The sequence below is a fragment of the Myotis myotis genome, unplaced genomic scaffold (genome assembly GCF_014108235.1).
Source record: "Myotis myotis isolate mMyoMyo1 unplaced genomic scaffold, mMyoMyo1.p scaffold_m19_p_6, whole genome shotgun sequence".
NCBI lineage: Eukaryota > Metazoa > Chordata > Mammalia > Chiroptera > Vespertilionidae > Myotis > Myotis myotis.
In genome coordinates, this window is record NW_023416368.1 from 65,652,879 (window position 1) to 65,724,967 (window position 72,089).

The 72,089-nt window shown below is 36.5% G+C and overlaps 1 protein-coding gene across 1 annotated transcript; it reads right to left on the reverse strand.

Moving 5' to 3' along the window:
- Positions 1-4,779: 4,779 nt before the first annotated feature.
- Positions 4,780-57,647, reverse strand: GLRB (glycine receptor beta). Its single transcript, XM_036315172.1, has 10 exons — positions 57,400-57,647; positions 55,601-55,751; positions 40,657-40,763; positions 38,884-38,951; positions 23,385-23,614; positions 23,197-23,279; positions 21,298-21,438; positions 15,519-15,671; positions 12,600-12,892; positions 4,780-6,718 (listed from the first exon to the last, which is right to left on the reverse strand). The coding sequence occupies exons 2-10, from the start codon at positions 55,720-55,722 to the stop codon at positions 6,422-6,424; spliced, it is 1,494 nt and encodes a 497-aa protein (XP_036171065.1). The 5' UTR covers positions 55,723-55,751; positions 57,400-57,647; the 3' UTR covers positions 4,780-6,421.
- Between the last annotated feature and the right edge of the window lie 14,442 nt (positions 57,648-72,089).

Genomic DNA, 72,089 nt, shown 5'->3' on the forward strand with positions numbered 1-72,089 from the left:
TTGATCTTTAAATAGGCATTTTCTCAAAGATCTCCTAATATAACCTTAATGTGAAACTGTTCCTTATATACATAAAATAGGTACCCTACAGGACTTCCAAAGTGCAAAAATATAGTGTGTCTTAATTGCAAATAAAGCACCGATTAATTTTATTACACTATATGCATGTGTATATATACGTACATATGCAAATACATATATATGTACATATATGTATATATATTTTCACCTATTCACACACATATTGTATTTCATATATACACATTATTATTTATACAGAATCAGGTTATTTGGGTATTTTGATTAATTGAGAATAACCATTCTGTTCAGTAGCTGGATTATCTATCTTCACAGAATTAGAATATAACAAAATGCGTTAGCACTACAATTCTACTGAACATAATTTAGCATTTCTTCGTTTTCAGAAAGAATTTCAGAATCATGCAGTTTCCCAGGGTAATCATTATTAGCATTAATTATCTTTTATTAGTACCATGCATGCATGAGTTATAAGAGATTGAGCTCAATTTATACAGCATGTTTTACACATCTAGGACATTGTTCTCCTTATTCTTTTTTTAAAATTTGAAATATTTTCATTTATTCATTTTTCTTTTTATAGGATAAATGTAAAATATGACCCTTAAATATGTGGATTCTGAATTGGGGCCTTAATATATTACATTACCCGCAACCAAATTTTTTAATTATGTAGCTCCCAGTAAATATTCCAAAGACTCCTTTATTCACTTGAAGAGTAGAAAATATGCAACTTATACTTCATGTTAATGCTCTTATCTTTAAATTACTTCATATTCTAAATCAATGTTAACGATGATGAATGCTGAGATACCTAAATGCAGCTGTTGTCAAAATGTCAGTGTGTTTTTTAGCCTAACACTGAAAATTAATTTTTTTTGAAAAACTTAAACATCATTAAAAATAGTTTTAGTGCTAGAAATAGTGTAGTAGTGGTAGTAATAAGAGGTAAAATTAGATAATGATTATAATTTATTCTATACTTACTATGTGCTAGAAACTTTGCTAAGAACTTTACATTTAATAATACATGAAATCCTCACAGTAATGTTATGAGGTTGTCATTATTATTCATGTAATAATGAGGAATTTGAGATGTAAAATAATTTTTCAAGATTTACACTTGTAAGTGGACTCCAGCCTAGACTATCTTTCCAAGGCCTTGCTTGTAACCACTGTGAAAGACAGACTTACACATTGTAATTGGTAATTCTTGTAGTATTTTTATTCCCTCTTTAAAAATATGGCAACAGAGCAAAGGATTGTTTCAGAAAGTTTGCAAGTTGTAAACAGCAAACCCAGAACCATAAACCAAGTACTACTATTCTGATCCAAGGATCTTTCTACTACCCTCCCCTGCCTTCCTATGTGTTTATATACAATATTGTCTTTTGCTTTATTTTAGAGCCTTAGATTATTTTCATTTAATATGTATACCACACATATTACTGAGGAATTTTCACATTTATATTTGGACATTTAAATTAATTCATCTAGAAATTTGAAAGCTTCTAAAATGCCAGTGGAATGATTGGAAACTAGTGATTTTTGAATGAAAGAGCTTTTGACTATACAAATGAATGAACCAGAAAAGTGCAGCTGTGTTTAGAAAGAGGCTTTCTAATAGTCCAAGGCAGAATTTATTAGGTATTCCCTCGTAATGAGTTCCATATAATATTCTCTCAGCTAGTAAGTTAAAGATCATCTTTGTAGCCGACAAGCCTATAGATTCTGACATATATTTTTTTTAAAGCTTACATTTGTTAGTAAAGCAAGCAGATAAGATGCTGCCATTGTGTGCCTAATTGGTGTCCTAAGGAAGAGATTTCTAACATCTAGATGACATGAGATTGAAGAGACGATATTTACTATTGGTCAATGCCATTTTCTTCCTGCTACATTTCCAACTCTAATAAACATTTAAAAGAACATCCATGAGAATATACAATAAGCTGAGCTGAGCTTTTCAAAAGTTAAAATTATTTGCCTCTTTATCTTGTTGAGCATTTCACAGAATGCTGTTTCTGTTATGTGTCAACAATGGCATAGGGTGAGGCAATGCTAACTGAGTAATAAAATACCTGTTTGATGAGGTAATTGAGAAAGGACCTGTAGTTGGACTGCAATTCTTGCTACACCATGGAGGGCTCTGCCTCCTTTCTCTGCCTCGCTATGAATGATGTTAGTTGAACTCCAATTGCCTCAGGCTGCAATTTGGGATTTACTAAAAATTGTTGTAAGTTATAGGATTATGATCAGATGGGAGTTTTTAGTTAAGAAACAAACATTAGGTAAAGGGCATTACATCATCAGCTAAGGAAAATTTGCTTTACTGCTCATGATTCCCATTAACTAGGGGAAAAAATCATATAGTGCTTTAACATTTTCTATTATAATATTTCTGCTCTTTACAATTCATTTTTTCATTTAATTAGCATCTAGATTCAAAATTGTATGACCTATAGTAAAATGACCTTTATTTACCTTTATTGAAGTATTTCTTATTCATTCTTCTTTAAGGTAGGTGTTTTTCTTTTAGACAAATAATTGATTTAGTTTGTTCTTTCTTATGCTTTTAAATATGAATTATATTCTGATTTATATTGTAGTGATTTGCATATTTAGCATAAATATGCAAAATACTATATTGTTATTTAAGAATGAGACTTATATTTTATTCTTCTTTATAAGTTTGGGTAACACGAAGCCTTTAACACATTAAATACCTAATAAGGATTTACTGATTTACAATTTTTTGTTTAGTAATCAACTCTGAGAAGGCTTAGAAAGGATTGTTTTGGGTGTGATATGTGAAATTTGAGAAATTTAAAAATACTTATGGCAGTAAGAATGCACTTATTAGTTGGAGTATAGAAATTTCAACTGAAATGGGATTCATTAATTTTCTCATTGTTCTTACTGGTTAAGGGAAAAGTAAAATAACATGTATGCATATGTATAATACACATGTGTATGTAGAGAATGCACAATGTATAAAAACATAAAATATCAAGTTTTTATGTACTTACACACACTAAGAGTATAACAAACCTTGAACATTACATCCATGTTGTCCATTAATATTAGTAACAAGTAAGTCTGTAAAACATTTTTACTCCTTCTATCACCATTAATCCCAGCTTTACCCTCTTCCATCTCTGTCATCCCCATTTTGCTCTGGTAATCACCCTACCGTTGTCTGTGTCTGAGTTTTTTTCTTTGCTTAATCCCTTGACATTCTTCACCAAACTCCCAACCTGCTTTATCCTCTGTGACAGCTGTCAATCTGTTCTCTATATCCATGAGTCTGTTTCTATTTTGTTTGGTTGGTTAATTTGTTCATTCGATTCTACATATTGAAATCATATGGTACTTGTCCTTCTCTGACTGGTGTATTTCACTTAGCATAATACTTTCCAGGCCCATCCAAGCTGTCACCAAAGGTTAAGGTTTCCTTCTTTGCCATGGCTGAGTAGTATCTCATTGTGTAAATATATCACAGCTTTTTTTATCTACTCATCTACTGATGGGCACTTGGGCTGCTATCAAATCTTGGCTGTTGCAAGGCTATCTTATAAAATAGAAGGAGAAATTAAGAGCTTCTAAGACAGGGAAAAACTAAAGGAGGTTTTTGGTGTTGGGTTTTTTTTACCATCAAACCAGTAATGTTAAAGAAAAAACTAAAGGAGATTGTTACTACCAAAACAAAAATGTTAAATGTTCTCCTTTAAGAAAAAGAAGAAAAAACAAACAAACAAGGAACATAGTTAAATGAGTAAAATGGCAATATTACATACCTAGCAATAATCACTTTAAATGTAAACGGCTTAAATGCTTCAATCAAAAGGCCTAGGGAGCTGAATGGATAAGAAAAACAAAACTCACATATGCTGTCTACAAGAGACCCACCTCAGAATGAGAGATACACACAGACTAAAAGTAAATGGATGGAAAAAGATATTTCATGCAAAAAGAAATAAAACAAAAGCTGGAATAGCAATACTTATATCTGACAAATAGACTTTAAAACAAAGACTATAGTAAGAGACAAAGAAGAACACTATGTAATGATAAAGGGAACAATCCAATAAGACGATATAACTCTTGAAAACATTTAAACACCCAATATAAGAGCACATAAATATGTAAAGCAAACCTTGGTAGACATAAAGGGAGGGACCAACAGTTCCATAGACATAGTAGGGGATTTTACCACTCCATTGACATCAATGGATAGATCTTCCAGACAGAAAAGCAACAAAGAAACAGCAGCTTTAAATGACACACTAAATCACATGGATTTAATTAATATTTTTCAGAGCATCTCACCCCAAAACACTATGATATACATTCTTTTCAAGTGCACATGGAACATTTTCTAGGATAGACTACATGTAAGGCCACAAAAAAAGTTTCAATACATTTAAGAAGAGTGAAGTCAGATCAAGCATATTTTCTGACCACAATTGTATGAAACTAGAAATCAATCACAGGGGAAAACAACTGAAAAAAAAGACACAGAGGATAAATAACATGTTACTAAGGGAGAAATCAAAAGTTACCTTGCAAGAAATGAAAATGAGAACACAACAACCCCAAATGTATGGGACATAGTGAAAGTAGCCTAAGAGGGAAATTCATAGCACCACAGGCCTATCTCAAGAAACAAGAAAAATCTCAACCAATCTAGCTTTACGCTTAAAGGAACTAGAAAAAGAACAACAAACAAAGCCCAAAGTGAGTAGAAGAAAGGAAATAATAAAGTTCAGAGAAGAAATACATGAAATAGACTCTAGAAAAAATACAAATGATCAATGAAACCAAGAGCTGGTTTTAGGAAAAGATGTTGAACAAAACTTTGAAGCAGACTCATTAAGAAAAAAAGAGAGAGGACCCAAATAAATGCAATCAGAAATGAAAGAGAAGTAACAACTGACACCAAAGAAATACACAGGTTTGTAAGAAAAACATTACAAACAACTATTAAAGTCTTCAATATAATAGCATTAAATTATATATCACAATTTATATAAACAATACTTAAACACATTTTATTATAGAATTGACAATACAAACAAAACTCTCCAAATAAATATATTTATTTGGTCGTATATTTATGTTATGTGAATTACTGATAGTTCTAATTTCAGCTTTGGATAAATTAAAAGGTAGTGTGATATTACTAGGAAATGGGAGTCTTAGAAACTCCAAAGTGCCTATTTTCAGGTTGGAACAAGATGAACTTTTAGCAAAAAAGGACATACAAAGAAGTCAGGCCTAACATAAACAAAGATATTTACCTAATCTTTAATTTTTTTGTGACAAATTTAAAAATCATATTTAAATAAATGCGAAAAAATAAATGAATTAAGAAAAAATTTAAATTTTACTTAAAAATATATAAGTATTTTAATAAAATAAGTTAAAAGTCTTAAATGATTATGGGCTCCCCTTATCCCAGCCACCTCAACTCAAGTTACTTCTTGTAATAGGGTATTTTCCTCTTGGTTTCTTAAATATGATGTAAAATCACATATCCTTTGCTATATTCCAATTTAAAATAGATGTCACTCTTTGTAAGGCACAATTATTGTGTATACTCTGTATCAGCAAAATGAAGTCCATGAAAATATATTTAGGTTTTAATGTGGGTTAAATACCACTTCTTTTATCAGAAATACTTAGTCAATGTATCTAGCCTTTATTTTTATCTTATCAGAAGCCAGAATTCAGTATATTTACATAAATCCAGATATCCCTTTGATTACTTCAAAAATGATTAATGTGTTTTATTATCTGGCCTTTTGACAACACAGACACACTTTAAAATGAGCTGATTTTACAAATTAGTAAATTTCTAAACTTTATTTCTCCACAGAGCCCACATAATTATAGCTGATATACCTCTACTTACAAAGTTTAAATAATATGTAATATAACTTTGCTTAATCTGTGATAAAACCATCAAAAATTATACAAGAATAAGATGGCTTTCTCTGAGAGTTACAAGGAAGGAAATTTGAAATTCTACATATCTTAGAATGGTGATCATAACAGGATTCAGCGTGCATGTCATTTTATCAGACTTATCTGAAGTATTTGCAATTTACACTAACTGCAGAGAATGATTTGAATTTTATTTTATGTAGTATGCTTACCCTTCATTTATTCCTAAAGCAGTATGTTTGCTATACATATATACATCATTTTTAGAGCACAGATGTAACAAGACCATGCTGCCATTCAAAATTAAGGTGCCACATTTTTTTTTTTTACAATCAAATGGCATCCAAAATGCAATATATCTTCACAGATTGGCATTGATGAGTGAGGTTGGTCACAATGAAATGGGATTTTTTTTATAGAAATGGGAAACAATGTATCATAAATATACAGACCAATATATAACATTGAAGAACAAGAAGCAGAAAGGAAACAATGCTCTTGCATAAAGGTCGATTCTCTTTGCTGCTGTTGGAATAACGGGTTTGGCGGGGGGAGGCTTCTTGTTGCTCTTTGCCTGCGACTTCCCAAGTCCATTGTTGACTTCGATAGGTTTCCCGTAGCAGTCATAATTGGATAATTCAAAATCTCTTGGCAAGCTCCCCACAATGCTGAAGTCATTAGATCTCAGGTCAGACTTGGAAGTACAAACTTTTTTGCATCTGTTCTCACCAACCTGAAAATAAAAATTAAACACAGAGTGTTTTTAGAATTTTCTATTTATAAAACACATCTCTTCAAAGGGATATTTTAAAAATCAGATATAAAAGACAACTGGTTAAACCATCAGATTGCCTGAACATTTAACTCTAAAATGTGGCCTCTTTCAAGGTTTAGGTCATGGAATGAACTTTGATGGATTATTTTATGTTAAGGGATCAAAATGCAAATAGACATTTATCTTGGGTGCTCCCAGGCTTGTGAGTTCTCAACTGAAAGACCAATGAATAAAAATCCAATATTTAATCACAACACAGACCAATATATGGATTACTACAATATATGGATTACAGAAATCTTCCTCCGGTACTTACAAGCTTTGACTTGTGGACACTATTTCCAAATAAGGTAGTTTATAAATGATAAAGGTATTTACCACCCCAACGAGACAGATTGTTGTCTCTAAACCACACTCACAAATAAGAACTATAAGATGGTCACAACTATCATGAACCAAAGCTTTGCTAGTGAAAGGAATTCCTAACTTGTTGGCTAAAGTTGAATTAGCAAACCACACTCAGAGAACTTGAAGAAATGGTGCATATTTTAGCCAGAGTGCATGCTACAGAGATTATTCTGTTCCAGACAGAAGACTGCATTTAAAGTTCTAGGTTTCCAGGGTTGCCCGAGGAATGTGTAGGTCTCAGCATGTATCAGTGAGTTTTTGTAAAGAGTACATAATTACCTTGATTGGAAGACAAATTGAGAACAGACTCTACATACCAAATGTTTGCATTATCCTCAAACTATCAAAGCAGTTTTCAAAATCTGACACATGGTGGATATCCCACACTTTCTATCTTTAGAATTTTCCACTCTAAAAGCTTTAGATGCACTCACTTTACTTTAGATCCATTCATCAAAACAAAGAACTCTAGCTTTAGACTTAGAAAGTATGACTTCTTATCAGTTATTTTTATTTTTCTCAAAAAAAGCCACATGTATTTACTATAGAAATGCATTTACTGTAAATGATATTTTATATGTGGCTTTTGTATCTGTAAATAACTAAACAAGAAGCCAAATTTATGTGATGTTAGGACTTGTCACACAAAAATACTTCCAATTGTTCTTATTTACATAAATTTTTAATTCTTTTTATTTACATAAACATATTCTTATATTCTAGCAATTTTAATGATGTTAGAATTTTATTTATATAGTTTATTCAAATGTAGGTATAGAATATTTATTCAGAAATATTATTTAAATATAGTAAACATGTCAGTAAGAGAAGAATGATTTCTTCAATGTTAACATATAGCATAGAAAAGCACTCCAAAAAGTTTCAATTTGGTTATACTAAATTTTTAACTATTTATTTTGTTAAAACCTTTTCCGGAGATGTATTTGAAATCAGTGTGTGTGTGTGTGTGTGTGTGTGTGTGTGTGTGTTGATGGAAAGAACCTCTATCTATTACAGAAGTAATTTTTAATGATATGACACAACTAAATAAGGTATAAGATTAAGTTTCCTACTGAGAAGTTCTCAGGTTCCTTAAATAGCTCATGATTCATTAACAAATTGGCTGATCTAATCTTGTCCCTTTCATCAGAAATTTTAAACAGACAACTTCCTTTTTTTAATTACTCTCTACACATATGTATCATTTATATGTACATAAAAGTATAAAATAGTTTATAATATAAACACTATTTTAAAAAATTATCACATGAAGAGGGACTCAATAAAGTGCTTATAAAAGAAATAGTAACCCTAGTTATTAACACATTCTTAAAAGTGATCTTGATTATATTAATCTCCAATTTATAATTTCTCATTATTTTCTCATATGGGTCTCACTTTCATATAAACTTGTCACTTCTCAAAATTACTGGTAGCAAAAATGAGGTAGTATAATAATGAAACTGTAAAAAATAAAAAATAATGCAGATTTAAAACCACCTAATGCTTCAAATTTTAACCTCTGAGGTTTTCCTTCTGATTCTTTTCAGTCTGTGTCTATACACATTTAATAGCAAATCACCTTTTATGATGTTTCTTGAGCAGAAGACTTAGGCACGATTTCAATGTGATAATGGTATTTCCACAGAAGATAAAAATATGCTCAAAATGAATAAACTCTATATATTACACAAAATTTAAATCAACATTTAACTTTAAAAACACATTATTCCTGTAAAGAAACAACTATTTTATTCATGCATGAACAACAACTTTTATATATGAATTTATCCAAATCCATAGACATGAATACTATTTTGGCTTTTTTTCAAAATACCTTTGTTGTAAATAGCACTTACTAGGTATTAAGAACAGGATGATATTGACAACAGTAGGTCCTTAACTGTACTTATTAAATAAAAAAGAAATACATGAGTGAACAAATTAGTAACCAAATTTAGTAACAGCTGAGGAAGTGCAAAATTTAGGGAGGGAAAACTTAGACAATTATAAATGAATAATGGTATATTTCTGTATGTAGTCAAAATTATGAAGTTATGAAAACTTCTTACTAAAAGCTAGGTTAAATTATCATTGATCTTTCTTAAATTTTTTATCATTATGTGTCGTAAGTGTTTCGCTCCACGTCCTGCATGGTTCAGGGTTCGGGTCTGGAAGAGGAGCTGCACAACAAATGAAAAAGAAAAGACGGGAGATAATTTGGGAATACCAGGGGACCAAACGAGCAAGTCCAACTCAAGAGGAAGGACTTCCACTGTGCTCAGGCCTCACCAAGCTTTTTATAGTGAGAGGTAAACAAGGTAGTGGTTACCATAGTTACACAGTTCTTGTGAGTTTCACTTGTTTTGACCATGGTTACACTTTCTGCACTTCCTCAGCCCCTTAGCTTCCCAGATAAGATCTAGGGAGTGTTATAAGGTCAAGCCTAATTATGCTAAGAGGACTGTGCCCTCTAAGCTAGGACTTGTTTGTGACTTTGCCAGCAGGTCAGTCCGAGGCTTAACCCTATATCAGTTTCCCACAATTATGTTTCTTAGCAAGAACATTATTAAAAAATCAGCATTAGCCCAGCTGGTGTGCCACAGTGGTGGAGCATCAAACTATGAACCAGAAGGTCACAGTTCGATTCCTGTTCAGAGCACATGCCCAGGTTGCAGGCTTGGTCTCCAGTGGGGGGCGTGCAGGAGGCAGCCCATCATTGATTCTCTCTCATCATTGATGTTTCTATCTCTCTCTCCCTCTCCCTTCCTTTCTGAGATCAATTTTTAAAAATCATCCTTAAATGTTTTCTATAACCCAAATTTCATTATGCTCCCATTAATATTGTTATTCTGTCTAAAAATAAATGACATATCTGGTTGAAATTACTCAGCAAAAGCAAAATGTTCTGAAAGCAAAATACACTAGAGCAAATACATTTTGAAACCAAAAGCACTAAATTAAAAAGGCAAAAATTGTTTAATTTCTTTTTTTATACTTTTTTTCATGTGTCAATGTGTAACAATCTTACAAATTTCTCACACACATTTACTGTAAGTTTGATGCTTACATTAAAGCTAAATTATTTTTGGACACATTCTCTCATTTTGAAGCCTGTTTGATGATACAAACATTACATAGTTACAATATTAATTTTGGAAATTGCATTTTGGCCTGTAAGAAATAAGAGTAATTTACATTTACATCTGGATATTAGAATTTCTGGTCAATGTTTAAACTCTCTAAGCATCACTCTGCCACTTTTGTAGTAAAATGTCATAGCAATTTCAGAATCCAGACAGGTCTGTGTCTATTAGCAACTGAAAATATAGAGGATTAAAATACGGAAGTTATTATATACTGAACTTTTATTCATTAGGTAATTATTTCAATGTTTAAAAGCTGAATTTAAAATAATATAACTCAGTCTAATACTCTGGATCCTATTTATTCTTCATATTTATGTTCATAAATAATCTTGATATGTTCTACAGTGCTCTGAAAATCTGGTTCTCATGTGTCTCCTTCCCTCAATACCCCACTTCATGGAATGCATTAAGATTCCAAGCTCATCTGCACATTGGTGTTCTGTGGGACTAGAGAATTTCTGCAGTTACAGAGGCCCCACCACACACTAGAGAATGGAGATGATTGTGGCACTCCTGAAATCAAGCACCTGCTCTACAAAACATCTTTGCTTCCTATCTCCAGATCTCTTCACCGGGATCCAAGTTAGAGGGTGGGCAGATTAGCTGGTTGGAAATATGAGGAAGTAGTAAGATTGGAAGCTGTAAGTGGGCAGGTAAGACATGTCAAAGACGTGACTTCTTTTTTAAAAATATGTTTTTATTGATTTTATGCCGAAACCGGTTTGGCTCAGTGGATAGAGCGTCGGCCTGCGGACTGAAAGGTCCCAGGTTCGATCCCGGTCAAGGGCATGTACCTGGGTTGCGGGCACATCCCCAATAGGAGATGTGCGGGAGGCAGCTGATCGATGTTTCTCTCTCATCGATGTTTCTAACTCTCTATCTCTCTCCCTTCCTCTCTGTAAAACATCAATAAAATATATTAAATATATATATATATATATATATATATATATGTTTTTATTGATTTTAAAGAGAGTGGAAGGGGGAGGGGTAGAGAAATAGAAACATCGATGAGAGAGATGTATCAGTCTGTTGCCACGTGTCCACTACCTGGGCATGTGCCCTGACCGGGAATCAAACCCGTAACCTCTGGGTTCATGAATTGACACTCAACCACTGAGCCACACTAGCTGGGCAAAGACATTACTTCTTTAAGGCCATGATAGCTCTCCATTAATGAAAATGTTATTCCTTATGAAAATGATTAGGGTATTAAAGAGTTATAAGGTCTGAAGAAATGTCCTGCAAAGTAGCAACTAATAATTTGCAGAAGTCTTAGTTGTAGTCTCAGGAAGTGAGTTCAATTACTTAGCAAAAAAAGGAAAAATCTACAGGCAGCATCACATAAGAATTGTTTGCCTGCTTTTGTACATAACAATACGTATGTAGCATACTTATCTCATTTAGGGGAGTGGTCAACAAACTGAGTCGCATGGGGCCAGAAAATAGAGCAAGCAAAAGTTTCAAGGTTCTAGAATGCAATATACAAATAGTCTCTTGAGGAATTTTCCATGCTAAGCTCAGTGGAAATCATCTATTGGTTTATTAGTCTTCCCAACCAGAGGACATCAATTAGAGACACTTTGGGGACACTATCCTAATCCATGAAGTAGCCTGTTGCTTCAGGATTTATCAAACCTGAACCTACAAACATCAACCACTATTCCTAGACCTATGATCAAGGACAAGACAACGTGACAGAGTGAAACCTGTCCAATTCTCCAGGTACTCACCCCTAAGCTGGGCAGATCTCAAACTATGTGCTAGTTTCCCTGTGAGCCAGGCACCCGATAAGTAAGTAGCCTGCCTGTCCTGTTCTGGGTGAAACTCTCTAAATTGATGGGAAACATGTAGGGGGATTTAATCCGGAGCATAGCTCCCCTAAGTCTTCACTGTAAGTAAAAGGTTGGTGCTTTCCCAACAGTTCTCTGGCCTTTCACTAAAGCTTTCATATGAGAAACATTTGTAAGGCGGTCTGTAGTTCTGGCAAGACCTCCACATGGGATGGTGACCATCAACGCAGAGATACATCATTAAACTCAGTGGAAAGTCCACCAAAAACGTGATAGGGTGTTGGACTCTTTTTCTTAATGAGTATGTGACCTACATGGTTTCTGGTTGCTTTCCGAAAAGTATGTAGTGCTTAGTTTCTTTTCATCAATGAGAAAAAATGAGTGAATGCCAATTGGATCAAACATTTACGCCCACAGAACAGTATCTCTCTCCTGGCACTAGAGAGCCATGATGGGGGAAATCATCTGGTTGGATAATTTCATTCTTACCTGCAAAGTGCTAATGTGAACCGGAGTCCCTGTACCATTCACAGTATTCTTTTTAGCCGCATTTCCACCTTTTCCATCTGCTTGCTCAGCCTTAGCAATTCTGGCTTTTTCTGCTTCAACTCGTTTGGGGTTATTTAGCATCACCTGGACAACAGCATACTCCACAAGGGAGGCAAACCCAAAGAGAAGACAAGCAATGAGCCATACATCAAGAGCCTTCACGTAGGAGACTTTGGGAAGTTCAGCAGCAAGGGTTGTGCACTCAGAGGCCAAGCTGAGTACTGAAAAGATACCTACAGAAACAGAAGTGGGAATTAAAGTTGCTATTTAGCCCTGTGAAAAAATGTCCTGCAACCATTACTCTTTAACTCCCTCTCCAATACGCTCCAGAGACCCATGAACAATTCATCAGGTCCCTTTAAAGCACAAAGAGTAGAAGAAATAATACACACAGACTTTTTATGTCAGCATTATCAAATGTGGTTGGGGATGTTTGTAAATACTCAGTAAACAAAGAAATAGAAATTTAAACTGAGACATAAAAACACCTTTTGGAGCTGGTTTAAATATCAAAGCTATCTAAAACTCTTCTCTAGTATCTCTGAGGAAGCTACAAAGCTTATTTCGTTTCTTTAGCATTCTTTCAGACAGTTATAGAGTTGAATTTGATCCCACGAACAACTGAATCTGAACAAAAATAGAACATATAAAGCAATTTACTGATAAGGGTCACAATTTTTTTAAATGTAATAGGAAAGACAAAGTACAGAACATTCCTGGTTATTTTAGAGAAAGCAAATGATTCCGGTTTTAAAGGAAAGAAGGAAATTCTGCTATATGTAATATTAACGGTACATGGAAAGCTAACTCCAAAGTACCCCTGGGAGCCAGACATTTCTTTATATTTTATTTTTTCATTAATTTTATTGGGGTGAGACTGGGAAACAAGATCACATATGTTTCAAGTGTATATTTCTAGGATACATCATCTGTAGGTTGCTTTGTGTGCTCACCACCCAAAGTCAAATCATCTTCTGTCACCATATATTTGGTTCTCTTTACCCTTTACTACCCCTCCCAGGCCCTTCCCTCTGGTAACCACCATACTGTTGTCTGTGCCTGTAAGTTTCAGTTTTATATCCCACATGCGAGTGAAATCATAGGGTTCTAGCTTTTTCTGACTGACTTATTTTGTTGCCACAAATGGCAGTATTTCATCTTCTCTTATGGCTGAGTAGTATTCCATAGTATATATGTACTGACATTTCAATTTATACAGAGCAGGGCAAAAGTAAGTTGTTCACATGGAAAAAGACATGCAAGTTATGATTGTTACAGTAGCTTTGTTAACTCAAAAGAATGCCACAATGGCACACACACAAAAAAACCTACTTTTGCTCACGCCTGTGTTACTACATGAGAGTAAAATATTTCTAGTAAACCAAAAAATATTGACTATTTGCGGGGGGTGGGGGGAAATGCATAATGTTTTTGACAAGTCTAGTAATTTAAGTCTAGTTTTGGGTGTTTTATTGCCAGAAAATTATACTGCATAGTTAACTCTTATCCTCTACAATAATTAATCTATCAATTGTCATTGTCTTCAATACTGATACGTGACCCTTAGAATAAAATTTCCTACACGTTTGGTTATTAAGACATAGATTTGGTCTCTGTGGTTTTTATTAGATGTAAACCTCCAAGTTTCTTATTCAGACAATGTTGTCATTTTCATTGCTTCTTTCCTGGTTTCCTTCTTTTCAAAATCTGTAATTCATTTAATTATCCCTGTAAGTTGGAACAGGGAGATTTGCACAAGGCTTTTCTGATGGAAGAAAAAAATGAAATTCTGCAACCAGTCAGTCACTGAGAAGTCAGATATATCACATTTTTACCTATGTGAGTTCTAGGTTATATTCAGAACATACACACATGCATGCACATACACAAACACACAGTCATGAAAAGACTTAAAACACTCCTAACAAACACTCCAAACAAAATGTCCTTACTTTGAAATTCATTCACTTTACCCATTAGTAAGGCTCTTGATGACCTCCCTAAGCACAGACCTTTTAGTCCCTGTACCGACACGATTTTCAACTCTGGCTAACGGTGCTTCCATGTCACAGAACATTAAAAATAACGATTGGAGGGTATGGATAACCAGCCCTTACTCTTTCTAGCCACTGCTGATGATATAGCACAGTGATGGCGAACCTTTTGAGCTCGGCGTGTCAGCATTTTGAAAAACCCTAACTTAACTCTGGTGCCGTGTCACATATAGAAATTTTTTGATTTTTGCAACCATAGTAAAACAAAGACTTATATTTTTGATATTTATTTTACATATTTAAATGCCATTTAACAAAGAAAAATCAATCAAAAAAGAGTTCGCGTGTCACCTCTGACACGCGTATCATAGGTTCGCCATCACTGATATAGCACATAATAACTGATGTTTAGGAAAGTGATGCTTAGTCATTTTTTTAAAAGAAGTAGGATTTTATATCCCTGACAGAGAGTATAAGATAGTATAAATTATTTATTGGAAAGATTTTCATAAAAGTTATTGTTTTTAAGTTTGTCACTATTTGGGAATTTAGACTTTAGTTATCAGTGAATATCACGTATTAATAATTATTTTATGAAAGTCAAAGTAGGATATATTTACTGTTGAAAATGCCCAAGGACACACACACACACACACAAAAAAAAAAACTTAGCTTAATTAGAGTGCCTAAATATTGAGAAAATCTAACTTAATGGCACGTTTTAAGGAGGTTAAAAAAAAAAAAAAGGAAGAAAAAGCTTGCCATCAACTCCCAAACTAATTATTTCAAAATATTTGACTGTATAGTTAGTTCACTAAAGACATCACACATTCCTGACACAAGAGGGAAGTATGGAGCACTTTACCCAGCGGCACTCTGGCAGCACTGGCGTCGGGGTTGATCCAGAAGGAAAGCCAGGAGAGAACCACGATCAGCAGGGTCGGGGCGTAGACGCCCATCATGTAAAACCCAACCTGTCTCCGCAGGGTGAAGATGACTTCCACACAGGTGTAGTACCCTTCCGAAACAAACGTATTAAAACATGAGGTTCTCACCCACATCCAAATTCAGAAATCAATAAGGTACCTATAAGTTATGTTACTTCTATTTGAGACAGTTTCACAAAGTCAACTAGAGAGTGTGTGTGTGTGTGTGTGTGTGTGTGTGTGTGTGTGTGTGTGTGTATGGTGTGGTCTATAAGGATGACACTATAGGGCCAGTTTCACCTGACCTTTCACAACTTCACTATGACATTGAGAAACAGATACCAATGTGTGGCTCCACTTCCATCACTGCCTTGGCTAGAAGCCTTTGTTCAGAGAATTTACAATGGACTTAAACTTCTCATTTACTCTCTGAGAAAATTATCTCAAGGAATCATACAGGGTGCAATAAACCAAATCCAGACAAGTCCAGAAAGAAACACTCCTGAACTACATGTGGTCAGTATAATTTTTCACCCGCATCTATCACTTCTTATCTATAAAGCAGGGCAGTCTCCTATACTTATATGCATATTGAAGCCTTAAAAACTAAGAATGTATTGGAAGTAAACATTAGCGAGAATAAGTGTTTTCATTTTATTTAGATAGAATATTATAAAGTACAAGCATCTGAGATTCCTCTCAATTCTCCCTTCCTCCACTCCAAGCCCTCAAACATTCTCTGGCTGAGGGAAAGGACTTCATTTTCATAACCTGAGACAAATGCAGACATTTCTTTACAACATAATTCTGGAGCTGCCATGACATCAACTAGTTCCCCCAAATTAATCACAAATTATGAGCAGCCTCATAATAACTTTTGATGACTTGAGACAGAAAATAAGTGACGTAAATAGTCTCCTAACACTGGACTATTTCCAGATGTTTGTATTTAATTTTTAAATGCTTTAGTACTTTCAGTCAGCAATTTAAGTGTGATATTTAATGCCTAAAGCACTAAATTTAAATTAAAATGTCATTTACCATTCAACCAAAGTAAGGTTATGTACAAATACCAAGAAGTTAAAATATCTTCAATATCTTCAGAAATTTTTTGATTTTTGCAACCATAGTAAAACAAAGACTTATATTTTTGATATTTATTTTACATATTTAAATGCCATTTAACAAAGAAAAATCAATCAAAAAAGAGTTCGCGTGTCACCTCTGACACGCGTATCATAGGTTCGCCATCACTGATATAGCACATAATAACTGATGTTTAGGAAAGTGATGCTTAGTCATTTTTTTAAAAGAAGTAGGATTTTATATCCCTGACAGAGAGTATAAGATAGTATAAATTATTTATTGGAAAGATTTTGTGTTCAGCCTAAACTGTACATTGTTATTTATAAATGTTGAAACAAATAAATTAACAATGAATAAATAAAATACTTATAGGAAAAAGACAATATTACTTTTTACTATTTTACATTTAAAAAGTAATATTTATCTATTTTTCCCGGTTATAAAGAATGTATACACTTCTGACACTAGAACAATCTTCATATTTATTCATTAATGGTGCTTATAACAAAATTTGCCATCATTAGAGCTAACATGTAAGAACAATAAATAGCTGATTTGGGCTGAAGCAAATTCTAATTATGCCACATGTTTCCATATTATCAAAAAACAATAAATGCAGAATGTTTTTTCTTTTTCTTTTTAAATTTTAATTTCATGAAAACTAGACACAGGTTTTAAAAGATACAAAAGGCAATAAACTAAAAAAAAATATCCCTCCCTTTTCTGTTTCTAGCCACTCATCTTAACTTCCTGCCCAGACAAACAAGAACACATGTTTCTAACTAACAATCACGTGCAAATTTTCCAAAATATAATCTTTCATAAATCCAATATGCTACGGTTAAGAAGCTCACAGTATTTCCCACAAGTGGTTCTGAAGTACCTGGCTTTGTAATGTATCACTTAAGTTAATTTTATATTCATCTAGTATGTGAGAAATAGGGAATGACACAATGTGCTTATGTATTTTTAGGTAGCCCAAGTAGTCAGAAATATGACAATTTACTATAGAGTTGTTCGCTTTAAGACAAATTTTTGCATTCCATCCAACCATGTTTAAATGACAGCCTAAATAACACAAGTCCTGTATTCTAAAGCAAGTTTCCACCACGTTCCCTTAGGAAGGCACCTCTGGGGGAGCTTCCCAAGATCTGGACGCATTTGGCAGTAAAATACAGGCTTGGATATTATCGCGATTTGCTCCATAAACTTTTATGAGAAACATTTCTTGACCTTTTTTGATCTCTTCCTGGTACTGTTACATTTATGAGAGGCAGGTGGGCAGCTAATTGATATAAATGTTCATTGGCAAATTCAATTTATTTTCTATTTCCTGTGGGATTTCATTTCATTATTATTCACTCAGGCTTCCAATTTAAGTATTTTTGTATACTTTCCCACATATTTCTCCACCTTTGCAATTTCTACAATTATTAAAACAATTTTTAATCAAGTTAAAGCCAATTCATTATTTCTGATATTGCTGTACACATTAAGGAATATGTAGGCCATTATTTTATATATGCTGTTCTCTATATCTTTTTCACTACTTGATTAAGCATTCCATATGTTTTGAATGTTCTATTTTTCTAAATACATTTCTCAATGTTATGCAAAGATTAATTTATGATTTACTTATATTCATATGATTCATGTAAATGCTGATAAAGCATGTTTACTGAAACACAATGCCAAATATTTTTATATTAACCTTAAGTTTTTTGTTAACTTTTTTTCTGTAACTAATGAGATAGCAGGGACTTATTTATGATAACAAAAAATTCTACAAAATGCTTTACTTTTCATAAATCTTGAGTAATTCTTCAAGTACTCTCTACCACAGCACACCTTTTCATTTTTTTCTCAGAACTAAAATGAACTATATCTGTTTATTTATTTATTTACCATATTAGAGTATGAATCTATAAAAGGACATCGTTCTCTCTTTTATTCACTGTTGAATCCCCAAATGGGGACTTTTAAATGAAGGAATTAAAGGTAAAAAAATTAAAAGCCCCATAATTTTCAATGCTGGTCCTTAATTTTATGCTATTACTTAAAATTGGAAATAAGATTACTAGTTTTACTTTCATCTCTAGATGAATTTTAAAACTTCAATAAACGTATTACATATTTTCAAAAACAACAGACTATTAATGTTAAGCATATAATCTGAATGTGGGTAAGTATTGTTAAAGTCCAATAGGACTGACTCCACAGGTTGTGTAGTGATGCCAGACTCACTATCCCAGGACATCATTTAGTAACAGTAGACTTTGGGCAGTTTCTTTGCTTCATTATCCTAATGTGTAAACAGGGAGAATACGGTAAAAGTAATGAACTCAGAGCATTGTTGTGAGGACTAAGTCATAGAATTCCTACAAAGCAGTTAAAACAAAGCCTAAAATAGAGCCAGAACTCAAAAAGCCATCTGCTAAATATGTGTTTTCACAACCATCTCAAATGATTTTTCTTGACTTTCAAGTTTTTTTTTATTATAGTTACTAGGTGAACTGTAAAAATCCCTAAAACTGTAGTCAGTCTCCTTAATTTGAATGGGGAGTATAGAGAGAAGGAATACTATACTATATGCCTAGGCTATGGCTGACCCTGATTTGCCTGGTGACATTCAGTCACCCTGCATCTCAGTTATTTTATTTCAGTATCAATCTGGTCCTTTCTATATTTAAAATTCTATGTGTCTATGATTTGTTCATTGAGTACTTACATGACCACTTTTTTAGTTTTGCCTTTCAAAAAACTTGGTAATTATTTTTTATTATCAAAGTATAGTTGAGAGTCAATATTGTATTAGTTTCAGGTGTACAACATAATGATTCCACATTTATAAACTTTACGAAGTGATCACCATGATAAGTCTAGTAACCATCTATCACAGTAGAAAGTTATTATAATCTTATTGAATTACATTCACTACCAGTGGTCGGCAAACTCATTAGTCAAGAGAGCCAAATATCAACATTACAATGATTGAAATTTCTTCTGAGAGTCAAATTTTTTAAACTTAAACTATATAGGTAGGTACATTGTTATTAACTCAATTAGGGTACTCCTAAGGCTTAGGAAGAGCCACACTCAAGGGGCCAAAGAGCCGCATGTGGCTCTGTGAGCCGCAGTTTGCCAACTATGGCCCTAGGCTATACATTACATCCCCCTGACCTGCTGACTTTACAGTTATAATAAGAAGTTTGCACCTCTTATTCCCCTTTACCTTTTTACCCCTCTCACCACTCCCCTCCCCTCTGGCAGTGTTATAAATGCAACAATAACCAATTTGTAGACAAAGTTAGTTTAAGCATCTGTTGTAATTGACCTTTAAATAAAGTAACAGGTTATATAACATTTCTATGTAAATAAATAATGTAAAATATATGTAAATAGCCCCCAGACTATTTAATAATCTGTTATTAAATTAACAAATTATAAAACATTTATATAAAAATTGACTATATACCATTTATATGTAAGTAGTTCCTAAGGACTATTCATTTATTTGAGGATCAACAAACAACAGATATTTAAACTAACTTTATCTCTGAGTTGCCCAGTGTTGCATTTATTATAACACTCTTAATATGCAAATGTCACTCCACCTTTTATTTTAATATCAGCAGAAATATTTTAAATTATATTTTGTTCTTGGTGATGTCATGATGGCAACACTTTAGCTCAAACATTTGATATTGCTGAATTCTATACAATACACTATACGTTGTTATTTTTGAACAGTCAACATAGATGTTGCCATAAATGTAAACTTTATATCTATCCCTGAATATCTTTGTCTTGATTTACTTCCTGAAATGTAATTAGAATTGTGTGGTATTTACAAGTCAAACTGATTATTAGTAATAATCAAAATTCAATCACTTTTTATTTATATTGCTAATCAAAATAACACTATGTTTAATATGTAAAATCACTCAGTAACATGTAACTATCAGTAGAGACTCAAAGGTTAAGACTAATCATATTATAAAAGTATTGAGTAGTGATTACTGTATTTTTATTTCTGTAAAAGCTTGAGGTAATTAGTGAATGAGGTTAATTTGTTGTGCTTTTCATAATTGGCTGTTCCATAACTTAGGCCAATAATATTAAACGTACAAAAATATTGACTTACGTCCAAATACTTCACACACTCATTGCTTCTTGCACAGCATGAAGATTAATGCTTTTTATAACTAATAATATTGGTCAACCACTACCTAAAAATTGCTCACAGACAACAGATGAGTATAAATGAATTATGTTGCTCATATCCACAGTGTTTGGTCCCAGATTGAATCTTGCCGAAAGTAGAATTTCTTCATAACATCTGGAAAACCACTACCTGGCTAAGTTCATGTTACTAAAATAAAAAATTGAAAACCTCTTCTTACCCAGAATTACATTAAAAAGGCAAAATTCTCCAGTAATAAAAATGTTTTTAAAAACTTTAGTGAATGCAATTTTATGAGAAATTTAAATATAATATTGTAAAGATATACTAATAAATATTGAACTTATTTTTAACTAGTTTTCTTCTATTTTGCCCTTAGCATATATTAATATTAAAACAGATCTTTGAAATAGGATTTAGTTTTGTTTAACTTAAAGATCATTACTTACCAGTGCCTTTATAGTATTTTGTACAGTTACCATATTCAATATCCTCCTTTTTAATATCAAATTGAGGCAAGGCAATTTTTTCTAACTGAACAGGATCCCCTGACTGCCAGATAAATCGTAAATCATCAGTTGTGTAACCAACTATAAACAAAAATAAATAAAAATATTAGTTTGAAATGCAATTATTAATGCTTTCTTAGCATTTTAATAATTCAAATATTCAACACCAAAATGATAAGAGACATGAAATTGTTATTAAAATTAGGTAATATCTATAGCCACTGATGAAAATATTAACACAAAAGTTAAAGATAGTAGTCTTAAAGAAAGAACATGTTAAAATAATCAGCATATTATATATAAAATCCTAGGGTCATACATATCATGTGAGAATTCTGCAATGTCATCAATAAGAAAAAGTAATAAATAAGTGATACTAGCTTTCAAATCATGCAATATACTACCTGGGAAATTTAAAATAAATATAAGCACCAAAACATTTTTAAGAAGTAACTATAAACTTCCCTAAAGGGGTTGCATTGCCACAGGAGAGCAATAAAACAATCCCATCCTCCCCCGACCCCTCTCCCGCTCCAGGGGCCATCATTATGGCATACTGAAGCACAGATTCTGGGCTTAAGTAACGTGGCCCATATGGGCTTTTACAGCATATAGTAACCTACCGTTCAACTCTAAAGTGCATATATTTTTAAAGCAATATTTTAGTTCTTCTGATAATAGAATGGAATATAAATACATAGTTGAGTTTTTAAATGAAAATACACAAGCACACATATGTGTGATACATACACCAACATGGACATATATACACTAACATCTGCAAAATCTTATTTTATAGTTAGAAAGCAATAAATACTCAAATTTAAGATCCAGATTTAGTAACTTAAATAAAAAACAGCTAATAATCATTAATTTTAAAACATATCATCCAACAAGCATATGCTTGCCTACAAGGTTATTATTGTTTATTCTCCACAGAAATAGGTTATGGTAAACAACTAATCAGGTTAAAGATTCCTTATGTTAGTGTTAATATTTTTTTAAAATGCATGGGTGAGTTCTTTTTTTAAAAAATATATTTCATTGATTTTTTTACAGAGAGGAAGGGAGAGGGATAGTCAGAAACATTGATGAGAGAGAAACATTGATCAGCTGCCTCCTGCACACAACCCACTGGGTATGTGGCCACAACCAAGGTACATGCCCTTGACCAGAATCGAATCTGGGACCTTTCAGTCCACAGGCCGACGCTCTATCCACTGAGCCAAACCGGCTAGGGCTTAGTGTTAATATTTTGAATTTTATTTTTAAAAGTCAAGCCTTTTAGCAAATTAATATTTTTAGAGGTACCCATTTCAATTAGTGCACCTATTTCATGTTTTATGATATGAAATATATCTGATCGTAGAAACATAGAGAATCCAATTTTGTAAAAAAAAAATAATAATAATAATGTTTATACACCGATAGAAAAATGAATGCTTGGGAGGATTTAAATAATATTTTTGCACGTTTTTCAAATTTTCTGCTCTAAAAATGTGGTTTTAATATCAGAAAATTATTAGGAAAGCATTTTCTCCTTTATCTTGCCTACATTACTATTTCAAATGAAGATGGCAATTGGAATAAGTTAGAAGTGAACACCTACATCAATTTAACTGTAATACAAAATTAGAATAGTACCAAGAGGATTTGTTTTAGTACAATTAATATAGTAAAAAACTAACGATAATTTCCTTAAATAAATTATTCTAATGACTATTTGTAATCAAAAGCCTTCGTTTTTACCATTGCTATCTAAGATATTAGTAGAATGCACTGCCTAGAAATTTTAAATATTTTTATTCTTATAGTCATTTAGAGTTTTGTTTTACATACAGCTCTCAAGTTGCATTTTGCAGCGTTGTGTATCCATGGGAAACAAGGTCAAGTCCAATGGGCATGAAAGAGTAATAGATAACCTGAAAGTAGAAACAGAGGTCGTAGAAGTCATTTAACATATTTCCCCCTGACATGCTGATTTTAAAAGGAAAATATAAATGTACAAATATTAAACATCAAAGTACCTCATGCTGACAAGGACATCTCCATCCCGAAAAATAAAGAGGAGGATATTCTCCTGGGTTACATCATGAAAATTGGCACTTTTTTCATTTGCAAAAAACAAATCAGGTTTCCACAGACACTTGTACATCGTGGGATCCACTGTCAGGGCATCTGAGCCCCGAAAATCGCTGGGGAGCTTCAGCCTGGGATCGTTCCATTTTTGTCTCAGGAAGATATTAACTCTGTAGTCCTAGGGAAAGAAAAAAAAAATGTGTGCAGGAGTGTGTTTATTGCCAATTTTAAGAACATATTCAGTGGTGGATTTAAAAAGGCTTCAATGATTAGCAGCAGAAATATTCTTTCTCTTCTAACATTAACCAGGATCAAAACAGCTCAGTCACTAAGTACAAAGAGCTCCATCAGCAGTACAAAAAGACCCTTGTGTCTATTTAATTACTCTCTACAGACATTTCCGCAGCACTTGCTAGCTCAAACATCAGAATATAACTTTACCAATAATTGCTTTACCTTTATATAAATACAAATTACTAGTTGGTTAGGAATTGTTATCATAAAAGCATGGGAACTGCTAAACATTATTATTATGCTTCCCAAAAACCATAATAAACTTTAGTTAATAATAGACAAGAAGCCAAAGGAAAATATTTCTACTTGTCTTTTACTAAGTAGCAAACTATAAAAATAATATATGTATATAACTATGTATATTATATAACACATTATATAATATGTTCCTCAGAAGGAAAAAGAAAAACTATCAGACATGTAAATGATTACACAGAGAAAATGAGAAAATCAAATAAAATTTGGATTATGCAAAACAGATAAAAGCACATACAAAATATTATGTTATATTCAACAATGGTACAAAAATGTTTTCAAACCTACTAAGCAGTAGCTAATTATATATTCGAGGTTCGGCCCATCTCCAAATGTTTTAATTTTAAAACTTTGTAAAAACTGAATTCTATAAAAAATTTTGAATTATATCAAGAGACATAGATTTTAAGAATATGTAAACTTAGGAACGTATTTAATAACTTAATACATTATATATCTGTTATTGAAATAAGGTTTTGGCACAAATTGGGTTGTTAGTATATACAGTCAAACTCAGCATTGAGGCATCAAGGTCAGATCTTTTGATTTTAATTTTTATAAATTTTTTAAAAATAAATTTTATTTTATTTTAGAGGGAGAAAGAAACTTTGATGTGAGAGAGAAACACTGACTGGTTGCCTCATGCACACACCCTGACCAGGGAACAACCAGGAAACCTGGTTATGTGCTCTGACCAGGAATCCATTCGGCAACCCTTCAGTGCATGGGACAACACTCAACCCACTGAGCCACACCAGCCAGGGCATGATTTTAATTTAATATAGTGAACTCAGATATGTACAAAAATGTACTAGGTATAGATTGTATTGGGCTTCAGCTTCCTTATTTTAAATCACTCAAAATTCATAAAATACTATTCTATCTATATATAGCCTTTAGCATAATCAAAATGAATTAGGTCATAAACTTCAAATCCAAATCCGAATAATTAAATAAAAAGAGATGATAGTTCATCTTATATTAAATAAGACCTAATATATTTCCATATATGGAAACGTAGACACACACTTTATAAATGTATAACATAAAATTAAGCATAAGCAATAAGCAATGACTCTAGAGAAGCTTGGGGAATTTACTTTCTCTTTCATATGATCTTCAGACAATGTATAGTAATTAGAGAAAATAAGGCACATAATAACAGCAAACATTTACCAAATTATAGACAGTGAAGTAAAATTTAATTTACCTACCTTTAACAGCTACTCTAAACTTAAATGTTTATAAAATCTTCAACATATGAATTGATTCTTAAAAATCATAAGCAGATGGTTTTCGAATGCCAGAGTCAAATACATTAAGGATCATATAAGCTAACACTGAACATATCTGCACCATTGGAAAAAAAAGGTAATATTTTCCCAATCAAATGAACATGGAATCAAAGAGAGAGTAAAAAAATCCCTAAAACCCTAGAAAATGGAGACCTCCCATGCACAGTTACATGACATTTTTTTTCCAAAATATACACATATCTTAATATTCATAATGGAACTTAAGTGATTACATCATATCTGAATTTGATTGTGACAACTTACAGAAATTAACTCAAATATGTCCAAGACAAAGGCTTATCTCCCCCACATGGTGAGCATTCCAGTAGATGCGATGGTGCTTCCTGATAAATGTTTCTATCCATGTCATGTAAACATGCATGGCCCTCCACTTGTGAAGGCTCGTTAGGTTCAATCACCTATACCAGTGGTCGGCAAACTCATTAGTCAAAAGAGCCAAATATCAACAGTACAACGATTGAAATTTCTTTTGAGAGTCAAATTTTTTAAACTTAAACTATATAGGTAGGTACATTGTTATTAACTTAATTAGGGTACTCCTAAGCTGGCCTTTGCTAAAAACGTCCTCAATCTGATTGAGGCACATTCACTGAGGTCGACCCCTTCCAACTCTCACATCCACACTCGTCTTGTATACTTGTTTTGTCTATCTCCTTTCCGAAAACCCACTTCTGCGCATGGGCCACGAAGTTTCAATCGCACTGTACGTGCGCGCCTGCACATGGTATTTTGTGGAAGAGCCACACATGTGGCTCGCGAGCCATGGTTTGCCGACCACTGATCTATACTAATAAAAGCCTAGGTGGTCCTCAGACCCTCACGCACAATGTTGTCACAAGACGGCTGCCATAAGATGGCCGCTTGCACAGAAGAGGCAGAACACGGGGGCCAATTCGCGCAGTGAGGCCTGGGGTCATGCGACTCCGCGCAGTGCGGAGGAGGCCAGGCCGGTGCAGAGGAGGCGGGTCATGATGACGGAGGCAGGTCATGGCAGGGGAGGGCAGTTGGGGGTGATCAGGCTGGCAGGGGAGTGGTTAGGAGTCAATCAGGCCAGCAGGGGAGCAGTTAGGGGGTGATCAGGCTGGCAGGCAGAAGCGGTTAGGGACAGTCAGGCGGGCAGGCAGGCAAGCGGTTAGGAGCCAGCAGTCCTGGATTTTGATGTGGGGGAGACTGTGCATGTTTAGTAGCAGGGTATATATGAGAATTCCATGCTTTCTGCTCAATTTTTTCTGCTGTATACCTAAAACTGCTCTAAAAATGAGGTCTACTGTTAAAAAGTGAATGTAAAATATGCTATAAACAAAGTGAAAGGAAACACAAAGTTAAGAAAAAATTATTTAAAAATTGTAGATAAGGTCAGAAGATCACTGTTTGCCCTTCCAGTATCCTACTAAAATATTTCCCAACAAGCCCACCTAAGAGTTAAATGGTTTTCCAGGAAAATGTAACATTCTTTGAATTGTCATTGTCTTTTATTAGGGCCCCCAAACTCTGTAAAGTTATATAACTTATAGAAGATTGATAAATCAAAAAATTATGCAAATGATTTCTGTCAGGTCTAAGGATAATCCCAAAAATTATGCCTTTATTGCCCCGTGGAACAGTAAGTCTGCATCAAATTTAGGAATCTAATTCTAGCACTCTTTCTTTCAATGCAGTCTCCTGAATCTTCCATTAAATCAACTTTAGTGTTCTGCTGGTTCCCTCATTAATGAGTTATATAAATCAATGACATGCCCTACTATATTTGTTTTTAACTTTTAAAAGAATTATATTTTACCCTCAAAAAGTTGAACATAAAATAACCACATGATCCAGCATTTCCACTCCTAGGTATATACCCAAATGAATTGAAAGCAGAGACTCCACATGTAAATCCTATATAATAAAGAGGTAATATGCAAATTTACCATCACGCCCTCACACAAGATGGCCACCCCCATGTGGGCACAAGATGGCCACCACAAGATGGCTGGCAGGGGAGGGCAGTTGTGGGTAACCAGGCCAGCAGGGGTGGGCAGTTGGGAGTGACCAGGCCAGCAGGGGAGGGAAGTTGGGGCGACCAGGCTGGCAGGGGAGGGCAGTTGAGGGTGATTGGGCCAGTAGGGGAGCAGTTAGGCGTCGATCAGGCTGGCAGGGGTGTGGTTAGGGGGTGATAAGGCTGGCAGGCAGAAGCAGTTAGGGGCAATCAGGCAGGCAGGCAGGTGAGCGGTTGGGAGCTGGTAGTCCCAGATCGTGAGAGGGATGTCCAATTGCCAGTTTAGGCCCAACCCCTGTGGGGTCCCAGATTGGAGAGGGTACAGGCTGGGCTGAGGGACACCCCCTCCCCCTCCAGTGCACGAATTTCGTGCACCGGGCCTCTAGTTTATATTCATAGCCATAATATTGTGAAATAGGTGGAAACAACCTAAGTCTTCATCAACAGATAAGTGAATAATCAAGACGCAGTATATACATACAATGAAGTATTATCTATAATCCTAAAGGCCCAGTGCACTAAATTCATGCAGGGGTAAGGTCCCTATGGGCTGCCAGCTGCCGGCCTGGGCCTTCCTTCATTCCACGCCGCACCCCGATGGTCAGCACACATCATAACAAGCAATCAAATTCCTAGTCGGTCAAACTCCCGAGGGGACACTTTGCATATTATGTTTATATATATATAAAGCCTAATATGCAAATAGACAGAACGGCGGAACAACCGAACAACCAAACAACTGAACAACCGGTTGCTATGATGTGCACTGACCACCAGGGGACACGCACAGAACATGGTGAATGTCAGCAGCAGGAGGCAGAGTGTGGAAGATGGCAGGCATTGGCTGCGGTGGAATGATGGAGCAGGTGAGCAGGGGCGCCATACTAAGTTGGGCAACAGTTGCTGTCATTGGGGCGAGCCTCTGGTGGTTACTGAAAGTTCTTTGTTCCTGCACGTCGCAGGCCTGCTGAGTGCTTACACCTGTTGCCGGCGCTGGCCCCACTCATACCTACTGTCGGCACTAAAGCTTCAGCTCCTACCTGCTGCCGGTGCTGACCCCACTTGCACCTGCTGCTGGAGCCAGCCCCAATTGCTCTGTGCTATCAGCACATGCGAGTGGGGCTGGCACTGTCAGCACATGGGAGAGGTGGTGGCGGGAGCGTGGCTGCCAGCAGACAGGGGACTGGAGGCCACAGTGGGAGGGACTGGATGGAAGCATGGTGGATGGGCCAAGACCCAACCCAGTGCCCACTGCAGCCTCACAGCCCACAGTTCCTTTCACAGTGCATGAATTCATGTACTGGACCCCTAGTCCTATCTAACAATAGCCAAACATGGTAATTGACCATACCTTCACTACGCCTCCCATCGGCTAATCAGCAAGATATGCAAATTAACCGCCAACAAAGATGGTGGCTAATTTGCATACTGCAGGCAGGGTGGGACAGCGCGACCCGCCAGTGTGAGCCCCCATCGAGGCCCCCGTGGGCAATGCCAGAAGCTGCTTGCCTGCCGCCCGGGACTGGATCCGGTCCTGGACTGCAGGCACATCGGCCCCACAAGCCTTAGGAGCAGCCTGCCCGCCTGCCTGCTGCCCATACACAATCCGTCCCGGGCTGCAGGCATGCTGGCCCCGCAAGCCCCAGGAGCCACCTGCCCACCGCCCAGGACCTGAAGTGAATTTAACACATTGTATGCGGGAAACCTATACGTTTTACGTTGACTGGTAGTAGAGCGTGGGACACATATTTTATAGACGCGGGATACGTTTTTTATAGACTAGTGGTAGAGTGTGGGTAACGTATAAATACGTAAACTAAAGTTATTGTAATTTTACTGAACGTTGCCATTTGTGCAAAAAATTAGCAAAAATGGCCCGTGCCACCTGTTAGTGCGCGATAAAAACTACCCACAAACGATGTGTTAAAGAAGGGATTAGCCAAAGAAAATATACGCACAACCCATGGACAGAGACAACAGTATGGTGATAGCCAGAGAGAAGTGGGGGGCAAGAGCTGGGTAGAGGGGGAAAAAGGAGGGAAATAGGGACATCCTATATAATAATAATAAAAGGCTAATATGCAAATTGACTGAACGGCAGAATGACCAGTTGCAATGATGCTCACTGGCCACCAGGGGGCAGATACTCGATGCAGAAGCTGCCCCCTGGTGGTCAGTGCACTTCTATATGGGGAGTGCCACTCAGCCAGAAGCTGGCTCATGGCTGACCAGTGCAAAGGTGGTGGCAGGAGCCTCTCGGACCTCCATGGCAGCACTAAGAATGTCCAACTAACAGTTTAGGCAATCCCCTAGGGGCCTAAGTCTTTAGTCGGACATCCCCCGAGGGATCCCTGGCTGCCAGAAGGATGTCTGACTGCAAGCTTAGGCCTGATCCTCCAGGGAGTGAGCCTAAGTCGAAAGGTGGACATCCCCCAAAGGGTCCTGGACTGCAAATGGGCACAGGCTGGGCTGAGGGACCCTCCCCACGCCCCCCGAGTGCACAAATTTTTGTGCACTGGGCCTTTAGTCCTATTTAATAATAGACAAAGATTGAAATTGACCATACATTCACTACACCTCCCATTGGATAATCAGTGAGATATGCAAATTAACCACCAACAAAGATGGTGGTTAATTTGCATACATAGGCGTGAAGTGGCAGAGTAAAGAATGAAGGCGACTCTGGCTGCCGGAGCAGCGAGAGGCTTGAAGGCGCTTCCAGCCGGAGCAAAGGCCTGGGTCGTAGGTGCTGGAGGAAAACTGGTGCCGGCAGCTAGGGGAAGGGAATCTTTTCGTGCAACAGGCCTCTAGTCCTATCTAATAAAAGAGAAACATGGTAATTAGCCGTACATCCGCTACCCTTCCCATTGGCTAATCAGGGCGATATGACAATTTTCCGGAGATGCTCACATAAGCTCTGAGTCTTATATTTCAGTGAGCATCTCTGAAAAATTGGTAATTGCTTACTTTTCTGTGTCATTCTTGATCATTGTGTCTCACTGTCTATGTATATATATAAAAAGCCAGCATCCAGAATGCCATAATGACTGGAAAGACCAGTTGCTATGACATCCACTGTGGCCAGCGAACTGGCCAGATCTGGGGTGGGGCTGGCCTTCTAACCTCCTGCAGTCCTTCCCTCCAGCCGGCCCATTGCCCATAGCCCCTCCCCATGGCCATCCCCACCCCTGATCAGCCCCTCACACCAAATTGGGGGTGGGGCCCACCAGCCAATTACCCTCAGCCCTTCCCACAGGCAGCCCGGCCCTGATCAGGCCCCAATCGGGGCAGGCCGGCCGGATCCCACCTGTGCACAAATTCGTGCACTGGGCCTCTAGTTGCATTATAAAAGTGCCTCAAAGATGCTTTTCTATTAGGTATGTAGGTATATACTATTATGATTCAATACAAGTTGCAGCATGCTTATATATCTTTTAACAATGTTTTAAAATTTTACAATTAATTTAAAGTAATAGTTTGAGTTAAACACTCATTAAAATACAAAAGCTCATTAGTTAGCATGCTTTGGTTAATGTTTTATGAGCATTTCTAAATGACTGGTAATTATTTGCATTTCAAATGGCTCTATATTAAGATAACTATCTTTGAAACCTATTTATTTTCATTTTCAATTACTCAATCACAATAATTATAGCTCTATCATTTATTTTGCAATGAACAAACTCCCATCAGAAAGAGACTTCTTTTATCAATGCGAAATTACTTAATTGTTTTCAGAGAACTTGGTGACAAATACTCCTCATTGTTGACTCCAAACTACACACTATTAGTCATTATCTGAAAAATGGATGATCTCCAAGACGTTCAGTATCAATTAACAGCCAAATTAAGCTATTTCTTCAAGGCAATAAAACATTTCACAACAAGACATTAAAACTGATTTAGTTTCATTAATGATATTTTAACATTAAAAACAGCTTATCTGTATTTTATATTGTTGTTAGGATAGTTCTGCCTACCTGTAAGTTTTACCTAACTCTCACATAGGCAGCCTTTAACTCATTTGTTTCCTTTACATTCTGATTAAAAAAAAAAAAATCATTCAAGGAAATAAAGAAGATCAATTCTCCCAGCATCTGGCAGCATTATAATTATAGTTCTGTCAACAGAATTGTAGTAAGCCTGGTTTCAAAAGGATATAAATGTAGTTGTTAGTGAGGTTAGAAGTTTCACATAAGAACTGCATAATAACAAATTACCAGTAAAAATTCCTAGGTTATATTTTTAGCAATTTTCTCAATATGTCATTTTAACATTTGTAGTCAAATATTATTTAATAACACCTTATGAATATTTAAATGTTATAAACCTCTGCCAATAGTCCATTTTTGTTAGGAGTGCCTGCTAGGGGATGAAACATTAAACTATACACTGCATGAGAGTAGCAATCTGCTTAATTGTCTATATAGAAAGTGTCCAACATACTTCTATTAAATGCAGGAATAAAGAGATGACTTTTGTGGTATTTTGACGGTTAGGATATTTCTCTAGTATCAGTCACACCATCAATTTAATTTTTCCTATATCAACTTATAACAGTGACAAATTACTGGAAGGAGAAAATAAAACTTGGACATTTCTCATCTTTCCTTATTGCCTAATACAATACTCTTATGATATTTAATTACCAAATAATAAAGCTGGGAGAAAAAAATTGGTTAGAAAGGAAGGTAGGAATAACAAATTATGTTATTCTTTGTTTTAAGGCAGACACACTAAAAAAGTAATTTTGACAAAGAAAAGAGACAGACATATAGTATATTTTTAACTATTAAAAACACAGATACTCTCAAATTGTCCTTACTATGATTTACTTTAAAGAGTGAGACTTTTCAGTAATCACTGAATAAAAAAAAAAAAGCCACTGGTTATGTTGGCATTTCCATATATTGAAAAAGTTATGTATATGTGTGTGTGTGTGTGTGTGTGTGTGTATGTATGTGTATGTGTATGTGTATGTATATATATAATCAGATAACCCTCTAGCCGCATTTGGGAGGAAGTTATATGTAATCAGATAATCCTCCAACAGTATTTGGGAGAAAAAAATTAACAAGTGTTCATCAGCGTGCATATTAATTTCCTACTGCTTCTGTAACCAAGTTACCAAAAACTGAGTGGCTTCAAAAAAACCCACCAAATTATTACCTTATAGTTCAGAACATCTAAATCAGTTTTACTGGGCTGAAGGCAAGGCATCCTCAGGCCGCTTCTGGAGGCTCTGAGGGGAGTCCAGTTCCTTGCTTTTCTGGGCTTCTCCAGGCTGCCTGCATTCTTAGACTTGTGGCCGCTAACTCCTATCACGCAAATTCATACTGTCTGCATTGCAGCCACTAATTCTGTCTCCCACCCTCCTGCCTCCCCAGCATAAGGACCCTTGTGATTATACTAGGCCCCCATCTCAAGATCCTTAATTATATCACACACAAAAGTACTTCTTACTGTATAAAATGACAGCACAGGTTCCAAAAATTGGAGCACAGACATCTTTGGGAGACCATTACTTAGCCTACCACAGGGCATAATCCCTAAAGATGAATGACATGAGAAAAAATAAATATAAAAACATTTTAAGGCTTGTGTATTTATGATCCAAAACAGAAAATAAAACGCAATTGGAACAAATACGGATGGAGCAAAAGTAGTTTTACAGTTGTTTTTATGAAAAATAATACAATAATTAATAAATAATAAAAGAATAAACTCTGTTTCATGTGCTCACAGCTATAAACCAAATTTTGCTCTACCCTGTATATATAATATTATTCTAATAAATGAAATAATGCTGGAAAGTTAAAAAACAAAACAACAAAATACAAGGAATAATAAAGCTAAGACAAGTTTTAAGGAAATAAATTTAAATCTCTATATAGAAGGAAATATAGAAAATAAAATTGTTTTAAAAACCCCAAAGATGAGTAATAACCAAGGACTACAATAAAGCTTTTTTAGCTGATCCCAAATATGATCATTCTTTCTTGACAGTCACAACTGTGTTGCTCAGAAAGAATTGAGATCCATTATTAAAACAAGCAAAAAAGTAATGTGGCAGAAAGGCACAAAAAGTCTGACAGGACCATGAATTGTAGTGCAATAATTGAATATAATTACAAAGCATGCCTAGACCAAAGAAAGGAAATGGATTATATAAACAAACTTTTACTTCCATGAAAAGAGCTCTTATTATGCCTGGTGAGGTAAAGGGCCTGTGTATAGATTATTACAATGAACCGTAATACCCAATTTTTCCCCAAGTGCAATAGTTCACATTTTCAATTATGAAAAATCCTGCTGATTTAAGCCAAACATCAGAATTGAATGAAAAAACCAACAGAAATTATAAACATTACTGGAGAGCAGATGCCACCTAGCCTCTAACAAACCATTCTTCTTACTTTTTAATTGAATTTACTAGAGGCCTGGTGCACGAATTTGTGCATGGGTGGGGTCCCTCGGGGTGGCCTGCAGGGATCGGGCCCCAGCTTGCACCCCTAGCCTCGCAGCCCCACAGCCCTGCCTGGCACCTTGCCTTGGCCTGGCGCCGCCCCCTCACCTGCTCCACCATCCCGCCTGCGGGGTGATTGATCGGGGCCAGGCCCCCGCCCAGCTTCCTCAGCACCTCAGAGCTGGGTGACGGCCCTGCCCCTGCTGCCAACGCTGGTTGCCACTGCAGGATGATCGGGCTCCCACTCATACCTGCCTTGGTCTGGTGCCACACGTTCACCTGTTTCACCATCCTTTTGTGGTCCTGCTCTCATTGGGGCCTATTGGGGCCAGCAGCACCTCCACTGCCTCCCGCTGCCAGTGCCACATCGCTGACACCGACCATGTTCCACTCCGCCCTCTGGTGGTCAGTGCATGTCATAGCAAGCAGTCGAACTCCCAGTCTCCTGGTCGAACCCCCAGTATCCAGGTCGAACAACCACCCGAGGGGACAATTTGCATATTAGGCTTTTATTATATAGAATTGGGGTGACATTGGCTAATAAAACCATACAGGTTTCAAGTGCTCCACTCTATAACACATCATCTGCATCCTGTATCATGTGCGCACCACCCAAAGTCAAATCTCTTCCTGCCACCATTTATGCCCCCTTTGTGCTCTTCTACCTCCCCCACCCCACTTTCCCTCTGGCAATCACCATACTGCTGTATGTGTTTGTTTTGTCTTTCTTAAAATATATTTTTATTGATTTCAGCGAGGAAGGGAGGAGAGAGAGATAGAAACATCAACGATGAGAGAGTATCATTGGTCAGCTTCCTTCTGCACACCCCCACTGGAGATTGAGCCCACAACCTGGGCATGTGCCCTGACCGGGAATTGAACCATGACATCTTGGTTCATAGATCGATACTTGACCACTGAGCCACACCGTCTGTGCCTGGATTGTTTGTTTGTTTGTTTGTTTGCTTAATCACTTCACCTTTTACACCCTGGTCCACAGCTGTCAGTCTGTATTACGTATCTATATGTCTGTTTCTATTTTGCTTGTTAGTTTATTTTCTTCATTAGATGCCACATATAAGTGAAACCATATAGTATTTGTCTTTCTCTGACTGGCTTATTTCACTTAATATAATACTCTCTAGGTCCATCCATGCTATTGCAAAGGGTCTTAGAGATGTGGGAAATATGGAGAGCTTGATAAAATGTATAAACTTTATTTTAGTTATAAAATGAATAATATCTGAATATAACATGGTAACTACAGTTTATAACTCTGTATCGTCTAATTAAAATCTGCTGAGAGAGTTAAAATTTGCTGAGAGAGTAGAACATAAATGGTCTCACATATATGATGGATGTGTTGATTTGATGGGAGGAGGAATCATTTCACAATGTAGATGTACATCAAATCATCATGTACACTTTAAATATCTTACAATTTTATTTGTTAACTATACCTCAAGGACTAAAAAAAAAAAAAAGTAAGCTCATCCTAGATGATTGGAAGAAAAAAGAATATCCTCTCATAATATAACTCTCATCCATTTAATTATAACTTTTTAGTTACTCTCCTAAGCCATCTCTATTGACAAGTGTTTATAATAGGTAATGAAGAAGTTTTATCTTAAATTCATTTTTTCTCCTTAGAAGATATCTTAATGTTAACTATCCTATATAATAAAAGCTCAGTGACCACAATGGCATAACAACCACAACGACCGCTCAACCAGTCGCTATGAGGTGCATTGACCACCTCTCGATCCCTTTCCCCTGACCCACAGGCTCCAATTGCCGGATGGCGATCGGGGAACCACGGTAGGTGGTGGCGGGGTGGGACTGGGGACTGGTGAACTGGTGGAAGATGGCCCTGATCGCAGGCTAGGCCTAGGGATCCTACCCGTGCACTGAGCCTCTAGTCCTATACAATAAAAGGGTAATATGCAAATCAACTGAACGGCGGAACAACTGGTCGCTATGATGTGTACTGACCACCAGGGGGCAGATGCTCAATGCAGGTGGTCAGTGCACTCCCACAGGGGGAATGCCGCTCTGCCACAAGCTGGGCTGACCTCTGGTGAGCGCAGTGGCACTAAAGATGTCCGACTGCGGCTTAGGCCTAGAGGGAGCAGGCATAAACTGCAGTCGGACATCCCCTTAGGGCTCCGGGACAGTGAAAGGGTCTCTAGCCTCTATATAATAGCTTATGCCTATCCTAACTATTAAGCAACAAATCTCAGACCATTTGTTTTTTAAAAGATTGAGCAAATCTATAAAATATGACAGCCTCAAAAACATCTCTATAGCCTGGCTGGTGTGGCTCAGTGATTAAGTGTGGACCTATGAACCAGGAGGTCACGGTTCAATTCAGGTCAGGGCACATGTTCAGGTTTTGGGCTCTATCCCCAGTGTGTGGTGTGCAGGAGGCAGCCAATCAATTATTCTATGTGCTCATTGATGTTTCTCTCTCTCTCTCTCCCTCTCCCTTCCTTTCTGAAATTGATAAAAATATACTTTCAAAAAAGACATCTCTATATAATATTGTTTTTTTGTAGGGATGTCTGAAATAAGCATTGCTAAAAGCAAAAAATAATTATGGTAAAATAAGTCTACTTGATGAGGATGGTTCTTATTCTGAACCTTTAGACTGTCTACACAACATAAATTGAAAGGCAGTTTGGTTTTCATCTAGATTATTTTAGCAAAAGAAATAACAAATAAAAATAATTTTATTCTCTAAGTAAAGGCCTCTAAAATTTCCAAAATGAATACTATAAAATAGTGACATTATTTAGTCTGTTATTTAACCAAACAAATGTTCTACATGGATCTATTGTTTAAAATTTTTCTGTCAATTGTTTTATTGCTACATGAATTCACTTGGTGCTAGGCAAATAGCAGAATTTATTTATCCAACTACTCAAGCAACATTAACTAGTACAAGATATTTTATTTATGTGTTCACTATTTATTGAGTGACTATTGTCATCTGTATCTTATGGAAAATGAAGTAGACTGCATTATTTCTGACTTTAAGAGCTTTGTAGTCCATTAGAGAATAAAAAGAATACACACACAAAAAGAAGCTATCAGCTTACATTAACAAATAAATGCTAGAAATGAAAGACTTGGATTGAAAAGAGGGCACAAAGTGAGTCAGAGTAGCCTTAAAAGACGCTAATTAGAAGATAGATGGAGATTAGGGATAAATAGTAGGAACAAAGACTCCATAGGAGAATTGCTTGAATTTGGTCCCAGCAATAAATATTTTGGGCTAGCTACTGTGATGCGTCTATGCAAAGGACAAAATGGTTGACACTTCTATTATAGAGAAAGGGCGAATAGCAATATTAAAATATTTCTTCTAACTAATTTCCTTTCAATGTGCACAAATCGTGCACCAAGACACTAGTGAAAAATAAAACTGTACAGAGTAGAGTGTGGAGACCAAATAACTCCCCTTAAAGTTTCCCTGTGAGAAAAATGACAGCTCTTGCTCTTGAAGAGTAAAGTGCTTTGATAGACTAATCATATATTGAATTAATGAGTGCTATACTTATCTCTATGTAGTGATATGTGGTACTGCACATTATATTACAGAGCTGTCATCTATTGATCTATACTGTATGTCTATATCATTTAGGTGAACTAAAACGTCACTGAAAGTCAATTTTGGACTTGATTCCAAAGTTGTATTTTAAGCCAAAACCGGTTTGGCTCAGTGGACAGAGCGTTGGCCTGCGGACTGAAGGGTCCCAGGTTCCATTCCGGTCAAGGGCATGTACCATGGTTGCGGGCACATACCCCAGTAGGAGATGTGCAGGAGGCAGCTGATCAATGTTTCTCTCTCATCGATGTTTCTAACTCTCTATCTCTCTCCCTTCCTCTCTGTAAAAAATCAATAAAATATATTTAAAAAAAAAAAAGAAAAAGAAAGAATGATCCTTTCTTTAAAAAAAAATTGTCTTTTAAATACTTCTCTAAAAATATTTACACATTGTCTAAGAAAATCAATTATTCAGAGGCTAAACACATGCTTTTACTAGTATAAAAATAAATACATGGCATTCTCATCACAATTAGAGATAAAAATAGGCATTATAATGTAAATGCAATATACAATTCCTTTTGTAACACACCAAGCTGCTACTAGGAATAAAGGAATAGTTTCAATTATTCGTTCTCTAGTCTGAGATATTCCCTGAATAAGTATACTGTGCTGTAACCATTATTATTAGGCTTTCAATCCACACCTTATGACTTAATAAAAATATAAGTCTTTTTTTATTAAACACACACACACACACACACACACACACACACACACACAACCTGTGCCTTTTTTCTCCCACCTGAAGTATAATTTTAGCATGTAGTTGTTGTTTTTTTTTTTTAAAAAAAAAGAGCACAAATCTAGAATCTAAAACATCAAAAAGCATGTCAATATTATTGAATCTGTTTAGAGAAGCTGAGGGGTAATCACATCATAGATCACTCAGGAAATTTAATCTCACTGGATAGCTGTCTTTGACTCTAAAGTTTAATTCATCAGGAATAGTAGTTATTCCCTGATATCTTTCTTTTTTGTTCCTTCAAGACAGGGTCCTCCTCTCCCTCCTTCCCACTCATCTCCCTCTTCCCTAGGTGACAATCTTTTCAGGGAGCTCCATGCCATATTTTATGAAAATCAATTTTGCTTTTTATAATTCTCTGCTCCACACATCACAAAATTAGCACAACAGAGAAAACAAAGATTCTCCCCAAGAAACTGGAAGAAAGAACCTGTCAACAATCAAATATTTGTGAATGCTCATACATCTTCGCATATTGGGGAGGAAATGTTGTCTCAGGGTATTAATTGCATAAATCCTTTTTTTTCCCATGTGGCATCCAATTAATTGTTCAGAGTGAGTATGGTAATTTTTCCAATGCAGTATTAAGGCTAAATTTGAATTGCAAAATATCATAGGCACTGAAATCACTAACTTAACAAAACCTTGGAACTGGATTATTTTATACCAGGAGTGAGCATGCATTTTTCCTTAGAGTTACACAATATTTTTCAGTTTTAATATTACTTTCACTATGCTCTAGTTTAAATTTTGATAATTAAAATATTAAATTAACTGTGATATTACCATTGTTGTCTCTTGAATGGATCCAAAACTGTTGATAAAAATGTTTACTACTACATCAACAGGAATGCCTGTGAATAAAAATTAAAGATATATTTAGTAGCTGTAAAAAAGCTTTATGTCAGAATCTACATATTTCATTGTTTATGTATTTGTTTTTTATATTTTTCCCAACCCACATGTGATGTAAAATTGTAAATCAGTGGTCTCAGTATACCATGTTCACAATTACTATTAACTTATTTTTCTAAATAGGGATCATAACGCAATTAAAAAATGAGTTAAGTTGTATTTTATAATGTTATTTTCTCAGAAATATTTATCTATTAAATTGTAGAGACTGAGAAAATACATTTACCTTTAAAAAATGTTTAAATTGGGTTGATGCATTTACTTTAAGAAAAAGTAAATTATTATTTACAAAACATCATTTAAAAATATGGTATACTTTTTTTAAATTTGTATAATCATCTGAAGTTCTTACTTGCCTTGGTAAGCAATATTCAATAGATTTCGCTTACATTTACTATACTTTTCTTTCTAATTCATGCAATTGCAAAATTAATCAGACATATAAGAGTCATTATAAAGATTTTTGCCTGACCTTTTAGAAAATAATTTGAAAGTTCATGGAGTGAGAACTAAGGTATAATGTTGCAAATTTCTTTCTTGCTTTCTTTTTTCTTTACTCGTTGTGGGCTGCTGGTTGGGCTAACAAAGGGAAAATGTGAATTTAGCCTTTCAGCCACATAACCACTGACTGATGAAAAACAGGTGGTGAATCAATATATGCTAGACATGTGACAATCCAGGCCATGGCTGTTGTTGAAAGTAACTGAATCGGTTCTGGTAATGAACAAAAAACCCTGTTTTTACAACATAGTTGTATAACTTCAGTTGACTAGAAGCAGCTGCAGACATTTTTTCTATGAAGGAAAAAAAAAATCAAGCTTTATACTGTTAATCTGATCTACATTAATACCTGTCCTTAGGATTACAGTTTTCCAGAGGAGATTTTTTTCATATTTCTTTTTCTAACTCATCAAGAGGACAAACAAGTAAAAATTAAAGCAAGAAAAAGAAAAAAAAAAGTTTGCTTCCCTATACAATCTTCTCATGACTTTCATAGCGAGTAGGAATTTTCTTCTTGGAAGGTGTGATAAAGAGTAGTATTTTGTTGGAATAAAATCAATCTGTGTTGTAGAAAACAGTCTTTTAAATATTTCAGAGGCTAAATACATGCTTCACTATTATGCACACAAGTTACTGTGGTTTTAAAACCCATATGACCATCTTCCATCTTTTTTTTTCAGCAAAAGAGCAGAGGAAAAAATGTTTTATCAGTGTGAAAGGCTAGAAAACGTAAAAAGATAACCTAAATACAAATCAGAACATTTCTCTATTCCTATATAAGTATATGGCCACTTTCCTACAAACTATAATTTTGATGTCTGTGAATGAAAGCCAGCTCTGTAGCCAGAGCCTAAATTTTGAATCATAAGGTTAAGAATACTAAGTACTCAGAAAATCCATTACAGAGGTTAGCCTGTTAATTCACAATATACCTTTTTATACAAACTGGAAAGCATATAAAACTATTAGAATTATTATTTTGCCTATTTTTGAACATGCGTGGCATTACTCTGAATCTAAGATCATGACGGGACTTATCAATTTGCAATCTTGTTTTTAACATCATAACTAAATGATTTCATATATAAAATTAATTTTTTTAAGTTACAAAGAAGAAGATATTTGAGGGGGGAAAAAACAAACCTTTGAAATTTGGTCTTATCCTGGGATCATAACTGACCAGTAGCCTATTCAAGATATTGCTAGTGGAGTTGGCAGGGACTCGGGCAAGGTCCTCTGGTGACTGCTGGCTATAAGAGAAAAAAACAAAACAAAATCCTGATAAGTATTTAGAAATGGCAATCAACAGGAATGGGTCATTTTCAATGAAGAAAAGACTTGGCTTCTGGAGACAAATCTACAATTACAGCACGGAGTTTCCAAATACAAGTAAATGAAAAGTAGTAGACATTGTCAGTAGGCTGAAATATGTGTGCCATGAGAAATAAAACCAATAAAAAAGTACTTTAGCACTTATTTTTACCAAATGAATAAAACACTGTCCTAAATACTCCAACTTTCTTTTAGATAAAATTAAGCAGACATCTTACTTGTCCTTAAGCAAGCTTCAATCAAAATCTAGATGAGCACCAAACCAAGAGAGTGCAGACAATGAGATAACAGCAAAAGATATGCCATTTTTAATAATGTAGTATAATATGAACATTCTGCATAAGGGAGTATGTGGATACCGTAAGATGGCCACAAAGATAGTCTAAGAATTTTTTAAAATCATGCTGATATTTATAAAATTATATTGTCCAAGAAATACACAATGAATGTTCTCATCGAGTTAAATATGTTGGAAAGGGGTGTGAAAATAAATATACTGCTAAAGGAAACCTCCTTTAAAATGGAGTTGAAAAGCCCTGTAGGGGGAGCTCTCATGCAAGTACCACTTCTTGCAACCGACAAAACCGGTAAGGGAGGGCATTTTTCACTTAGGATTCTAGCTCCTGCTTTTATAAAAAGGAAGATCTCCTTGCCCCAGCAGCAACACATTAACCACCCCTTGCAGATCTATGAAAAACCACCACAACCTTGAACTCTTGTTCTCCAATGAACAACCCTCCCCAATTTCCTCCTAAAACCTAACAAAAGCTAACCTTCCCTTTGTCTCTTTGGACTTGCCTATGGTTCACCTGAGCTTGCTTGTCCCAAATTGCAACTCTCTGCTATTACCAAATAAACTCAATTTCCAATAAAACAACTCGCTGTTTTTATTTTTGAGGATGACAGTTCAAATTGGTCAGAGAAGGTCTCTGTTATCAGACCAGTTAAACAGGGAAAATACAGAGCTACAAGATACAACTATCTCTTTCTATTACATGTGTTTGCTGTCAATGACTAAAAAGAGGAAAAAAACTGCCATATTTTTCTATTCCAATTAACTTTGAACAATGAATCAATTAAATTGGTAGTTGCTTGGCAATACTTTAAACACACACACACATTTCCTTGGAAACCAATGGAAAATGTTTGGTTATTATTTGTTTGGGTTTGTTTTAACACCCATGAACTCTGGTCATATAATCATTTTCCCAATACAAAAAAAAAATCCATGAGAACCACAAGGAAGATTAAAACTATATTTGGAGCATCTAGCACTGTCCATTCATTATTGATATGGTAAAATGTCAATTTCATAAATGATATTCATTTATATGAATCAAACTTGGATGTATTGGCTGGGGCTTTGTTTTGAAAACCCAGCTCTTATCTATCAGGCAATTCTGTTCTGAGTTAATTATCATACAGTCTGCTGCAAAGATTCAACCACTAGAGGTAAGATAGGATCAATATTAAGAAATTCATGAAAAATCTAACAATAATATGAATTGATAAACCTTTTCCAAGTAGCTATCAGAGTCCAAAACATTTTTTTAAAAAGAGAAAATCAAATTAATTAAAACTCCCCAAATTGCAGGAGATATAGTACTTTAAAATTGTTTCTCATGGTCTTATTAGACCCAAGTTGCAGAGAGTTGGAACTGGTAATAAGATTTCACTTCATTGCAGGTGAAATTATAACCTCTTTAAAGCCAACTGTCACCCTTATCAAAGAAAAAATCCTAAAGAGAATGAAGGCATGTGGGATATTAGGATGCAAATTAGTGTTCAAACTCACAAGATTTCTCATTCATAAGAAAATAATTGATCAATTACAAAATACTCATATTGGTTCAATTAAAGAGTGCAATTATTGTGCCTCTTGATATAAAATCTTTCATAAGTATCTTCCTTCTAAACAATGAAATGACCAGACAGCATAAAGACAGTCAACACTAGTTTTTGTAGTAGAGAACTTTCCAGCCTGATTTTTTTTCTTAGCTGTGAAGAGTGGCAGAATATGCCACCCTACAATAAATCCCTTTGTCATAAGGATTATTTTGAGCTAAAGACACTTGGAAAATAGCAAATAAAGGGAGAGACCTTCTTTGAACCCTCCTTATCTGCCGATAAACAGATCCTCCAAAATGAATTCAATTATCACAGAACCCCTCCCCAGAAATTTCAACTAGGAAAGACTAACTTTTATCACAGGAGAGGAGAGAAGTGGACAGCACACCAGACAAACTTTGTAATAAAGTATCATATTTTTCTATATTTTAAATGGCCAATTCATCTTTCCTATAAATCATTTATTCTCCCTTAGTGGCCTACATCCCCCACACTTCCCCCCCCGTTCCCCCCCCGCCCCGTTTAGATGATATATAAGCCCAGTCGGCGTGGCTCAGTGGTTGAGCACTGACCGATGATCCAGGAGGTCATGGTTCGATTCCCATTCAGGGCATATGCCCGGGTTGTGGGTTTGATCCCCAGTGTGGGGAGTGCAGGAGGCAGCTGGTCAATGATATTCTCTCATCGTTGATGTTTCTATCTCTCCCTCTTCCTACTTCTTTGAAATCAGTAAAAATATATTTAAAAAATAAAAATATATTTTAAAAAAAGATGATATGTAAGCTCTCAAATCTCACTATTTTGGGGGTATTCACTTTTTTTTATTGTAATGTCCCTGTGCATGTAATATTGAAAATTAAGTTTGAATACCTTTTCTCTTCTTAATCTGCCTATTTCCAGTTTACTTAATAGACCCAATTATAAGCTGTAAGCTGTGTCAATCAAACTCATTTTCTAGCTATTCTAATTCACTAGCAAATTTTGTCCTTCCTTCATTCAAAGGCTCAGAATAAATCCCCCTTCCCGGAATATTGTAATTTCCACTTCTTATTGTATTAATCTAAACCCAAACCATCTTTCAAGATTGACTTTATAAAATCTTGTCTTCATCATCCCACCTTACTCTAATGAAGACAAACTGATAAATATACATTGCCAATTATTTTGTAGTTATTGATTTTAGCAAGAGGAATGGAGAGGAATAGAGATATAGAAACATCCATCAGCTGCCTCCCTTACACCCACTACTGGGAATCTAGCCCACAACCCATGCATGTGCACCGACCAGGAAGCTAACCAGGAACCTCTTGGTTCATGGGTTGGTGCTCAACCACTATAGCCAGGCTGTAGTTTTTCTTATCTACATGTATATTACCAATAAGACCAGATGCAGACAGTATAATACTTGAGGAAATAATGGCTTCTGCATTTTTGTAATAACCCTATATAGCTTATATAGTATCAAATACACATTGGGTTCAAGCCTTTTCATCTGTCAGGTCTTTAGGTAGGCTTTAGTCTCAAGATAGCTGCATGTGCTGTAGCAGTAGCAGTTACACTCATCATTTCCAGATGAGGAAGAGCATTTATTCCTGTGGTGTCCTCTTAGGAGAAAGGAATTTTTTTTCTCTCAGAAGCTTTCTAGCATTGGACATTGCTGAACCAAGGAATGTATCACTGGCCAGGAGGAAGAAACAATCATGGTTAGCTCAGATTATAGCCTGGTATGAAATAGATATTGGAGAATTAACCACCTTGTCCATTACACTCTTGTATTTGATAATCACAAATACTTGCTTAAATAAGAGAGATATTAGCCACGCAGAGAACCATTTATTCAGTGAAGTGAAAGAGAAAAGCCAGATTGGTAGGAAAATGAGTGGTAGGTAAGTAAATGAAGCAACAGAGTATATGGTATATGTGGAAATGAAGACACAGTAAAATTAAGACAGTTTTCTAAAGTGGTAGAGTCAAGAATGAAACCTGCTAATCCAGATTTCTAGTTATCACTTGACAATAAGCCTGCCATTATGGAAAAGAAATACTATCTATCTTCTTATGATCATCCATCCATATATTGTTTTATATTGCTTTATTTAGGACAATAATCTATCTTATATCACACTGTAAGTTCAATTAGTTTTACTAGCTTTTAAAATTATTAGTTCTAGAAAATCTGAATTTGACCTTTTCCAATTAACCAGTATCACTCTTCTATCTAGTTATCTCCAAATGCTTGTATTTTTCTCCACAGCCAACAACAACAACAAAATCTTGCCTGGCGGGTGTTGGCCAGTGGTTGAGTGTCGACCTATGAACCAGGAGGTCAATGTTTGATTCCTAGTGAGGGCATATGTCTGGGTTGTGGGCCCAATCCCTAGTATGGGGTGTGCAGGAGGCCGCCAGTCAATGATTCTCTCTCATCATTGATGTTTCTATCTCTCTTTCCCCCTCCCTTCCTCTCTGAAATCAATAAAAATATATATCTTTAAAATTGTATGTGTTAAAATCAAAAAATGTTGGCTGACAAAAACAGCCTCTTGAATTGAAAAAGGGAACACATCACATATACTATAGCCCATTCTATTCTTATTTCATCACTATGTGTTCTCATGGCTCTGATGCAGGTGCCTTGATACAAATATTTAGTCAATAGTTCACCCTTCTTTATATTAATATTTCAGAGGCATTTCAAAATTTAAGAGAAATCTCATGTAGTTTATATTCACATGCATAAATTTAGGGATTTTCATACCCTAAAAATCAATAGTCAATACTAAAATAACTTTAAAGTCATCTCTAAACATTAAAAAAAAAACACATTTTAAGTGCCTAGATACCTATGCCACTTTCTTCCAAAGAGCTAAAACAATCTGCATGTAGCATATTTTCCTAAGTCTGTACTTGCCTATATATAACCTTATAATCTGGAAATGGAACAGTACTATTTATACAAAATAAGCACAAATAATAAGAGTTAAATGATGTTAACAAGGTCACACACTTAATGCCTTTCACTATTAGTCTCCATATTCTGAATCTCAATCTAATGTTTTATCCATCTGACTATGCTATTTTGTTTTATTTCAAGAAATCTATCAACAATTATGATATTATTGCAAAACAGGATTGATTTCATGAAAATGTGATATTAATTTAAGAAAATAACTTACTCTATTCAGGCAACATGATCAAATGACAAGAAAAAATAATACTTTATATCAAAAGCTTTTTTTACAACCAGTCTTCTTTTGTTCGCTTGCCTAAACTTCAACCAATGTCGTTACTAATATGCAAAGTTATGCAAGGAATGTATCAGGCTATATAGCTGTATGATGTAATGTTTTCCAGCGCTAAAGGAAAAATACAGAAATTTCTTTGCAAAGGGGAAAAGCTCAGCTTTCCATTAAGTGTAGGACATTCATATTTTTACATGACCCTTTAGTGACCACACTGCACAGTGCCATTTCAGAAATGGTGTGTATGAGTATATTGTCTTAATCTCATCCCTCAAACCAGGAATTTGAGCCCAACGGGATTGCTTTGTTTTTCCAAGAGTTATAAATACCACAGCAATGGGCAAAGATCTCAGGCCTGGATTCGGTATGGCCTATGTCAGTATGTGTAAACTGGGCCTGAGGCCCCGTAAAGCTTTTGGCTGTACATGAACTAAATAAAAGAAGCATAAAGCAGCAAGGAAGAGCAAGGTTGTCAAATGTGTGGGTTGTATTATTCCTCCTCTTTACTCCAGGGCAGGAGTTCTTTACCTCCTTTTTAGGTTACAGACAAAACTATGAATCTGATAAAAGCGATGTCCTTCCCTGAAAAATACATGCAAAGTTTGCAATGCTGAGGGTTACCGGACCTGTGGACCATAAGCTGAGAAACAACTCCTTCATGGAAACAAATGCTGGTATCCTCATCTAGTTGGTGATGTAAAAAATAAAATCAGGTATCTTGTAGTGACAGAAGGAAGATAAGGGGGAAAAAACAGATGAGAATATGCAGAAGCCAACTGAAAGAGCTCCCAATGGCCAAATCTATAATAATTTGAGCAATAAAATAAAGTAGTATTGGGTTATATTCTAAACTATAAAATAAAATCCAAGAATACATATGGACATATGCTTCCCCAAAACACATACCCCTGTGCTAATTATGAGAAAAACATCAGACAAATCCCAATTGAGTGGCATTTTACAAAACACCTGACTAGTACACCTCAACGCTGTCATGGTCATGAAAAACAAGGAAGTCAGAGAAACTTCACAGCTGAGAGGAGACTAAGGAGGCGTGAAGACCAATGTAATGTAATATCCTGAATGGGAATCTGTAACAGAAAAAGGACATTCGGTAAAAACTAAGGAAATCTCAATAAGATACGAATTTTAGTTAATAATAATGTGTCAATATTGGTTCTTCAACTGTAAAAATGTACCACACTAATATAAAATATTAATAATAGGGAAAACTAAATGCAGGGTTATTTGTGAATTCTGTAGTCTTTGGGCAATTTTTCTATAAATCTGAAACTGTTCTAAAGTAAAAAAATGTATTTAGGGAGGGGGGGAGAGCCAACAGCCAAGGCCCTAACAGACCCCTCAGCAAAGAAGATGCACAGATGGAAAAATAAACATATGAAAGATGTTCCAGGTTATAGGTCACCAGGCTAAGCAAATTAAAGAACAATGATATACTACCCCACACCTATTAGAATGACCAAAATCCAGAACATTAACACTAAATACAAGTGAGAATCTGGACCAATAGGAACTCTCATTCATTGCTGATGGGAATGCAACATGGTACAGCCGCTCTGGAAGACCATGTGGTGATTTCATACAAAACTACACATACTCTTCACCATCGCATCCAGCAATCTTGCTCCTTAGAGATGAAAACAATGTTCACACAAAAAGCCTGTACACAAATATTTATAACAGATTTATTGGTATTTGTCAAAACCTGGAAGAAACCAAGAAATCCTTAAATAGATGAATGACTAAACAAACTGTGGTGCATCCAGACAATGGAATATTATTCAGCACAAAAAAGGAATGCGTGATCAAGCCTTGAAAAGACATGGTGAAACAGAAACGCATATTACTAAGTGAAAGAAGCCAATCTGGAAAGACTATACACTATATGATTCCAACCATATGACATTCTGGAAAATGCAAAACTGCAGACAGTGAAAAGATCAGTAGTTGCCAGGGGTTGGTTGGAGGAGGGGAAGAGAGATGACTAGGAAGAGCACAGAGATTTTTAGGGCAGTGAAACTACCCTTCTAGATAATCAGACAGACAGACATATAGAGCTAAACATTTTATATGCTCAGGTAAGAAACTAAGTCAATAGTTATTTTTGAATCCAGATAATTAAGGGGTTATTTGTTTTGTATTTTCCTAACATATTACTACCTCTCTTGACAGCTTCTGTATTTTTCCATTCTGTTTTCACACATTAAATTGTGAACAGAGGTTTATGACTATAGCAAGTGATACCTTTTACATGATTAGTTGAGTTTAATTAGTTTATAATTTATTTGAAAAGAATGTGCTTACGAATAAATGTGGATGTGTGTGGCAAAGTCTGGCATGTTATTATAGGCCAAGAATCATAATTAAGAACAGTTTTCCACAACATTTATTTCATTTATCTCCCCAGTGGGCTTCAGGAACTTTTGGATCCTGTAGAAACATTTTCAAATCTTGTCTAACTTCAATTATGCACTTACATCATCCATGGCTCAAAAAAAAAATGTTTTTCACAAAGTAGAAACATCTATTTGGAGAGATGCTGGGTTTTAGAGACTAGCAATTTCCAAATCCCATCAAAGGCTATGGTCTTATTAACTTCATATCACATGTGAGATTACTTGTCCTGTGAATACTATAAGTATTTTCTATTTATATGGTATGATTCTCAAACAGTGTAAAACACTATACACTCTCACTACTTCTCATTGGTTTGTTAATTTGATACAAAACTCATGTCATAAATAATTAAGTGCAAACCTCAATCCAAACCAAATGTTTACTGTGCAATTGCTTTCTGTGCTTTGCAGAAATAGTATTATATCCTGACCCAGCAAATAAAAATCCGCAGTAACACCTCTAACTCTGCTCTAACTGCAGCTGGAAAAGTACTTATCTTTTCTCAATTTTCCATGCGTAGCACAGATATAAAATGTTTCTCTTCTGGCTTAATAGAACTGGTAATAAGATAAACCCACACTAATGCACATAATAAAGTTAAGTGTGGGAATAATTGAAGAAACACCTGTCTAACAGTCTACAGACTGGTTGGTGTTCTATCCCAGACAGACAGTAAGATTCCCACGTGGTACTGGGCAATTCACTTGCCCTCTCTGAGCCTCAGTATCCTCACCTTTACATCAAAGGTTTAAATGAGGGGATCTCTATGACTCCATTCAATAATCTGGATCTACCTGTCGTGGATGCTGTGGTGCTGCAACCCCAATGGTCCTTTCAAAACTAAGACTGTTGCCAGGAATGCTGGCTGCTTAGGAGTTGGAGCTGCGTCTCTTCTGGAGTAACCTTCAGCTGAAGAGAGGTGTCTTACCCATATCCAAAAACTTTGTCATGGGGATTCCAGGGAACCCTTTCTACTAATAGAGACAACTTGAGAGGGTGTCCCAGCTTCAGAGTGCCCTAGGGCAGTGGTCGGAAAACTGCGGCTCGGCAAACCACAGCTCGTGAGCCACATGCGGCTCTTTGGCCCCTTGAGTGTGGTGGTATTTTGTGGAAGACCCACACTCAAGGGGCCAAAGAGCCGCATGTGGCTTGCGAGCCACGGTCTGCCAACCATGGCCCTAGGGCATTGACTGATGCTTAGGTGCAGCTGTATTGTTCCTGGGTTTGAATCCCCTTTCTTCACCCACATAGGTGTTGTTCCAAAAGCAATTGCTCTCTGCCTGTAGATCTTCATCTCAGAATCTGTCTTTGAGAGAACTCAATCTACAACATCAGCTAAATAATGTGTCCTTAAAAAACAACATCTTATACAACTATCAATATGTAGCATTTCTCTTTTACTTTAGTCATTCCTGAATTCACTTAAAAAAGTTCTTGAGCTTTTATATATGCCATACAAGGTACCAGATGCTGGTTATGCATTTAAAAATCTAAAATAAATGTTGATTATCCTATCTAATAAAGACAGAATATGCAAATTGACTGTCACTCCATCACAAAGGTGGCAGTGCCCAGTCCCCTCAACCTTGCAGGAGTCACCCAGTCCTTTCAGCCCCACCGGGGGGTGGGGTGGTGGTGGCAGGCATGCAGTGCGGCTGGACCCGCCCTCAGCCCCCCAGGGCCACCTGAGTTTCAGGTAACCAGGGCTGGCCGAGGCTTGTACTGCTGGCAGTGGCAGCAGCAGAGGTGTGATGGGGGCGTCGCCTTCCCCTGATCACCAGGTCGCCTCCTGCCCCTGAGGGCTCCCAGACTGTGAGAGGGGGCAGGCCAGGCTGAGGGACGCTCCCTCTAGTGCATGAATTTTCATGTACCAGGCCTCTAGTTCTGATATAAAAGTGGTCTTCAAAACTGTGGGTTCAGATTAATCTGTCTAGTGATTCTTGGCTTTGGCTGGCCTTGAATTCACCCTAAGAAGCTCTGCAAACTTCTGATGCCAAGCCCTCACCCTGCCCTCCAGATTTAATTAGTTTAAGTTGTTTAGCTCAGGCATCAGAATATTAAAAGCTCCTCAGATTATTCCAGTGATCAGATAGTCACTTGCTAGAAGAGAGAATTTACAGTGATAAAAGAACATGGAATTAAAACATGAGCAGATAGAGGAAAAAATAAGCTGACAATTATGACAAAGAATAAACTGCCTAAGAGGAAGGAGGAAATCCATATGTGAGTGTCAACAGAACTCCAGGAAAAAGGATATTCTATGGGAGGGTTGGTTAACAGGACAAAATGTCATAGTGAGGTTGCGATAAGGACTAAAAACTCTCTGTGTGGGGTTTAGCAAAAAGGAGAGCTGTTTTCAGCTGAGAAAGAGATTGAACCCAGAGAGATGGGTGTGGATAGAACAGAGAGCAGTAGGAAAGGAAATTGAATGAGAGAGTACACCTATTGAAAAGTTTGACTGGGAGCGACTTTAACAAGATGGAATAGGAAGCCTGGACCCTCCTTTACCCCATGGAAACAGCATTCCCTTTGTCAGAAGTCCAGGAAGAGGCTTCTACACCCAACAAGCTGCAATGAAACTAGGAGGGAAAGTGGGGACACACTCTTACCATAAACCGCACCCCAGAGCAGCATAACCGAATAACATCCAGAGCTCCCAGCTTCTCCCTGAGCAGGAAAAGGTCTTACCCCACATGTAACATCCCAGCTTTCCTAGATGCTACCCTAGATACTGGGTTCTATTTCCCCTGTCCCAGAGCAACAATGGGGCCCAGTATATGCCAGTCCTCTGGGGACTACAGAGAACCAAGCTATTATTGGAATAAGCAGAGTTCACCATAGCTCCACCCCGCCCCCTCAGTGCATAATAATTGGACTGTAAAACCCAGTTCTCCCTGTATCTGCACCAGCCATGGTCATAAGATTAATAATAGCCACTCACATGTGGAAACAGCCTACAAGTCCATTGACAGATAACTGGCTTTAAAAATAAAACATGGTATATGCATACAATGGAGTTGTATTTACCCTTAAAAAAGGAAATCTTGCCATATGCAACATAATGGATAAACCCTGAGGGCCTTATGCTAAGTAAAATAAATCAGTCACAGAAGCACACATATTGCATATCCTACTTATATGAAGAGCCTAAAATAGTCAAACTCAGAGAAGCAGAGAATACAATGGTGGTTGATGGAGTGAGGAGGCTATGGGGAATTGCTAATTAACAAGTAAAATTTCACTGATGCAAAGATGAATAAATTATAGAGATTTTCTGTACAATATTGTACCTACAGAAAAAAATACTGTAATATCTAATAAAAAAATCTGTGAAGAGGGCAGATCTCATGTCAAGTATTCATACCACAATAAAATGTTTAAATTTAAAAAACAACATGCAGTGACAACACTCAAAAAAGAAAAGTCATACTGTATGTATACATACAGTGAGTTTTAAGTGAAGTTATAGCTCAATTTCATTTAGAAAAAAACACAGTTAAATTAGTTTGCTGCTTTTTTTTGCGGGGGGTGGGGGCGGGGGGGGGGTGGGGAGGGCTGTTTCCTTGAACTATTTACAAAGCTATTGTTTGGAAACAAAACGTAATTTCTTGGCTTTCTCCTAAGGAGAATCTGGCACACGAAGAGATAAGTAAACACCAGCAGGACAAATTGGCATTGGATACAGCTCCGAAATACTTAAACTTTAAATATTAATAAAATAAAATTTTACCCCCTTAACATGAAAACTCTAGCAAGGAAAAAGAATGGCTACAGACAGGTGGGTTTCAGAGACATATTGCATTTTTCTATACTATAGTCCATAATGTAAAACTTGAATGGATTATAAAAGATGCAGTTGAGTGAGAAAAAGTTAATCCCAATTTCAGATTCTCCCCTCCCCCAAAATAGGAGTCAATGAGATCTAAATGATGGGTGAAAAAAAACAGCCTTAGAAGCAGGAGAGCTCACTCATTCACTCTAGGGAGGAAATGGAATAGAGGGAGATGGCACTATAGGCAGGATCAAATGCCCCCGTGGAAAATTGAGTCAGACAGTTTCCCTGTCCTCCTTAAAAGTGTCAAGCTAACAATCCAGAACAAGTTTCTTGAATAGCTGCCAAAATGTAAGAGTTCTTACATGAACACCTAGAAAATAAAATATACTGCACCATATTTTAAAACAAATCAGAACCTTAAAGGCACCCAGAAACAAATGTGACTAATTTTAAAATCTATTTGCAAAGGTATGATGATATCATATCCAGTACTTACCAAATGATTGGCATGACTGATAACTTCTATCACCTGTATTTTGTTGGCATTCTTTTTCAGGGGGAAAAAGAGGTTCCTTGAATGTGAATTTTCAAGAGTTGAAACTATTTCCCCCTCACAAAATTCATACTTAACCAGAACTACAAATTCTGAATATACTACACATGTAGTATTCCATAAATATTCAATGAGTCATTCAGCAAATATTTATTTAACAAGTGCCTGCCACCGCCAGGCTTTTTTTTTTGTTTTTTTTTTTGTTTTTTTTTTTTTAGGTCCTGGGAAAATACCAGCAAATAAAACACAAAAACACTTACATCCGATGGAGCTCAACCTCTGGTTCATGGAGTAATTGGCCACAGGATAAGAATAAAAAATAAAAAAAAATCCCTAGTTCCCATTCCTTAAAGAATTCTACTCAGTGCAATGGTTTGTATTTGATATGGCCTTTTTAAAAAAAAAACAAAACAAAACAAACAAAACAAACAAACAAACAAACAAACAAACAAACAAACAAAACACACAAAACTATTATCCCAGGGCTAGCCACATTTATGAAAATGTGGTTATTCCAATGTCATGGTAAATATCTTCATTCCTAATGAGTTTGTTTGCTTTGCCTTTTTTCCCATGTGTGGTTGTTTTTCTTGTTTACTGTTTAACTTAATGTTTGAATACAAATTAGAAACAAAATTGAGTCTATTTTATGAAAAGTTGACGTAAGTGAAGCCATTTTAAAATAGACCTAGAATAGCCATTCCAGAGGAAGTTCTTACAAGTCTTGCTCCATGAACCTTTGGAATGGTTGAACTAGGTGAAGTGACCTTAGCACTGGGCCAAGGCAACATTGTCGTATAAAGAATTATTTGTAAAACTAGCAGGAAAGCAGGCATCCCAACCACAAGAACTGTTGATTATGGACATTCTCTCTGAAGATAGAATCAGTAACCAGTCACATATAGCTAAAAAGTAACTCAGTGTGTGAACACCAATGGAAATTCCTTTCCTCTACTCATGCAATTGTTTCTTTTCATTTTCTCACAAAAAGTCCTTTCCTCTGTAATCAGAACACAATTTTGGTTTCTGCTTAAATCAATGCCCCCAAGTTGCACTTTTGTGACCTCAAATAAACAATGGTGCCTCTCACTTTGGCTTCTTATTTTAGGTTAACAAAACAATGTCAATAAAAATCCCAGCATTTTGTGTCTATACATATGCAAGTAGAATAGCTGATTCTAAAATTCATAAGGAAACACAAAGGACCTAAAATGGCCACAGTACGTCTAGAGAACAAAGCTAGAGGACATGCAGGCATTCTGCTATCGTAATTAGAAAGTGTGTTACTGACATAAGGTGCATAGTAATAAACCAGTGGGACAGGATGGAGAAACAAGCAACTGGTTTACAACAAAGATACAACGGCGTTGAAAGACACAATGGCCTTTCAATCAATGTGCTGCTTTTAAAAATGAGTCCTGACCCTATCCCACATCATACACACAAAAAAATTGAAATGGATTACAGAACTGAATGTGAAACTAAAGACAATAAAGCATCTAAGGGGGGAAAAAGCAGATTATCGTCATGACCCTGGAGTAGAGAGTTATTTCTTAAATAAAACACAAAAGCATTAAAAAAGGTTAATAAATCAAATCAGACTCAGACTTCATTAAAAATAAGTGCTTTAGTTCATCAAAAGACACTGTTAAGTAAGTTAAAACGCATACCAAAAATTGGAAAGAGAGCTGTAGTATATATATATATCTGACAAAGAACTCGCTCATGAATGTATAAATAACTTCTACATATCAATAATAAAAAATGGGCAGATTTTTTAAAAGGTGGGAAAACAACTTTAAAAAGTGAGCATTTTGCAAAAAGATTTATAACTAAAAGTCCCATATACTTAAGAAAAGGTGCTCAGAAACATTAATCATCAGGCAAATGCAAATTAAAATCACAATGTGATATCTTATACCCATATCAGATAGCTAAAATTCAAATGATTGCTGATAATATCAAGTTTTGACAAGGATGTGAAGCAACTGGAACTCTCACACATGAATGATGGGGGAGGAGAGCTGGAAAACTACCCATATCTCCTAGAGTTTAATATACTTGTACCCTATGATTCAGAAAATTCATTTCTCAATATATGGGTATGCATACTATCTTCAGTCTGGGTGAGTGTTTCCTATGTATGGTCTTATTTTAGTCATTGATAAAATGTTGAACACAATAAGGCCAAAATGTCACCAGGAAACATCAACCAGGTTGAAGATGTTCTACTAATTACCCAGTTGTTAACTCATCTAGTTTTAATATTGGGACCATATTTCTAAATATTGTCCATAGGGATCATATAAATTATTTTCAAGTGCCTTCACCAATCCAGATTTAATGACTTATAAAAGCCAATGATCTTTAGGTTGTTATTCACTCTTTAAACAAATTTTTATTTCGTGTGTGTATGTGTGTTATGCTGTTCTTTAGTGATTGAGTCAATAAGACCCTGCTCTCAAAGAGCTTTCAATCTAGAGGGGAAACTGTATTTATAGTACAGTATTATAAATATGATAGGCAGTTAGGGTACTATATAGGCACAGATTGTGTTTATCTCAATCAGACTATCAGAATTAGGAAAAGATTCCCAAAGGAGATAACAGGGTTTGAGTTGAGCTTGAGGTCATTAAGAAACAGTCAGATTCAAATGTTAAATGTATGGGTGTGATGCTCTTCAGAAAGTCTGGGCCAGACATAGGTTTAGGAGTCAACAGTAAATAAATGATATTTACAGTCATAGATTTGGACAAGACCACTAAGGTGGGAGTTAACAAAAGACAGGGCACATTGGCAAATTAGTGCATATTCTGATATGAAAGGTTCTGCTGATATGTGTTTCAATAAGCAACCTTAGTTGGATAAAAAAAAATGCAATAACATCTCTCCATATGAGAATATAAGGCATGAAGAACGTACGATGGGCATAGATACTGCTTCTTTTTCCCCTTCCCCTTCTTTGAAGACTTCTCTTTAGAATAGGCTTCTTCAACCCACAAGGAAATTAAAATAAAAAAGGCAATCGCCGGTAAAAACTTCATCGTGAAACGTTAAATTTCAGGAGGTGGATCTACAAGAAAGAACAAGAAAACATTTGCATGTATGAAGCAACTGATTAAGTATATGCCTATTTAAGGAGTAAAATCATTACTAACCAATAGACATTTGTACATCAAAACCTCATTGCTCATTCCTAGGAGGTTATACGTCACTATATATTTTGTGCTGATTTAGCAGTAAAAGTTAATTTAAATAATGGTAGGTAATAATATTGTACTGAAGAATAAAAGATAAGCATGTAATATTTCTGATTCTATAATTACACAAAATTGTAAAATGATATTGACTTGCACAGTAGATTAATCTATGCTTAGTAAGATATCTGGAAGGAAGTTTAACACGGTGTTAAAATGGTTTCTGATGCTATTAAGTTTGAATTAATTTTTGTTTCCTTTTTTCATTTTTAGATTGTTTTAAATTTGCGTGCATTTTTCCATAAACAATAAGACTAATTAAAGGGAAGATAATTTTAAGTATTAAAAATTGACAGAGATAAAAGAAAAAATTATCATCAAAGAGTTTCACCCTCTAAATGCACTGTGTTTTTAGTTATACACACTAATTTGCAAGCTTTTACCCCCCAAAAGGATGTATATGGGATTAAATTTGCTTTCTGGCTTTCCTCCTTGCTTGATACTAATGTTTATGACCCAAAGATGATTTCTGACTGCAGATATTCTAGGTAACATTATATAAAATGAAGTAGCAAGTATAGTTAGACTCTTCCAACTAATCTTCCTAGCCATATTTTAATAACATTTTCCGTGTTGAAATAAGAATTATATTCTTCCCAGTGTCTGATGCATCAACCCCCCCCCCCCAAAAAAAAAAAACCCTTCAACTTCTGCTAACACTGGAATATGTAAACCTCTTCTGCATTCTTCATTTCCAAACCATAAATTGTTTCACCTTCATTGCAGAAGGGGAGACCTATCAGATGCTTCAACATTAACTTAATTCCCACCACACCCTGACAAATGTGCTTCTCCCATGTCATGTTTTTCACCTCCCTTTCTTTCCCCCAATATTATTTCCCCACGTTTATCCGTTGCACCCCCTTACAGCAAGCCAGGTCCCTTCTAATGAAGACAAGAGAGGGTGCTTGTCAGGCCAACAACAAGAGCAGAAAGCTCTCTGTCAACTTACAGCATTGGACGCTCCCTGCCCCCAACCTCCCATGGCACCCACTTCCAGACACCTTTGCCCACAGCAGCAGGTACTTCGCCCCCCACCTTCACGTCCTTCCCCCAGAAAAACCAAGGGCCGTCCTAGCGGTTTGAATGGGCAGAGAGGAATTCAACTCTATGTTCTCCGCCTTCCCCTCCAACCTTGCAAAGGGGACAGCTGCAATGACTGAAGGATCTTCAGCAGCACCACGCCAGGGGCCCTCCCCACCAACGCGCGTTCTCTAATGACCCCGGCCCTCGGCATCCCTCCATCCTCGCCGGTACCCGCGCCCCCGTCCCTTGGCAGCGCTGGCAGCGCTCGCCTCCCCCCCCCCCCCCCCCCCCCGCACGCCGCAGTGCTCCCGTGCCCCCGCCGCCCCAGCCGTGACCCTGGCTTTCCGCAGAGACGCTAATCCCCGTCCCGAGGCCCCCGCCGCCCCCCACCCCCGTCCCCCAAGCCCTTCCTTCCTCAGTGGAACCCGGGACACGTACCCTAGGCGCCCCCGCCTCCAGCCGCCAGGCCAGGACCCGGCGGCACGGGGCCCAGACGGCGCTGGCTGCTGGGGTGCAGCGGGCGCAGAGCGGGCAGCCGCGTCCCGCCGCCCGCGCCACCGCCGAGCTCAGCTGACGCGCCTGCTCCGTGCGGAGCCTGCGCCGTGGCGCGCGCGGCCGGAGACCGCAGCCGCCCTCGGGCCGCAGCGGGGACCGGGGGCCGGGGAGCCTGGGACGGCGGGACGACGGAAGCGGGGAGGTGGGGGCGGGGAGAGGCATCCCGACCCAGCGTGCAGGGACGTCACAACACCCTCTCCTCCAGGCATCCAGGCATCGGAAGGGTTTGGAGCAGAAATACAGCATCCCCCCTCCCCCCCCCCCCCACACACACACCCTTGCTTTAGGGACTCAAGATGTTGAGCGCGGGGGTCGGGTAAGGACAGTGTTGGTACCAAAGGAAAAACAACCCCCTCTCCAGGAGCTGGAGTCATTTAGAGTCATCTTTTGACCGCTAGGAACAGAAAGCAATAGAACAGCAAATGACCTTCCGGAAAAGAAACGGGCAACCTGCAGTTGCTGTGATTTCCTCACTTGCCTAGACCCCCGGCATCTAACCTAATCTCTGAGCTTTATGTCTAATCTCTAAGAGCCTGATCGTTCTAAGCAACCTTAAGTTGATCAACATGACGAAAGCCATATAATCTTGCAGGTACTGTTTCAACATTTGTTACCTAATTAACATGGGCACAGAACTTTATGGTTTCCAAAACAGTTCACTGTGGCATCTCATTCGGCCCTCACAGCATTCATTCTCGGGCAAGTTTTATGTCTTCGTTCCCATTTTGCAGATGAAGAAAACGAAGCTCAGCTGTCTTCAGGGATAGTCTTGAATGGAATGTACCAGAGACTCCAAGTTTGATTTTACACTTCTGAGCCAGATCGGACTTTGGCTTTCTCTAGCAAAGTGTTCCTTGTCCTTACTGTTCACAAAGTGGCCCTTCATTTGGCTATGCAGCTCTTAGATAACAAACAGCTTTCCTATTATCTCTTGACTGTATGCCTAATGGTTGTTTTGTTTGTTTATTTTGTGTTGTTTTTCATTAAGAAAGCATGGGCTCAGGTGAGCATCATTTAGCACTGTGTTCTAGACCTACAGATGTACCCACTAATACATTTTCAAACCATATCATACGAGGAGAAGGGAGCACTGCTTGCATACAGTAATTGCCTGCCTCTTCTCATCAGAAGCAGGAGACATAGATGAATGTTTTGTAGACATGATAGGATAGGGGGAAAAACACACAAAACAAAACATGTAACCAACACTGGGAACACAGTACACAGTTGAGCATTGGATGTTTATCCTCCCGATTTCGTGGCTGACTGAGAACTGGGGCTCATTGCCACTGCCCAGCATCATAACTAATATCATACGGCATATTGCTAGCCCAGAAAAGCTCAAAGCTCAAAATTCAAAGTGCAGTTGCTGCTGAATGCTTATTGCTTTTGCATCATTGTAAAGACGAAAAATCGTAAGTCAAACCATCATAAATGGGAGACTGTCTGTGTAATCATGTTCTACAAGCTTTACAAGATACTCTGCTCCCTAATGTTAGTAACTCAGATTCTAAACCCAAGTGCTCAGGATGATCGACCTGGTCCCCATTGTTATGCTCCCCTCCCAATAACTCTGCCTGTTCCCCCCTTCACTCTGCCTCTTGCTCCCTCTGCTCCAGCCAAATTGCCGCTTCTCTACCATGCCCATGTAGGCAGGAGCCCACCTATTCATTCCAGCTGTTTCCCTCTGCCTCAAATGCCCTCTCTGAGAGCCACATGTTAACTCCCTAACTTCATTTTTTTTTTCTCAGATGTCACCCTCTCAAGAAGATTTAGCAAATATTGTTTAAAAGTTTAAAACTCCCACCATCCAAGGATTTCTGATCCCCTCTTACTTGCATTTTCTTTTTTTTCCATAGCACTTATTATGTCCTAAAATATTAGACAATTTATTCATGTAGTTGTCTTCTCTTTTTCCTGGCTAAAATGTAAGCTGAATTAAAAAGATGTTTTTGTCCATTGATGTTGTTCATGCACCTGGGATAGTGTTGAATAAAGGAGTAAAGTATGGCCTCGTTACTTAATTTCTCTATATTTCATGTTCATGTGTTAGTAAAATGAAAATGACAATACATAATTTACAGGATTGTTCTAAGAACTAAACAGGTTAATTCATGTTAAATGTCTGTTACATAGAATAGGGACCATAAATAATTACCTTTCTTCTTTTTATTGTTTCCTATTTGCTTAATGAAATTATAGATTTTTAATTAATAGGATCCTGGTGTACATTTCTGCTTTTTTTGTTCCTTTATTTACATCTGCAACTGGAAACATTTTATAGGCCTATCTCAAGACATTCAATTGGAACCCTATTTTCTATGCACTTCAGCTTCACATGGTCTATAATATATAAATTTTATTTTACTTGTTCATGAAACTTAAATATTGTCCTAAATATCCTGTTAGATTAAGAAATCAAACATTATAAGAAAAGAGGTTAGTCTCACCAAATCATTTATTCATATGACATAAGTACTTACCACTCTTGGTGCTTACTGTGTATATTCCTATAAAACATTAGTTCTAACTATATAAATTTACTTCTTTCTATTTTCTCTCTATATAAACCATATTTATTCTTTAATTATAGCCTGAATTATAATAGTCATTCACGATATTTTTTTACTGGAACTTCAGTCCATATGCCATTATAGCCATCAAATTTTTTTTTTTTTTTAAAGCATGTTTACCTGTTTGAGATGTGTTTTTGCCCAAATCATCCTCTTTAAAAATAACTCAAAAACAAATAATTGGAATGCAATTATAAATAAAGAGAAGATTACAACTGAGGATGATTAGAGTAATGGGTCAGTTATTTGGCATCTGTTAAGTACTATCCATACATTTTAAAAGACAACAGACCTTATATTGGAAAATGTTAATGAGTAGAGTCTTAATGTATTAGAATAATGCAAATAATATTTTATAACCCTAAATCACTTCCATATGTTTTCAGACACAGCATATTATCCTTAAAATATTCTCTAATATCCTAATTATTTAAAAACAAAATTTTAAACAGTACTAGACACATTTTATTCATTAGTTGTTTGTTGAAATAAATGTCATTATATTATACTTTAAAACCTTCAAGATAGATATTTTATACCCACATTTTAAATGAAAAACCAGAAGTTAAGAAAGAGAATTTAACTTATCCAAGATAATAAGGTTGAAAGAGTAAGAGATTGTTTCATCTTTAATGTCCTATCACAACATGAAGATTCTGGTTCTAGTTACACATGGGTGAGTGAAAACAGATTATATTTTAGACATAGATGTGGCTTGTACAGAATCTGGCTGTAGATTAGGAAATTGAAATCAAAGAAGCTGTTCTAGTACTAGATCCAGGCCCTTACTTCCAACTCCAAGTTGGTCCAAAGATGAACTAATATGTGAATGATGTTTCACTTAATTTTTTTTCTGTTCAACATAATAATAATAGCAATAATAATTATTATCATCATTATTGATTAAATGTATACTGTTTCCCAGATACTACAGAAAGCACATTAAATTTATTATCTCATCAACAACTTTATGGGTTCAGTACTATTCTAATTACAATTTAGAGATAAAGATTCAGAGGCATCATATAACTTCTCTAAAGTCACTTTGCTAATACAGTGGGGCCTTGACTTATGAGTTTAATTCGTTCTGAGACCGAGCTCGTTAAGGAGCTCATTAACTCAAATTACTCTATCAACTCAATGCAAAAAATTAGCCGAGAGACAGCTGGTATCTCAAAAAACTCGTTAGTCGGGACACTCGTAAGTCAAGGCCCCACTGTAAATGATGGAGATAACTATGCACCTAAGTTTTTCTGATTCAGGAAGCTGGGCTCTTAAAATATTTCTTTGTGTGATTCTAAATTGCTTATTCAATAATATCTCATGATACCCAGAAATACATTAATATACAACCAAAACCCCACCTTAACTGTGATTATATTATGAGAAGATAAAAGAAGAAACATAAATGAGATCTTCCTATTTGTGAATATGAGCATTGTAGGACACAGTTCAGCACAACCAAAGGCACCCTGTAACATCTGCCAACCCACTCTCAGCCCTTACTCCCATGGGGAGGAACTCTCTGTGATTGGAGGTGTATGGACTCAAAATAGATATAAAAGTTTTAATGTTTTATTCAGAGTATTCACTGCAAAAGCACCTACAAGATATTATACAGCTTTTTGAGAAATTAGACATATGTCCCAAATCTTCAGCAAAAAAAAGGGAGAGAAAACAAATCACCTTTAGGTAAATGACACAGGCTAGTCCAATAACAATTAACTGATTTTTAGCCCAAAACTCTTCACATCCGGATAGATAATACAAATTAACTGCCATCCACAGGTCTGTTTGTGTGAATTATTTATTCTTTTATTTTATAGTTAGCATGTGATTGTCAGCTGTTCATGACTGCTCAAAGCCAAACATTTCCTCTGAAGCAATAATAACAGTTATTGTGGCAGAAGCTGATGACTAGTAACTCAGGGCCATGAATCTTCCAGTCAAACAGAATCTCTTCCAAAAGTATTTGCAGTTTTTACCAAGTCTGAGCAAAATTATAGTCAAAGTTTTTGATAAGCTTTGAACCTGCCGATCAGCTTTGTTGCAGATCTGGGAAGAAGTCATACCTTCCAGCAGCCAGGATTTCTAGGCTAAATGTTCAAGACAACATGTTCTCTTCCTCTGGTGTTCAAAGCAGATATGTAATAGTGGTTTAGAAAGCAATCCAAAAATCTTTCTTTTAAAACCTTGTGAACAATGCCAATGGAGACATTTTTGTTATCTCCTTTTTTTCCCCCCTAAGACCTAGGTAAACAATTAATATTGGAGTAGCCTGTATGGACAATATTAAGAATTCATTCCTCTAGGTTGTCTAATATCAAGCTAGCTAGCTTAACAGAAAGTTCCAAGACTGCAGCTTATGGATTCTAAATCTGTGCCTTTTGGGAAATGTTTCATATTTATCATACCAATAAACTCCATTTATAATTTATGTACATGGCATTTGCGATTACAAATAAAAATTATTATTCTACTTTAGCAATTTTTTTTTTAGAGTGAGCAAGTGGCTGGATAATGGTTCTACCAATATTAAAAATCAGCTGTAGAAATAAAACCATGGTGCTTATCAAATAATTAGGGGTTTAAAATAAGACCTTAAAATCAAGCTCACAAAGCAAATTAGGCTCATAATTAACTTCTTAATCTTAATTTTAAAGAGTCTCTATCTCTAACCTAAAGACATACTTTAGCAATAGAATTTATGTATGTATACTGGTGCAGGAGAAGAACACCATGTGAGGGTAGTGGATCAGCAGAGGACAGAGAGCCCAGTATCTCCAAAATAATATGTTTGAGCAGGAAATTTTTAAAGCTATATATATATATATTCCATATACCTAAGGTTCCAAAAATATAACTCAGAAAATGCTGCTCTGTGCAAAAATAAAACATGAATAGGCTCCTGGTAGGTTAAAGAGATGATGAAAGCAGTAATTTCTGTGTTTTATATAAGAACACAGAATAGTAGCTAATTTAAGAAACTAGAGCCTGGCTAGGAGCATCTTTGAGAAAGCAGGGCATAAGGTGAAGGACTAGATTAAATGAAGGTCATGGAAGTTATAGAAATGATCAACTCTTAGAGACATTCTGGAGAGGTAATTAACTCTTCCATCAGGGATGATTTATACGGATAGTACTAGAAAGGGTAAAGCATGGTAACTATGCTTAATGAGATGGATGTCCTGATGGAGAGACTGCAAACAACAGATAGGAAAACTGCAAACAACATGAGAGGGTTCAACATTTAGCATTGCATCTTCAGAGTATTTATAGGAAGCTGAGTGGATAATCAACAAGAACTAGCAAGTTCAATACTGTATCAGTTTGCCAGGGCTGCCATAACAAAATTTTGCAGACTGGATGCTTCAACAACAGAAATTTATTTTCTCACAGTTTAGAATGTAACCATATTCGGAGATAAGGTCTTTAAAAAGGTGATTAAGTTCAAATGAGGTTGGTAGAGAGAAGCCCTAATCCAATGTGACTGGTGTCATATAAAAAGAGGAAGGGAAACCTAGGGATGTGTATTCACACAGAGAAGAGGGTGTATGAAGAGAAAGCAAGAAGACGGCCATCCACAAGCCAAGAAGAGAAGTCTCAGAGAAACCAGCCCAACTGGCACCTTGATCGTGGACTTCTAGCCTCCAGAACTATGAGGAAATACTCAAAGATAAGTCATAATTTTTGAACTTGATAAGTAGGTGGCTAATGGATACTTGTAGAAATAGGAAACAGAGAAAAAAGTGAAATTGTTGAAAGATGAAGTGTTCCATTTCAGCTGCATTGAGATTACAGCACCAGGTAGTGATGTCTAGCAGGCTGTAAGAAATGAAAACCTATCCTTAGGAGAAAGTCAGGGGTGGAGATGTAATATTAGGTACAACACCAGCGGATACAAAATGAAAATACAGAAAAGGAAAAAAAAACAGTTCAGCTGTATCTTTGCAGATGCTTACCGTTAGAGGAAGGAAGGTGGAAGCATTATTAAAATAGATAAGAAAACTTATGGAAGCGAATCAAAAAGAGAGTTTGAAAACAAAATAATAATTGATGAAGTCAAAGGCTACAGTCTGTGGTGTTCTATGAGTAAGATGGGGTTCTTTAGAAAATGGGGTGTGGATGAGATAAAGGACCAAAAACAAGTATTGTTACCGGACAGAAGCCTGCCAGGAGCAGGTCTGCCTCGGGCCTGCCTGTGGGATGTGGTTTCCTGACTTTGTGTAGGAAACATTTTGCAGCATGAGTCCTGATGGGTTTGAGAGTTTGTTTATTAAAGCTGGGGGACAATGAGACAAAGGGGGAAATTAGGGCAGAAGAAACAACGGGAGGTGCCTAGGCGGTGCCCTACTTTGGCTCTGGGAAAGTTAAGGCTGCTATTAGCTCACTGGGAAGTGAAGGTCACGGTGGTAGAAGTGAGCCTAGGCAGGGCTGCTTTAAGCTCACTGGGAAGTCAGAGAAAATGGGGGCCTTGGAGACAGGATCAGGGAGTGAGCCTGGTTTGAGCTGCTGTTTCCCATTGCTTCCCTGACTGCAAGTCTTACAAATAAAAAGTGCACCCGGGAAAGGGCCTGGGAGCCCTCTACACTAGAGCAAGCTCTTGTCCTGAGGGCTTTTTATCTTTTTATTTTCCTGCAGGCAAGAATCTTAAGGGAAGGTTTCATTAGAGTATTCACCAGCTTTGCAGGTGCATTTTTAATATGCTGATGCATTAAAATGAGTATATAGGGGAGTTTTGGGTTATAAACTCCCCTATATATGGGCACCTTGATCTTAGACATCTAGCTTCCAGAACTATGAGATAAAATATGACCAGATGGACAGTTAAGAAGTGTGATTAGCAAAAGACCATGTTGATTTTGAATTGTTTCCACACACTAAAAATGTCCTTAAAATAGATTAAGCAAACAACGCAGTAATTTGAAAGTAGGTCACTTTCAAACTAACTTATTGTGATTCCCAAGTAACACACCATTGTTATTTCAGTTCTGTGCTGTATTAATTCCATCTTGGTGTTTTTTATTCAATATAATTGATTTAAATGGTCATTTATAAATCTGTTAACAATTTTAAATTGACCCATTAATGAATTCTGTACAAAACGTTAGTGCCAATCTAAGTAATTTTATACCTAAAAATTAAAAATGGTATTGGCAAGAATGGCTGCTCTAACACAAATCAGTGTTTTTCAAGCAACTTCCTCTACCGCTGTGGCAGTAACCTGGGATTGCTAAGCCATGGGAAGTTTGATACAAGAACAGTATCAAAGGCAAGTATACAAAAGGAAGGAGTTTACGTATTTGCATGCAGCAGGCAGGCTTGTCCTGGGAACATTTAAAAAGGGAGGAAGAGAGTCATTTATACCTGAGGCTGGAGATTTGAAGCATCCCTAGGGAATCTTTTCCACTGAATTTATGAATTCAAGATTTCATCTACCTAAATTTTGATGAAATCATAACAAAATAAGGTCAGAATTGCTAACTATTTAATATAAATCTCTGTCAATGGATTCTGGAAAATTTCCAGATGAATCCCATATTTGAATTTCATAAGGATAAAAAATTATTATTTACTTTTTTTCTAATATAGAATAGAATGATATATATTTAGGAAGATAAACATACAAAAAGAAGTAAATATGATCCACAGGTCTATGCCTCTTAGAAAATTATGAGTTTTTCTTTGTGTTTTAGTGTGTTGTCAAAAGAAATATATAAATTTCCAGAAGTAATCCTTTATTGCCATCCTACCTTGGTCAGTATAATTCCTAAGGAAACTATTCACAATTGATTGAGTTAATTATTTCCGTTTGAAAACCAAGACAGAAGATGTCTCAACCAGATGCCAAATTGGTAGTGTTATTGATGGAATAGCTAAAAGCCATAGTGGTTTTATTAGGCTCGTGAAAGAATGTACTTTAAAATTTACAATAGATGGCACTTAGTGCAGTTTCACTGATTTCATTATGAACACTTAAATTCTGCTTTTAACAAATTTGTAGATCCAAGTGGGAATTGATCTGGAAGAAGATGAAAAAAGCCAAGAAGGATGAAGTATGCCAAAATTTAAGAAAGTCAAAAGAAACTGGAATGTTAACATGTGAATAAAGCCTAGTAAATGTAATATTTTTTCCATTGTTCTTGAGGCAATGTGTTTATTATCTCCACATTGACAAGTAGACAAAAATACACTTCAGGAAATAGGCCTCTCCATTTCCACAATTTATCAGGATAAATTATTTTGTGAAAAATAGGGCATTATTGATTTGAGTGCTTTAGCTTGGGCAGACACAAAATAGTGATTGAATAGTTTTTCTAATACACAGACATACATGTATTTCTTTACTTCAGCTAATTCAAATGTTAGGATCTCTTCCTATCTAATAAAGAGAAAATATGCTAATTGACCCCCACACCATCGCAAAGATGGCAGTGCCCACAGCCAATAAGGAGGGAATATGCTAATTGACTACCCCACCCTCAAAGATGGCGGTGCCCACAGCCAATAAGGAGGGAATATGCTAATCGACTGCCATTCCCTCAAAGATGGCAGTGCCCACAGCCACAAGATGACAGTGCCCAGTCCCCTCAGCCCCTCCAAGGTGGCAGGTACGCCCCCAGCCTTGCTCCGTGCCTGCCTCCGGAGTCCCCCAGTCCCCTCAGCCCCCCAGCCACCCAGGGCCACCCGAGGTTCAGGTAACCAGGGCTGGCTGAGGCTTGTGCTGACGGCAGTGGCAGCAGCAGAGGTGTGATAGGGCGTTGCTTTCCCCTGATCGCTGGGTCACCTCCTGCGCCTGAGGGCTCCCAGACTGTGAGAGGGGACAGGCTGGGCTGAGGGACCCCCCCTCCAGTGCATGAATTTTCATGCACTGGGCCTCGAGTTTACTTATAAATACATAATGTTAAAATTCTTTGATCTTCTTTAGGCATGTTGTTGTTGTTAATCCTCACTCAAGGATAATTTTCCATTTATTTTTAGAGAGAGTGGAAGGGAGGGGGAGAGACACAGAGAGAGAAAAACATTGATGTGAGAAAGACGCATTGATTGGTTGCCCCCCACACGCACCCTGACCAGGGTCAGAACCTGCAACTGAGGTATGTGCCCTTGACCGGAGTCAAATCTGGGACCCTTCAGTCCTCAGGCTGATGCTTTATCCACTGAGCCAAACTGGATAGGGCTAATTTTTATTATTTGAACAGATGAAAGGAGTTAATAACTAACAGGAGATTTTATAAAGATGGCTTTCTATGTTACTAATAAATCCTCTTTTTAAAAAATTACCTTTTTAGTAGTGCGTGTGCTTGTGTGCATGTGTGTGTGTGCGCGCGTGTGTGTGTGTTTTGAGAACTTAGGCTGAGGGGTTGAGACCAAGGGATACAGCTTAGGGAGAAGTAGGAAACTGAATAATCTTATAAAAGGACTCTTTTACAAGGGCTCTGCAGGGAGCAGCTTTTCTCTTGCAAGACAATGCATTGTGAAAAGGGAAATTAGAGTGATGACATTCTATCCCATGGCTTTTATGGTGGAACTGTCCTTAGGGGCTTTGTGATTATAATATGGGAAAAGGCATAATGTAACTTGTCTCTGTGTCCTGTTAAGGAGAAGAGGAAACCCAGAAGAAGAATACAAGTTGTACTAACTCCATAAGAGCTTACTAACCTGGAGGCTTCCGAACACAGCCACTGAATCTATGGGTCACAGCTTGCCAGCCTTTTGGCATTTGGCCAACCAATCTCTCATTACCTGGATAAGGCATTCCCAAAATAGGAGTAAGGAAATAAAAATGAATTCTTAAGATGATACAAGGAGACATTTCAAATAAATTAACAAAAACAGGTTGAAAATGTTAAAAAACAGTATGATTTTCATACATAAAAAAGTTAATAAAGGAAACTTAAAAATATATTATTAAAACAAATCAACAAATAGGAAAATCAAAGATCAGAAGAATCCTTACTAACTTGCATGCATCACATGTTAGAGCTAAGACATCTATAGCAAAATTGTTATTAATGAAAAGAGAAGTACACAATTCTGTAATCTTGGTAGGAGATTTTTAAGATGCCTCTCAAAATTGTGAGATCGAGTGGGGGAAAAGGATAAAGAATGAGTTTGCTTGTTTATTTTTCTTTCATTAACCAGATATATGATTCTCTTTGCTCCTAAGAGGAGTTTGTGGTGACTGAAATATAGAGTAACTAAACTATCTCAATTTTATCTCCCTGCTGTCTCTCTCCCATCCCCGTGCCCATCTGTCTGGTTTGGGAACAAATCATGCTGAGGATAGAATTTGAATGACACAATTACCATGACTGATAATTTTATAATTAATGAAAGAAAGAAAGAAAAATTAAAGTCCACAGGTTATCTTATTCAAAACCCCAATTATTTTTTCCTGCAGTAGTAGCTAATGGTTATTTATAAGGCTGTAATGAATAATTTAATTAATTCTAGGAAAATGAATCTATAGAGGCTTCATTTTTAAGCTACAATTCAATAAACTAAAAATTAGCTACAAATGACTGGAAACATACACACACATAAAGCCCTCTATTTCCAAAATTAAGAACACATTCCTAAATAATACTTGGGTTAAAAAGGAAATCACAACTAAATATATGAGCTTTGAAATTAATTATGATTCTCTATATTTCAAAAGTAATGGATTTAAACCAAGTCAATGTTGAGAAGAAAATTTATAACTGTAAATGCATTTAAAGAGCACAAGAATATTTTAAATAAATAGATTAAACATTAAATCCAAGAAGTTACATAAAAACAAGAACATTATTTCATTTTAAATATAGAATGAAACAATAAAATCAAAGCAAAATTAAGTTATATAACAAACAAATTATACCAATTAAGCAAAATAACTTCTGGCAAAGTCTTATTTTGTATCAAAACAAAATATATTAGAAACATTACATATTATTAGTAAAGAGAAAAACACATAAAATATAAAAGGTAAGGAGTACATTTAGATGCAATTGATGACATTCAAGGAAATATATAAGGGACCACAATTAACTCGAGAAGACAGAAAACAGACCCGGCCAGTGTTGCTCAGTGGTTGAGTATCAACCTATGAACCAGGAGGTCATAGTTTGAGTCAAGGTTCAACTCCAGGTCGGGGCACATGGCCAGGTTTCCGGCTCATTGTCCAGAAGGGGGCATGCGGGAGCAACCTATGGATGATTCTCATCATTGATGTTTCTGTCTCTCTCCCTTTCTTTCTGAAATCAGTAAAAACATGGTTCTAAAAAATATGAAGACAGAGAACAGAAGAACAATACTCACAGACTGTACTGAAAACCATACTAAGTTTTCTAGTGCAGGGGCTGACAAACTTTTCCCTATAAAGGACCAGATAATGAATGTTGGAGACTTTGCCAACAATACAATCTCTGTTGCAAATACTCAGTTCTGCCAATGCAGCATGAAAGCAGTTATAGACAATTCCTGGGTGTGGCTACACCAGAAAAGTAAACAAAACAGGTGACAGCATGAAATTGGCCCTAGAGCCCCCGTTTAATATTGATTCAAATCATTGTCACTGTTTTCTAAGTCCCGTCCCCCCCACCCCCCACCCCCCCACTACCCTGGATTTCAGAGGAGAAGCCTGGAATTGCATTTTCCAGAACCTACTTACTTCTGGGTTAGAGTCTACCACAAGAGAAACTCACTTGAGACCTTCTATAGTGGAAGCCTAGGAGAAAGCCATCATTGCTCAGAGGAAATTGCAGGCAGTCTTTCAGTACCCATGACTGGGTGCGTTGTTTGCCAAATTCTGGGATTTAGGTAGTAAACCCATTTGGTTGTCTAGTTATATCCTTAAGGTTAGCCATTTTCATGTTGGCCCCCATGTTTAATTCCTTTATTTTCTTTCTTTAAAACTCAGGGAAAGAAGAAAAGTGGCATTTCAGGAGGAAAACCTTAATATATCCACAAGTGGCCTCCTGAAAGGTGGCTGACCTTTATGTTACTGGGTACAGAAGGCATAGCAGTGTTCCCAGATGTGCCACTTGGAACTGCGATAACACCGTGGGCTTGGCGCCTCCATAGCACCTATCATTGCTCTTCCTTCTCAGTGGTACAAATGTGATCATCTTTCCTTTAGTGTGAAGAATAAAGGACCACTGGACCCCTAAATATTTTCCTGTTGAGATCGATCCCTACATCTTTGTGGGTTTTATTTTTCACCCTTTGAAACATGTGGATCTTATCAAGGCCTCCAATCTACCAGCCACTCCTGGCTCACCCAACCCAATGAGCATAATGACATTAATCTAGTGGAGTGATGTGATGGTTTGTGGGGTATCCAAGGGTACAGATCTCTTTGGTCCATATCATGGCGTAGCACAAGAGAGTTCACCTAGACCTAGGACAAAGCACTAAATGCCTATGAATGTCTTCTCTATTCCAAGTAAATTTGAACTCCTTATGATCCTCATTTCTGATAAAAATAGAAAACAAAAGCATTTATTCAATCAGTGGTCGTACACCATGCACCTGTTATTATAGTCTAGTCTAGCAAAGATAATCACATCTGGCCCAGCAGCTGCAACTTGGACTACCTCTTGGTTGACTTTGCAGTCATCTGCTGTCATCCTCCCGTCAGGCAGATGATCCAACTCTGAAATTGCATATGAGCATCTGCTTTTTTGAACATTTCTGGCACGAACTGCTGCAATTTGGCTTCCCTCTGGAGCCGACTGTAAGTTGAAGACTAGCTTGCCAGACATTTGTGAAGGAGTGCTCTTGGGAACCCACAACTGTGGAAGAGAGAGAAAGGAAACAGGATTGGACAGAGAGAGAAGTTGATCTGTAATGCTGTCCCAACAAAAGCTTCTGTGGGTTCCCTGGATAGGTCTGGGCCTGGGGTGGCCTTTCAGACTTGTCCTGAGTTAGGGAGAGAAGGCTGTGCCTTATTGCCCCTGTGCTGATCAAACTGGTTACAGACTAAACCCCAAAATAAGTGCGGCCTTGAGTGAGCCACTGTTCTTCAGTCAAGGCCAGTTCCCATAAAAGTCTGAGAGTTAAGAATCAACCATTCCCAGCAGCTAAAAAAGTTTCTTTCATTTATTAGGTTAATAGGAGCGGCACATCAGAACATCCACCACCATTAGATGACAGTATATGGAGACCATTTCTGGGCTTTCTAGTCTGTTCTGTTATTCAACTTCTCTATCCTTGAACAATATCACATGGTCTTAATTACTGTAGCTTTAATATAGGTCTTGATATTTGGTGTCTAGCATTGCTTTTGTCTTCACTATTTGTATTGTTGGTCCTTTCCGTATACATTTAAGAATAAGCTTATCTTTTTTATTTTAAAAAATCTGCTTAGAGTTTGGTTGTGATTGCATTGAATCCATAATTTGAGGAAAATTAATATCTTTACAATACTGTGCCTTCCAATACTGTACTTCCCAATGTATATAGTTATTATTTAATTAATTTTGTCTTCTTTAACCTTAATAAGAATTTTAATTTCTAGTGTAAGAACTTCAAACATTTTTTGATAAATTCATTCCTAGATATTTGATATTTATTGGTTATAATGATACTATTATTTCTGTTTCATTGTTTGTTGTTTTGTTGCTGGAATGCAAATAAATTTTCTAAATTGGATGCATATCTGATAAGCTTTCCAAATTCACTTATTAATTCTAATTGTTTGTAAGCTTTTTATAATTTCTAGGCACATAATTATCTTATATCTATGAATAATGATCATAATGATCATTTTTTCCTTCTTTTCTAATTAGTATGCCTTTCTTTTAAAATTCTCACCCAAAGATATTTTTCCATTGATCTCTTAGCAGTGGTTCTCAACCTTTCTAATGCCGCAACACTTTAATATAGTTCTTCATGTTGTGGTGACCCCCAATTTCATTGTTACAAATTGAACATAATTAAAGCATAGTGATTAATCACAAAAACAATATGTAATTATATATGTGTTTTCCGATGGTCTTAGGCGACCCCTGTGAA

Bases quoted from the DNA above. Each gene is read 5' to 3' on its own strand.
- GLRB (XM_036315172.1), bottom strand. From the start codon at position 55,722: ATGAAGTTTTTACCGGCGATTGCCTTTTTTATTTTAATTTCCTTGTGG. The intron at 15,672-21,297 runs GTAAGTAATGAT...TTGTTTCGGAAG, and splicing joins AAAATACTATAAAGGCACTG to GGTACTACACCTGTGTGGAA. The intron at 12,893-15,518 runs GTAAAGTGCTCC...CTGTTTCTGTAG, and splicing joins TGCTGCCAGAGTGCCGCTGG to GTATCTTTTCAGTACTCAGC.